General features: G+C 37.9%; 1 protein-coding gene and 1 long non-coding RNA gene across 2 annotated transcripts; both read right to left on the bottom strand.

Annotated features, from left to right (window-relative positions):
* Positions 1-16,775: 16,775 nt before the first annotated feature.
* On the bottom strand, positions 16,776-54,031 carry LOC309881350 (uncharacterized protein; the record flags this gene model as incomplete). Its single annotated transcript, XM_082767213.1, has 5 exons — positions 53,945-54,031; positions 33,173-33,253; positions 22,930-23,023; positions 17,694-17,767; positions 16,776-16,829 (listed from the first exon to the last, which is right to left on the bottom strand). Exons 1-5 carry the CDS (start codon positions 54,008-54,010, stop codon positions 16,776-16,778), a joined length of 369 nt encoding a protein of 122 aa, XP_082623339.1. The 5' UTR covers positions 54,011-54,031.
* A 14-nt stretch (positions 54,032-54,045) lies between these two features.
* On the bottom strand, positions 54,046-67,707 carry LOC309881201. Its single transcript, XR_014318102.1, has 4 exons — positions 67,519-67,707; positions 58,343-58,440; positions 56,279-56,387; positions 54,046-54,062 (listed from the first exon to the last, which is right to left on the bottom strand). It is a non-coding gene; the product is annotated as an uncharacterized lncRNA (long non-coding RNA).
* Between the last annotated feature and the right edge of the window lie 4,382 nt (positions 67,708-72,089).

Below are 72,089 nucleotides of genomic sequence, written 5' to 3'. Positions count from 1 at the left end.
CGTGGTCCTTGGAACAAAAAATGAAATGGGTGTCTAGTCTGGTCACTCATATTTTCTTGTTACTCTTCACCTTACATAGCATAAAAGCCTCTGCAGCAGGGTGGTCTTGGGCAGCTTTGGTGTCCTTATGATGAACAGTTATGTCCTGTCTGGAGGGCAAATGCAGCATTAGCATTACCAATACAGATCTAAACTACATGTATTTAAAGGATCTTTGTTAATTTCAGAAATACCTAGAGCAACAGAAGTAGAAATATGCTTTAGCACCCTACCTTTGTGGACAACCACTTCTACTCACTTTTGAGATTGAAGCCATAGAGCTGCACTTTTAAGATTTGCAGTGACTTTTTAAAATATAGAAGCAATAGAGAGCAATATGCTAAATAAAATGTGGGAAAATGTTGTGTACTAAAGCCTTCTTGCTGTAAGCCAGCAAGCCAGACCCTCCTGCTTTTTCTGAGCCCTGTTAATCTTTTTCCCACTGTCTTTGGTACTATGGTATGATGGTATTTTTTACCACTGTGGTATGGTCTTGACCTGGGGTCTTGCACATACCTGTGCCTTGCAGCAGCACTTGTTTGCTAGCTACAGTCTATCTACCAAGCATAGGTAAGAAAAAGGACGGATAATTTGCAGCTAAACCTTCTGATGTTTCTCTTTTTGTCTTCCATCAAATTTTCACTTGAAGTCAGTTCTAAGACAATGTGCAATAGGAGGAATATTGCTGTCATGATATGAGTCCTGTATTTGTGGAGTTTTTGGGGTATCATTTGTATCATTTCAAGTCATGTCTCTCCTCATGCTTTCAATGCAGCAGTTGTTTTGCTTACCTTCTTTTTCAGTAGGCTGAGCCACAGGGGCCTGACTGGTGGGAACTAGCAGATTCCTGTCACAGAAGGCAGCAAATTAATGGTGGCTTTCCCCAGTCTGCTTTCTTAGTGCATTAAGACTGGCCTTTGCCATTTGAGCTGTTGATGTGTATGAGTGCTGAGAGTTTTTTTTACTGGGTATGTAACCAGTTTGAGAGGGATTAGGATAGCAGCTAACATCACAACCAGCAATCTCAGGGGTTTGTTCTCTCATTTTAGCATAATGGTGGCCACTGCAGTTTCCCCACTTGTTGCTTAAAGATTTGGCCAAAAATCTCTATGAGCATTCTTTGTTTGTCCATGATTTAACCTTTTTCCTCCTATTTTGCTGCAGCAGCAGCCATTTTCTGCACTTTGGCTCTCTAATTCCTATCTGAATCCCTTGTAGGTACTCTTGTGGTGCTCTCCAATACCTGACCAGTCTAGTGAAAAAGCCCAGGTCCTTGATAAACAAGATTATGCCGAAGTGCACATTAACAGAAGAGCTTTGGCTTATAGACTGCCACAAACACTTATTTATATTAATGGTGATTTTTTTTCTTTTCCATGCACATCTTCCTCAGCAACCAGTTATGATAGGTTTGTAGCAGGGATCCATTTTGTGCCCAGAGTGTATTAAGAACCAGTCAGAGTATGTACAACTCTGTCTGTGTAAATATTCATGCAAATCCCACTGGTTTGAATGGGATTAATGGGCTGTGCAGTGGATTTTCCATTTCCTAATGAAAGCACTGTAAAAAATCTTCCATTCACTTTAATAGTTACTGAGACTTCCCAGAGGACGTACCTGGTTCTGCAAATAGTCCTATGAAATGATTAGCCTTTGCAAATGCTAAGATACTTCCTGATATCTATATTTTTGTCAGATATATCTCTGCCTCCCTCTGTGCAAATCTCTATATATATTTATGTGTAAGCTAATTTGGCATGATCTTGATGGAGGACAGGACAATGGCTTGGTTTGGCTCATTTCAGATACTAATGATGACTGCCTTAGAAGTGAATATAATAATAATCATGGCATTTTTAATGTCTAAATTATTGCAGAACTTGAAAATACTCCTCTTGCTTCCAAGGCAGATGTAGGATTGCACAGAAGATGAATGGCACATCTCCATCAGCCAGCACGTTTAGATAATTGATCAAATTTCCATTTTAATTAGAAAACATGCACCCAAAGTGGGTGGGATCACAAGATTCTATCAGTTCAGTTTTTCATAATCCTCTGGGGTGAATGAAAAAATGAAGTGGCTGGCCTTTTACTAACTCTGAATTCAAGAGATTGCCTTGACCACTGCTTGTTCAATTTATCTAGTAATGTCTTTTGTGCTGTGTGATCTCTGACTGTCTGAAAATACCTTTTAATTTCCTGAATACATATATGTATACAATGAATATTAATTAAGAACTGATTAGTATCTCTTCTGCCAGCACACAACAATATTTTATCAAAGACAGATTGTATCTGTAACTGCATATTTAAAATCTATATTGGAATGGCACATGAGTTGACTGAGAATGGACATTTAAGTCTTGCACTTAAATTTTAGATTTTCTTGTCTTTAACAAACAAGAGGAGCTGGAAGCCATCATGCAGCAGGCAGGCTATGACTTGGTTGCCATCATGGAAAACGTGGTGTGACCACTCTTATGACTGGAGTGCTGCAGTGTCTGGCTATAGGCTCTTCAGAAGGGACAGGCAGCATAGAAGGGGTGGTGGTGTGGCTCTGTGGCCTTCTGGAGGGCTGACTTTGAGCTGTTCAGGGCACTGGTTGGTAGAGTCCCTTGGGAGGTGGTTCTGAAGGGCAGAGGAGTCCAGGAAGGCTGGGCACTCTTCAAGAAGGAAATCTTAATGATGGCAGGAGCCGTCTGTCCCCATGTGCCCAAAGACGAGCCAGCATGGAAGACTGGCCTGGCTGAACAGAGAGTTACAGCTTGAGCTTAGGAGAAAAAAGAGGGTTTATAATCTTTGGAAAAGAGGATGGGCCACTTGGGAGGACTATAAGGATGTTGCAAGGCTGTGCAGGGACAAAATTAGAAAGGCCAAAGCTCATCTGGAGCTCAGTCTGGATACTGCTGTTAAAGATAACAAAAAATGTTTTTATAAATACATTAACACGAGAAGGACGACTAAGGAGAATCTCCATCCTTTACTAGATGTGGGGAAAACTCAGTTACAAGAGATGAGGAAAAGGCTGAGGTGCTTAATGCCTTCTTTGCCTCAGTCTTTAGCGGCAATACCGGTTGTTCTCTGGATACCCAGCAACCTAAGATGGTGGAAGAGGATGGGGAGCAGAATGTGGCTCTCATAATCCACCAGGAAATGGTTGGCGACCTGATACAGCACTTGGATGTACGCAAGTCAATGCAGATGGATGGGATCCACCCGAGGGTACTGAGAGAACTTGCAGAAGAGCTGGCCATCAATTATCGGCAGTCCTGCCTATCAGGGGAGGTCCCAGTCGATTGGCAGCTAGCAAAAGTGATGCCCATCTACAAGAAGGGCCGGAGGGTAGACCCAGGGAACTATAAGCCTGTTAGTTTGACCTCAATACTAGGGAAGCTCATGGAGCAGATCAAGGATGTCATCACACAGCACTTGCAGGGCAACCAGACAATCAGGCCCTGTCAGCATGGGTTTATGAAAGACAGGTCCTGCTTGATGAAGCTGATCTCCTTCTATGATGAAGTGACATGCTGGGTGGATGAAGGAAAGGCTGTGGATGTGGTCTACCTTGACTTCAGTAAGGCCTTTGACACCATTCCCCACAACATTCTCCTCAAGAAACTGTCTGCTCGTGGATTGGACTGGCATACCAGTTGGGTTAAAGACTGTCTGGGCCCAAAGAGTTGTGGTGAATGGAGTCAAATCCAGCTGGAGGCCAGTCACTAGTGGCATCTCCCAGGCCTCGGTACTGGGGCCAGTCCTCTTTAGTATCTTTATCAATGATCTGGATAAGGGGATCAAGTACACCAGTACTAAGTTTGCAGACAACACCAAGTTAGGTGCATGTGTCGATCTGCTCGAGGGTAAGAAGGCTCTTCAGGAGGATCTGGATAGGCTGGACTGATGGGCTGAGGTCAACTGTATGAATTTCATCAAGGCCAAGTGCCGGGTCCTGCACCTGGGGCGCAACAACCCCAAGCAGTGCTACAGGCTGGGAGATGAGTGGTTGGAAAGCTGCCTGGCATAGAAGGACCTGGGATATTGGTTGATAGTCGGCTGAATATGAGCCAGCAGTGTGCTCAGGTGGCCAAGAAGGCCAACAGCCTCCTGGCTTGTATAAGAAGCAGTGTGGCCAGCAGGGCTAGGGAAGTGATTGTCCCCCTGTACTTGGCTCTGGTGAGGCCGCACCTCGAGTACTGTGTTCAGTTTTGGGCCCCTTGCTACAAGAAGGACATCGAGGTGCTTGAGCAAGTCCAGAGAAGGGCAACGAAGCTGGTGAGGGGTCTGGAGAACAAGTCCTACGAGGAGCGGCTGAGGGATCTGGAATTGTTCAGCCTGGAGAAAACAAGTCTCAGGGGTGACCTTATCGCTCTCTATAGGTACATTAAAGGAGGCTGTAGCGAGGTGGGGATTGGTCTATTCTCCCACATGCATGGTGACAGGACGAGGGTGAATGGGCTAAAGTTGCACCAGAGGAGGTTTAGGTTGGATATTAGGAAGAACTTCTTTACCAAAAGGGTTGTTAGGCATTGGAATGGGCTGCCCAGGGAAGTGGTTGAGTCACCATCCCTGGAGGTCTTTAAAAGACATTTAGATGTAGAGCTTAGTGATATGGTTTAGTGGAGGACTGGTTAGTGTTAGGTCAGAGGTTGGACTAGGTGATCTTGGAGGTCTCTTCCAACCTATACAGTCCTGTGATTCTGTGATTGTCTGTAAGTAAATTCTGCTAGTCTGGAAAATAAAATTTTAAAAAGCCAAAACTTTTTTTCCTTCTTCTTCAGTAAAACTATCATTTTCTTATATTCGGATACTCTAGCCATCAGTATTGCTGGTGCTGTACTGGGCTAAAATCTTACATCCAATATGAGTCACTGTTATGATATGGAAGGAATCCTCCCAAAAAGAAGCTGCTGACCTTAAGGTTCAAACCAAACCTTGCAACCTTTTCATGGGGTGAAGGCAATTGAGCAAGTTAGTAGTCTGCCCACCTGCTAAAACTGATGCTGCAGCCTGCTCACAGGACAGCTGCCAAGGAATCCAGACCCATATCACCTGGGGGATGACCCAAACTCTGCATCCCTCCATGCCCTTCTGTCCACGGAAACGCCCCTTGCTGTAAACACTTGGAAACTACAACATATTTTGAGGAAGGAAGAGTAAGGTTTGTCTTTTAGTTTCTTTAAATTTAACTCAAACTTTTAGTCTGCTTACCTAAAAATACCTTATGTATCCTCTGGTGGCTGAGAGTCTGCCTTGCATGCAGGATGACAGATTGAGTGCTAATTCTACCACCTGTAGACCTTGCTTATTTCAAAATGTCACTTGTTTTTTGTATCTTAAGTGCCAAGAGAGATGTTCTCCCAGGATACCAAAAATCAGTCATTATTATAACATAGATATTAAGCCACCCATTGATGTTTCAAACACGTCAGTCAAAGTCATCTGTCCTGCAACTGTTCAGCAGAAAGGGCAGCATGTTATTAGAGAGAAAGAGAGAGAGAGATACCAGGGGAGACAAAATCATTATCTGAACATATCTTAGAGGCTGTCTGAATGCTGTAGGACCCATGGCAAAGCCCATGTACTTTAATGGAAATTTCAGTCCTCTGTGATCATGTAATTGCTCCACAGTAATTCCTTCTAGCAGCTTCTTATAATGTTTCATCATGGAAGAACCTGGACTCTGAAATCTCCCACCTTTGAGTTTGAGCCACTGTAAAAATTCTTTTTTTCTGGAAGTTGCAGAGGGAAAAGCATGCTCAGAAGCCCAATTCCTTACCTCCAGGCTTTATGCAAGGTCTTAAAAAGCACAACTACCTCACATTAGGTCTATCCTAACACTTATTCCAGGGCCAAACTACATAGGAGCAAGAAGGGAAGAAGAGGAAACTTTCTGAGGACATCTGCTAGGCCCACATTGGCTGTCTGGATGAGGTTTGTCAGTACACATTGGAAGTGCGCAGTGAGGCTGAAGATTCCCTACTGGCTGGAACCGAGTCATTTGCCAGGTTTTCCTTGTCAGGGAGAGTTAAACCAGTCACTGATCCTAATTCTAACACTGTTGTTGCAGCATTCCAATTTTTAATCGCTACATGACTTGTCAGGTTGAATACGAGCCGCATGAATAAAATTTAAAAACCTCTTAATAATGAGGGTTGTCAAAAATTACTAGCACTCACTGTTTCTACAGTTACCTTTTTATTTCCTAAAAGTGTAGCTAAGGTGCAAAGATCCTTCTTTCCAGCTGCCCTTATTTTTCCATTTCTACCCACAACAGTTTTTTTCCTGAAGCCCACCAGGACAATCAGAATAAACAGCACATTCCCATACCTCAAGTACAGTGCTGGGCTCCCAGTGCCTCCTTCAGGCTTAAGGGACTTATTCAAAAAAAAGGGGATCCTTAATCTTCCACAACTAGGGGGAAATATAGTTGAAGATTAGTTAAGAACATAAAGCTGCCATTTTTCTTCATCCTAGGCAGCCTCTTTTCTCTATTTCCTTTTCTATGAGTTTTAAAGTATGTGAGATGCAAGTCTCTGGCTGTCAGTGAGCATTGTCTTTGGAATGTCACAGTTTTGCATATCACCAATTTGTCTCTAAATGTTTGAAATTTGAAGTAATTGTAGAAGACTGAGGCAAGCAAAGTGGGAGCCAATCAGAAGGAAAGGACATTTTTCAGGCTAGCAAACTGACACGTAGGCATCCCAGTGCTCCTTTTCCAGTGACAGAGTGCAGCTAGGACAGATGTGCTTCATGCTGTAAGTTCCTGGATGCTGACAAACAAATCAATTTCCAGTAGACTCTTAGTTCTCATCTGCAGTTGAACTAATTTACCATCCTCATGTGCTGCGTGAACAAAATACAATAATTGATTTCAAAAGACACCAGCTTGCTAGCAAATACGGGTTGCTGAACGCTAGACTTTTTCAATGAAAAATTATCTTACCCTTAGCAGTGTTTCAGTTCACTGATTTCTTTTTGTTTGGGTGTTTTTGTTACAGAATGCTTAAATTCACAGTGCTTTCCATAAAGGAAAATCTGCACTGTAATCTCAAATCACAACAGAAAAGGCAAGGTTGTTTGACTTCATCTTGGCTTGGCATTAGAAGCAGGCTTACAGCACAACAAAGCTAAAGCTACACAGAGGAGGAGTTAAATGCAGTGGTCTAGTTATGGGTTTAACAGGAACATCAACATATAACTGGAGCAATTCAGTGTTTAAAAAGCTTAATAACATGTGAAAAGTAAGTTCAGCATCAGAGCTGGGTCAAGAAAAATGGGATCATTCAATTAAAAATGGAAGGACATGAAAGTGAATCTGTCTGTGTTTGCAATGCTGTGCTATGCTGTTGTAAATTATGTATTTTAAACTGAGCTAAATGACTATTGCAAAATGTTTCATTTTCATGGGAAAAAAAAAAGTTTAGCTATGAATACAATGCCAAGATGTAGCAGGAGGAATTGTGGACCCAGGGAGGCTTGTACATAGCCTCCAGACGAAGCAGCTGCTGTGGAAAGGCCACCTATCCATCAGTGCAATTTCTGCAGCTGACACAGCTTCTGGAAGCCATCCCCATTTTCAGGAAGAAATTCTCCACTGTGGCAAGACAGGAACATGGACTCTAGCTCCTAGATGCACGCTGTCTTTGAGGAAATCTCTTTGGAACTTCTCCAGCCTTATCTAGAAGCCCATTGCAGCCTTAAGCAACTCTACAAGGTTTCAAAAATTTATGCACTTTTATTAGTAGAACTGAAAATGTTGCAGAGTAGTGTTCATGAGTGCTGTTTTTGTCCTTCCACTTTATCAGCTGTTCTTAAAACTTCTATTCACTTCAGAAGTTAATCATAAACCCTCTTTTTGAAAGCTGAAAAGTATATCATTGAAATGACAACAACATTAAGGTCTGACTTTATACAGGTGTAAAATTCATGAGCACTTACATGTATTGCTACTTACCTGATGATTTATCTAGTGCAATGGCTGCTCTGCTCGGTGACACCCTTGTTGCTAGCTCTCTTTCCTGTAAATATGAAGTGATCTGGAAGAACTCATAAGGCCTTCTAAGTGTAAATAAAATCTTTCACCTAGGAGCATTCCTGGTTCAATGCCCCAGTTTCAGAAATGCACACAACTAAGATTCAGCAGAACTTTTCTAACCACAAAAAGTACTAGGAGAGGGGCAGAAAAGCCACATCTTTCTTTTTTAAAACTCAGACTATGGGTAGTTTGAGTCTTTGTTCCCTTTTATTCTGATCATCAGAGAGTGAGCAAAACCACACTTTTTTCTGAGTTCAGAAAAAGGTTTTATTTTTATCATTTCTATTATGAGCAAACTGGGATGAATATGATTTTGACTTGGGCTTGGAAATAGCTCAGAAGTTAAGTTTTGGGTTTGCAGAAAAAAAAAAAAAAAAAAAGTTGTGTTGGATAAAATATTCTTCTTATTATCACCTTATTATCAAAATCAGGAACTTTTTATAGATGTGCATAAAAATGAAGATTCAGTCCTTTTAATCCCTCCTGGCATCACAGGGTACCTGAACTTTTTACCTTCTCTTTGAACCATAAATTGGTTGAGATTTCCAAAAGAGGAAAAGCAGGATTAAATTTGATTAAGGGTTGCAGCAGTTCAATGTAAAGTAAAGTAAATTATTTTTATCTACCCTAATTTGATCCAGCATTGGGAAACTAAGCTGACCTTGCACCTTACCAATGTTTTACAACAACAAATTTTTCTTTACATGATTTTGTGAAGACAATGTTATAAAGATTCCATACAGCACTCCTTTACCAACTGTTCAGCAAATTATTATAAAACTTTGAAACATGCTAATTTCAGTGTCTTTGACCACTATTTACACTGAATGTACAAGAGAAAAATTTAAATCAAAATTTATCCTACTCTTTTATGTCATTATAAAGCCCAAATCTAGCCAAAAAACTCTGTACATCTCCTAGTTGCCTTCGGTTTAGATTGATTATGTCTTTATACTGAGGAGAGGGCCTGCCTGATAAAAGAATGGCTTAATCTTTATTTGCCTAGAGCAGTTAGAAAAATAAGTGAAGCAAGCAGCCTCCTGTGACTGATTTCTGCTCACTTAAGGCAGTTCACCCTTGAAACAGAGAGTAATTGTTCTCTGTCCTTTTTCAGATAATGTCATCCCTTTCATGTATTATATCCAAATAATCTTTAAGATTTTGAACATTAAAGGAAGACAGAGTGAATCAAAACCATACACCAGGTTAAATTCTGCCTTGAGAGGCATATCCACAGTTTTCATGAAAGCCAGTGGAAACCATACACACATGTAAGAAGGAAAATTGGGTCCATAGTCTCTTAAAAAAATAAAAAATAAATAAAAATAAAATAAAATGAATTTCTGTACTTCCATTTCAAGAAGCAGGATATGAATATATGGGCTTTGATCAAATTACTGTGTGTCAACAATAATAGGATAATCTTCAGAATTGCACATTATAATTTAATTCCTATTTGGTACCCATCTGGACATGAACCATGGAAATTTGCCTGTTTGAGATATGTTTTGCTTCTGGACATCAACTTTATGGGGAAAAAAAAATACAAATATTTCCCTTCAGCATCCATGGAGAAGGTGAATTTTACCACCTTCTCTTTCATGTAGCTCTATATTTAATGAGTTCTTTCCTTCCTGCAGCTGGTCAAGTGGTTGGTGATGAACAACCAGTTGTCTGCCTTCTCTATTCAGCAGGAACCTAGGAAACTCTTTAATCTAGTTTAGGTGTAGTTGTAACATCCTTACCATGTTAGGCTGATCTTGATGCTGAGACAACTCCTACCAATCCCAGGTTTATGAATCCTTCTTGTAAATATTTCTCTTTGTTTTTTTTTGTACTCTTAATTGTTGGTACTCCGGTAGCAAAGTTGAAACAGAGGTGACCATAGGAAAAGAAACATTTTTGTAGTTTACTCCAAAGTTGTTTTTTTTTTGTTTGTTTGTTTGTTTGTGACTTCACCAGAGTTGTCTCTTACAAATACCTTTCTGTCAGTATAACTGAGCACCTTAATACAAAGTGATATTGCAAACTATTAAGGAATGATTTATTTCATGTAGTTATGTTTGTAAGTGAAGCCTTTGTACCTAGCAAATATTTGTTGAAAATATAAAATTAAAATTAGAAATAGCAAACTTTTCGGAATTATTCAACCGCATTTCTTCAAAAGTTGCAATTATACATCCTGCAACTGTCTCTTCTCTACTGCTTGGTAGTTCAGTTGGATGCACTATATCCAAAATAGGACACCTAAGCTTTTCACAAGAAGGGCTTTCTAGTGTCTCCTCTGGCAGGGAGACGTATTTAGGAAGGGATCTGCTTATGTAGGTCATATACTTTGGGACCGACCCAAAGCTGTAAATTGTAAACACCAAAAAGGAGCAAAGATAAACTGCTGACCTTATAAATATTATGATTGTTTCAATAGGTTAAGGACATCATTTGTGTCTTCCCTCTGTTCAATAATATCCACTGTATGATTCTGTGTTAGACAAATTTGTGTCAGCACAGCAGATGATTTACAGCATGTATTTTTATAAATTTAACACTGGAAAATACTGACACCTGATTTTTGCTATGTCATGCATGGTTCTTTCAAATGCGGAGATTGGCAGAGAGCTACCAGAAACCAATTCTTTACCGGTTGACAATGAACAGACTTTTGTAAGACAAATCACTATTTCACATATGTGGCTATGTTATCAAGAAGTCACTAAATTATTGTACAGTAATGTTAAAAGATAACAATTTTATAAAACCTTAAATCAGAGAAAATCTGAGGTTAAACTTTTGCCTCTAAATGAGTCCAAACCAGCAAAATAAGTGCATGTGTACAAAAGAATCTGAGCAGATTAGAAATAGATGCCATTAATCTTAATTTATAATATGAATTCAATTTCTAATTCTTTAGGAGTCCTGAATCATCAACTTTCAACTTTTCAAATAATAAAACTTCCCAGTAAACCAGGTAACATTTCTGTAAGGGACACTAGGGGATGGCATCAATTGCTAAGCTTCCAGGTTGCACCAGCCCTTACAACTGTGCTATTTGTAGTTCTTCCTTTTGCCAGTATTTCCCTGACATTGGATTTCTGATGTGTTATGTCCACTTTTAAAAGTAATGGTTTAATAACTAGAAATGAATGCATACGTTGTTTTTCAAAATTCCAAGTTGCTAGCAATCCAGCCTTTCTTAGCCTCTACAGTTAGAAATAAGATCTAGTTTTACTGTGAAACACTGTGAGAATCTTTATCTCGTTGTTGGTTAGATCATAGATGGGCAACAATGCTTTTTTTCTCAAGGTTTCACAGACTAGCAAACTTAAAGTAGCTCCTTTTAATTGAAACCCAGACATACTTTTAGGTAAAAACAAAATGAGCTGGCTTGAGTTTTTCCCAAGCCAAACAAAAGAGATTGGAACTTTCCATTGTTTTTGTCTGCCAACCATGCATTGTTAAAGGAATCGAAATAAAGAGGGAAAGGGGTCAAGGGTTATAGAGCTCATATTTCCACTCTACATGACCCCATCTCAGCAATAGTGGGACCCTCATGATCAGTTCCTGTTGGTCTAACAGAACAGCCATTTCCTAAGAAAAGGAATTACTGCGTACAGTACCTTTGTGACTAACAGAAGAATACACTAGCTCTTCAAAGGTCCTTTCATTACAGCCCCTGAAGAGGACTCTGACATTACTTTCTTGAGATTATAATGAAAACAGCTGTACTTGTACCAATTCCCCTTTTTATTATTTTTTTTAACAAAACAAGATTGATGTTTTGCCACTTTCTATTCTGTCATGAGAATAAGGTATCACAAATGCTAATAACTACCACAGTAGCAATATGCAGTACTACTTTGATCTTTTCACTGTTCTTTAATTTGGGCAGCTGGCAACTGAATTCCTCCCTAAAAATCTCTGCTGCCTATAAAAAAAAGGGAAAAATGGCCAACAAAATCAAATGTGCACATTTAAAACTATTCATCTGACGAGTCCAATTGAAAGTCCACATGAGTAATGCAAATACGATACTTTGATTTTGTGATTCTAGGCACAAAAATCTTAATACACATTCTTTTGATGATGGATTGTGGCAGAATGAGAAATACCACAAACAACCAATTTTCATTAAAATCTAAAGCTTGTAATCCGTCTGTTCTTATTGGTTGCTTTGCCAAAGACTTCTTAAGAGATTATTAAGCTTATTAATGAAAATCCAGAAGTAATTTTAAGTGATTTTCTTCCTTATGTTTATAAGACAGTAAAATTAAACATGCTGTGGTTGTTATTTTTTCCAGCATCAATGGCAATGCAAGAAGGCAGAATCTGGCAATAGCGGCTGTCAAGATTACAAAACCAAGAAATGCAAACACCTAGTGTCCAAATTGTTGCTGTACTGGTAGAAACAGGATAGTAGTCATTAGTGTTTGTGCTAGTAAGACAGAAGAGATCTGTCTATTGCCAGTTAAATTTCTTTTTCAGTGAGTCAACTTTCACAGTGAATCAGATGCACAACTTTTCTATTCCCTGTGTTTCAGTTCAATCCCCTATCCATGTTCAAAACGAGCATAATTGGTCTCTTGTTGGCACCAATACCACATTTGAAATGATAAGGGGCATTCATTTGAAATGAATGGTGCTCAGAATTTGCAAGTAAAGTTCTCTAAACTAAGATTTTGGATTCTCTGTTCCACTCATCAACAATGATTTAGTTACTTAAGAGCTTTGCTAGAAGCCAGACACAAAGTATCCAAAAGTTAAAATAAATGCTTCTTGGAAATTTCAGAATCAGCCAAAGATATAATTTTGTTGCGTAAGTGCTTTTGAAAATATGATTGTTCTGTTTGTAAATGGAACATAATTTTAGAGGTATTTATATTCATAGAAATTGATATGAGATGTGGAGTATGAGGAGAAACATTCTGCAAATACAGTCCAAAAAGCATCATGAAAATAAATCTACATGTCAATGTATGAAATGGGAAGAAGATCCTAGAACCTCTGATGTTCATAGAGAAATAAAATAGGTACCAAGCAGGACAGAAGATCCAGTTTTGCTATATTTCAAATGAGATGGTTGTATATATGTTTACGTTCTTCCTCAGAAAGACATAAACAAGTGTATCTTGCACATTCGTAGACATATATATATTAGCCAAAACCCTAATGCAGAGAATGCAACAGGGTTACCAAAGCCTTGTAAACAAGCTGTTACAGGAATTGATTTGTGTTGTAATACAGGGACATTCATCAATCCTTTCTTTTTTACTGTGCAGATATAGTTCTGGCTTAACATAACCTTGAATTTGCATATTTTTTACTTTTGTCTGAGCAGTATTTTGTGCTGTAGACTTGGACCTGCTGCATAAACTCTTCTTGATCCAAGTGGTTTGGTCATGCAGTAGAACAGATGCTTGGCTAGGTGTGTTTGACATTGTCCTGGTTTCAGTTAGAAATACAGTTAATTTTCCTCCTAGTAGCTGGTAGGGCGCTATGTCTTGGATTAGGGTGAGAAGGGTGCTGATAACATGCTGATGTTTTAATTGTTGCAGCACAGTGCTTACACTAAGCCAAGGACTTTTCAGCTTCTTGCTCTCTCCTGCCAGCGGGCAGGCTGGGGGTGCAGCAAGAGCTGGGAGGACAGCTGACCCAAACTGGCCAAAGGGGTATTCCATACCACCTGACATCATGCTAAACAATATATAGGGGTGGCTAGCCAGGGTGGGGGGCTGGCTGCTCGGGGATAGTCTGGGCATTGGTCAGTGGGTGGTGAGCAATTACATTGTGCATCACTTGTTTTGTACACATTATTAGTAGTAGTACTATTATCATTATTATTATTATTGTTGTTGTTGATGCTATTTTCCTGTCTTAATAAACTGTCTTTATCTCAACTCAGAGGCTTCACTTTCCCATTTCTCTCCCCCATCCCAGAGAGGAGGGGGGAGGGTGAGCGAACAGCTGTCTGGTGTTTAGCTGCCGGCCGGGTTAAACCACAACAGACATCCAAGACAGATGATTATGACTGTGAAAGTCGTCCAGAGGCCACACACCACTGGGCATCTGTACTGAATGAAGTAGATATTTTCCAGAGTTTGTGGTGCAAGAGAACTAGCAAAACAAGGAGAGAATTCAATTATGCAGATTTGAAATGGCCACAATTGTTCTACAAAGTCAAGTAAATGAATTAGATGTGGAGCACCTTGTGGTTCCAACACCTGCAAATTCAGTTCAAGGAGCTATACACACTTACAAATATCTCATAATTGTCATCTGGAGACTTCCTATAGTCATTTTATATCAATGACTCAAGCTCAGTAACTCATTTATAAAGTTCAAAGACCAATATGTGGCTATACATTAAATACCACTAGCCCTTGGGAGTCAATAACATCTTTCTAAATAGCAGGGACAAAAAGTGTATGAAGTACGTCCTCAAATCCTCACTGTTAAATCTGCAACAGTCAATTCAATATACTTGTAGATATGTCTACATCAACACTGAAACTGGAGCAATGGCAGCCAACAGAAAATAGATATAGGAACAGATAAAACAGTGGGTCCAAGAGAAGGCAAACTCATGACTACAGAGTATTGCATAGAAGGGGAAATAACTCAGAAGGTAAGTAGGGTAACAGAGGAGCTGTACAGAGAGTAAAATGTGCATAATATGCTTGAGAGTAGTAGAAGAAAGCCAGTTGGGGAAGAAAGGTTCAGATATAAACAGAGAGGATTTTGCAACAGAGAAAAAGATAGTAGCTTGAAGGGAAATGGATGTCATATAGACAAAGAGCAGTAGTGCAACCATTCTCAAAGCCATTGATTGACAGAAAGGGAAGGATGTAGTAAGAGTTGAGAGTTAAAGACAAGCATGGTAGAATATCAGAAAACTCTTAGTTACCTTAGACTGGAAAGCAAAATGACACATGTAGGGCATGCCTGATCATTGCAGCATTTGAGGACAGATGTGAAACTAACCATTTTAAAAATACACAAAATATTGACATAGAAATGAAACTGCCTTTTCTTACAATGTATTCACTCCTACTGAGATGTGCACACATACACATACACACTGCCTTATGCTCCTCTAAGCTAAGCATGACCCAGAAATACAGTATCATCTGCATTTGCTCAGTCCTGGAAAAATGCTTAAGGGAGGCAATGCAGATCCAATATATGGATGCCAGTTTGTCCCTGTGTCTTAACAATGCAGCCAAGGTCTGACCTCCCCCAGCTTCCAGGGGTTTCTGAGTATAGGAAGGAAAAGAAATCACCAGACCATTATAGATGAAAAGAACTCTGAACATTGAAAGATGTTAATTAATATGCCATACATCTGTAAGACATTTGGATTTTAAGTTACTTTTGTCAGCGTAAGAAACTTGAATGAGGGACTGAATTTATACAAGCTTATAAAGGAAGGTGTATACGTACCTGTAAAGAAAGGTGCAGTGTATATTTTTTTCTAATCAGACAAGATTTAAATATTTTTTAATATCTTTTGTGTATCACTACTAAAGAAAATGGCAACTTTTCAAGCTTTAGGAAAAAAAGGCAAGAAAAGAAAAGCCTTTAGATGCCCACAGTAGGTGGCATCAGCTACTGACCTACCTACTAATAAGGCAAATGAAAGGAAAACAGCCTGAGAGGAACTAAATAGCAGTAAGACCATGTCTTGAGGGAAGAACAGGCAAAGGAGACACACAGTGTTTAATTCACCCTGACTAAAAAGCTTTCTCAAACCACAAGTTGAAGATGCTACCATATATAACAGTGTTACGATAGGAATATTTAATTGTATTTTGGTCCTTTGACTGGAATACTGCTGATATTGAATTGCTGAACATGGCTGTAGTCAGGAATTCTGATAAGTCTTTTAAAAAATACCATATAGCCTGGAAGCAATCACTAAGGCTAGTCAAGCTTCTGCTTACAGTTACAGGACCACAGTCCTACTAGATGGTATAGAGGAAATAACTCTGAAATCAAATCAAGCTAGCTGGTCTGGTTTCAAAACCAGCACCTTACACCATAAATAGAAATACAGGACAGAATAAATTGAACAGAAGACTCAGAATCGTGATTATAAATGCCTTCACCAGCTGGTCTGGATATGTGCAATATTTATTAAATTTTCTAAACCTGTTTCTGTCCCTTAAAAACTTCTTTATAATATTTAGAAAACAGATTTCCTTAGAACATGACTATCCTTGCACTCAGTTCTAACCAAATAAATACTTTGAACTTGTTTTTAAAAATCATAAACTTCACTCTTGAGCAGTTTATCATTCGTTCCTTACAATAAAATGAGATCAACATTAGGAGGTCTGTTAATGTATTTATTCATATATTTAATATCTGGGCTAATATACACTGGATAATAATATATTGCTAATTGCACATAGATATATTTAATATTTAGTTAATGTCTGTCTGAAATAGTGTTCTGATCATCCTTTTTAAGAACATCCTCAACCATAGAACATTTCTGCTGTCACTGACACAACCAATGCATTATTTCCAGTTACGTATTTTTCACTGCAATGCAGAAACTAATCTTGGTACAAACTGTGTTTCTGGTTACATTGGCATTAGAATTATTTTAGATTTATAACAAGCACAATTTGATTTGTTTATGACTGAATTAATATAGAAAATAAAATTAAAATATTTTAAATACATGCATGTAGTTTGGGATTTTTTATTGACTAAGGCAGTGAGAGGATTGAAGCATCAATGTTTTCTTGCAAGTTCCCTAGGAAAAAAATACATAAATAAAAATAAAAATAAAAATAAAAAAGCATCTATAAAAAAAGTCTCACCTTTTTGTTTTAACAAATTCCTGCAACTTCTTCCCATGGCTTTAGCGAGTCCTGGAAATTTCTCATATAGGCTATACCATCGGCAAGAATCTTTCCCAGATTTCTCACCCTTTTTAATTTGTGTCTCTTAGTTACCTGCTCCATCTTTTCCTTCCCCCTCCTTTCTACTCTAACACTAATAGGCTTGCTGGAATCTACTTTCTAAATGAAATCAGTCAAGTCACCTCAGCTTTGATTGTTTTATTCCCATGCTGTAGAATGAAAGCACTCTGCTGAATCAAAAATGTCCTACATTCAATTGTCATAAATAACAATGCACAGCAAAGAACTTAAGCTATCAACATAAATAATACAATATGAAAGCATGCTTCAAACCAGATGCTGCTTTATTTCTGTCCAAACAGTTTGAAGAGCCTGTTAAAATGCTTCAAGTTGCTGTTTATAGAGGGTCAAATGAACATTTTTCAATTAAATGTGTCCCTTCTGGTTCCTTAATGATTAAATACAGTGGAACAATAGCCATTTAAAATAGCCAAAGAATATCTGATGATTTTTTATTGTTAGAATTGTTAAAATAGGAGGAGTTGAAATGGTTTGTGTGAGGTGAGAGAAAAATGCTCTGACAGCATCAGAGCCACCTCAAAGATTTCGACAATTTGTCAAAAATCACTGCACTTTCCAAGTAGCCTTTTGCAGGTCTCATGGGAAAATAACAGCATCTCTCCTTCAGTCAGACTGGCAAACAGTTTTTCCCACAATCTCCCCCAAATGCCTCCCCCAACAGTTCTCCCTTATACCTGGTGATACTGAAACTTCATCTGTATCAGCTGTAAACACAGGATGAGGACAAGTATGTGTATATATCCACTGCCTGTAAACAGACAACGTCAGATGCTCAACCAGCCTAAGTCAGTGTGGCTCTTCAGATCGGAGATGACCCAGGCCATATCTGGTTTATTTGGAGATCAAACACAAATATAAAAGTCTGTCTAACAATATGACCCTAAAAGGTAGGCTGAGCCTACCTTCCCCTGGAAACAGCCTTCCCAATGACTTCTGTGTACTTGTGATTTTCGGAAGGGCTCTCTCTTTCTAACCATCAAGACTCCAAGTTTGCCTCCTGGATCTTCCTCCTGCTCACCTGTGTCAGGATTTAGCCCACTGTAAATACTCCACTTGCCTATATGTCATTAAAATTGCAATGGGTTTGAGTTTTGTTGGTTAAACAAAGCCTTTAGGATCCACTTTCATCTGTAAAGCAGAGTTAAATTTTATTGAAAAAAAATAGTCTGTCTTTGCACAAAAACATTCATGCATGCATAACATCAAATGTTGACCTAACTACGAAAGAAGATGATCTTATTTGATGAGAAATCCACCATTTTAAAATGAAATATAATAATAATAATAATAATAATAATAATAATAACAACAACAACAACAACAACAACATAAAAAAGTAAACAATGCTTTTGTTCTAAATGGTCTGGAACAAAACTGTATTTCTTTTCATGTTTGATCACAGCTTTAGTGACTTGTCAGGATTCCGAAACTCAGAGCTATTAGGCTACTACACCACAGTAGCAACCCTAAGGATTAATACGACTTGGTATTTGCTACTTTTACTCCGTCCAGCTAGACTTACTTAAACCTTGCAGAGCAATAATTTGCTGTATAATGAAAACAAAGACAGCAACAATTCTATTAAATTTCTTTAATACCATGCTGGAGAATCTGCCTTTTTGTGTAAACATACCCAGCATGTGACGACCAAAATGGTCAAGGAACAGCAATAACAGGTAATAAATTTTTGCTATGTGAACTTCTGTATTTAGTTACTTATAATTATCCATAGCTTCCTAATATGCCAGGAGATTTATGAGACATATAACTAATAAACAAGAATCTTATTAAACTGGATCCATCTAGATCCATCTAGTTTATGATGAATTATGCTAGGTTTCACAGTGCTTTTTTGTAAGTAGAATGTGTTTTTTGTTTTTGTTTTTATTTGTCTTTCTCAAGAGGGAAGACTTTAAAACTCTCCCTGGCTCCACAGAGGTGACCTGACACTCTGTTTGGCCTTTACATGCATGGGCAGTGCAGGCAACAAAACACAGGGAGACTTCTTCCACACATGTAAGCCTTACCAGAGCTCCAGAAGTCTCTGCTTCTGGTGAGAGCAAGATGTGCTGTCCTATGCTTGATGTCTTAAAAGGGCAATGAAGGTAGTGGAGTATATTAACTTCACTTAATACTCTACTGCTAAGTACTATCTGCAAAACTGACGTGAGCTGAAGTGGTCAGTGGTACAGTGGTAGGGCTACCCTCAAGTGGATTTCTGGGGATGGGCTCCCCCAGACCTGTTTCACCTTTGCAGACCCTTCCTCTTCACCGTTCTGCTTCTCACAACACCCTCGTCAATGGGCTCTGGATACACAATTCAGGGCTGGGTGGACTGGGCAGACTATGGCTGAAAATTCAGCAAAATGAGTAAGAAAAGGTCACTAGTGTGTTAAAAATCCCAGTAGCCATCTCAGATGGGTACAGTAGCCAGGCTCCCTCTAACAGACTCCATTTCCACAGATAACTGATGCCCATTAGGCCCAGCTCAGCTGCACACATTAAGCTCTTTGCACTGCATGAACTCCCATGCTAAGTGAAGTGCATCACTGTAACTTATTTTCTGCACCTCTACGTTAGCTTTCTCAAAAACTATAGCAAAAATAATGGTATTTGTTCTGTCTCTCCTTTAGCTCTCTTTAATTACATATTTATCCATCCCTATCTTTCTACCTTCAGAACAAATTTTAAAAGTACAGTGGAGGTGAAATCATTTGCTTTTACACTATAGCAAAAGATTTTTCTGTTCTCAGGTACTGTATTTCAGCTCCTGTGGAAATACAAAATAAAACCTTTGCCATCCAAGGAGTTCTGCCAAATTTACACCATTGAAATAAACTGAAATTATGGCCCAAATCCTTTGATATGTAAGGTAGAAGCCATTTAATTTTAGTCAGACTTCCCTCCAAACTCCAGAAAGGATCTAGTGAAAGAAGTGAGTATAGTAAGTGATGGACCTCCAGTATTTGGCTCATGTTAGTTCTAGGCTAACATTGTCATCCTAGGGTGCAGAAATAATAGTTAAACACAGGAATGGATTGCTTAGAGGATAATAACAGGTGTTACAACTATTAAAAATAATTTAATAGTTCAAAAAATAGTGACAGATGGTTATCAAAATTTACTTAGCTGAAGTCAGTCCTGCCTTCAGGCGGAATGATGGGCCAGATGATCTCCCTTTCTGATCATTTTATTATGATTCATTCTACGATTTGCTGATTCACTTTCCTCAGCCTCTTTTGGGAATTCTTCATGTGACCATCTGTGAGCATGGGCACTAAATATCTTTCCTCAATACTATCCAAGCACTGCAAGGAGAGGACAGAAGAGCCAGACCATCCTTCTTCTGCACAGAAGGATGCACAGTCAGGGAACAGACAAGATCCAGTGTTTCTTTCATCAGTCCTCCTTTTTATCCTTTGAGATAAATTTTTTTTGAGATAGATTTTTTTACCTTATGTAGATCTGCTAGCCAGCTCTAGCTCAAAGGATTAAGTGGAAGAGAATGGGATGCTATGGTTTTCTTCCCTTTAGGGTGGTTAGAGCTCAGCTCTCATCCTTACACGTATGCTCACCTTTCTCCACATAAACTGAAAGTGAGTCCTTTATGAATTCATATCCAGAAACATTTCACCTACACAATCCACACAATCATTCTTCACCTTGATGTTACTGGGGTTCACTGACATTTAAAAAAAAAAATAAAAATTAAAGCTATCTTTCAGACAGAATTGATAATTACTTCTCCCTGGTAAATTTATCAAAGAATGAAACCAACACTTTCTATGGGTGCCTGGAGGGTTTGTATACTTCCTAGCTGTGATATTTCTGTCAATTACTTTATTTTTGACTATGTTTCCTGGAATTTCTAGTAAAATCATAAGCAGTGGCTTGTTGCCTGAGAGGTTTGAAAATACTATCAGCTGATTTTCGGACAGCATCAGTTGAGCTTGTGAGTCGTGAGTTTCTGCTGCCAGCAGTCAGTTATTGTTTTCAGGATGCTCTTAAGTGAGCGTCCTAAAGATGTTCACATTAAAACTGCATTCCCAAACTGCCAATATTGAGCCATAATTTCCTACAAGACTTTTTAACATTTGAGATATTTGTGTAAGAATGGTCAGCCCACCCACACACTGCACAGAAAAAAACAGTGCATACGTCATTCCATTTGCCTGGATGGGCTGAGCTTTTGAATGAGCCACATATACATTTATGAAAAGATCTTCTACACATGGAAACTCAATTTTTATCTTTGGCAGCTCCACTGAAGAACAGAATATGAAACTGACCTGAAAAACTAGCATTTACAGGGGGGAATCCAGTTCTCCTTTCACTAACACAGATGTAAATCAGGAGTATGCCTTTGACAGCCCGTGATGCTGCACTGCACAGGCAGTGTTACTGTGCAGGGAACCAGGGCCAGGGCAGAGAGCTGGAACACTGCCAAGCTGAGGCAATATTGGGTTGATACCTGCTCTGAAATCCAATAGAAACCCTTGTCTCCAAGTTTATCAACTCATGACTACAGATGCTTAAATAGAAAAGAAAAAGCCCCTGTGTGTTTGTGAAATCTGGCCTTTATTTTATATCACTTTCATGACAAAAAAGTGTTCAAAAAATGTCTTAAACCACTACTTGGGGATTTCCTCCAAGCACTATGCCAGCTGCTCTCAGCCTCCATTGTGAAATGATGGGCTTCTGGCATAGCCAAAGTACTTTACACTCCAGCAACCACTGGATGCATAGCAGCCCTTTGGGAGTCATTACCAACTGGTGTAATTTAGGGCAGCCCTGAGGCAGCTCTAAGTCACAGCCTCCAGGAACTTGAGGCTATAAAGGTGGCATAACACCTCTCCTTTAGGTCTATAATTTGCAATAACATTTACAATACAGACTGCATCGTATTATTTCCATGTTTAATTAGAGTAAAGAATATCAAACATTTTACTTTAACGCTACCCTGTGTGCTGTTACCAGCTCTGTATGTGATTTAATGGGTGATCAATCATTCACATATCGGTGGTGATGTAAACCTGATGTTCATCTGCTCTTTTCACATTGTGCATGGATCTCATGTAACAAGAAAAGAAATATCTACCAGGAATGTGGTAGTTCTGTGTTGCTGTTAAATCTCAGCAAGTTCTTCTAGAATCCAAGAAGTAAGGTAGCATTAGTTTACAGACCAACTTTTCAGTGGCATTGTTCCAAGTCTGTGCTATTGGCCAGCCTGGCTTATGCTTTGCTTCCATGGCCAAATATGTGATGCTTGACATGTCAAGTCAGCTGCTTTTTTTTTTTTTTTTTTTTTTTTTAAGAGAGAAGATATTGTTGATACAGCTGTGAAAGGATCCTTTCTCCTTTCCAAAGAATTGTCACTAAATTACATTAAGCAGAGGGAGACTCTCTTCATTGCTTAATAAACACTCTGAAATGAAAACATTGAAGGTAGGAATGGATACTTTTGCGCTGCCATCATTTTTCTTTCAGCCTTTTCTCACCAACCATATGATCTGATGCTGCTGACCACTTATATTTCAAATGGGTATTATCCTGCCATTGATCCTCAGATACATCTTCTGTTGAAATCACCAGGAAAATTGCCTTTGTGAAATCTGAAGGATTAGACCTCTTAAGGGGAAAATTCCCTTTATTTCACTGTTTCAGGCCAATGAACTGAGTCCAGCTAAGCTCAGGAAGAGATGGGGCCAAGTACAGCCAGGGTTGGCAGTGTCCCATGGCAGGGGATGGAGGAGTCACAGGGGGCAGTGGGAGGTTGGTGCCTTGCAGAGAAATCCTGGGGAGCTTGCAAGCTGGCACACGGCACGAGTGCCTGCCTGCTGGGTGTCTGAGGAAAGGGTTGGGATGCCTCAGACGTGCCAGGCAGGGAGGCTACTTGTGTACCATCCTTACCTTTGTGCTGGTCTGCAAGTGCTTCTGTGTCATTCCGAAGGACAGCTTCCCATTGCTCCACTCCAGGAGCAGGGGTAGAAAAGCAATGTGAAATCTGCCAGGGAAACAGAAGTCATTATTTTGCCAGTGATAACAACACAACTTTGTTTTAAGCATAGTAATAAAACAAAAGATGACAAGTGATGACTCCTCTGAGGTACTTATAACCTTAATAAGAGCTCCATTAATTTTTCATGTTATTGATAAAGCAAATTAATACATATCTAAAACCAAGCAAAACATAAAAAGGCATCAAAACCAAACTGAAATCATTGAATCTTATTTGTAAAGATTGCCATTAAAATAATGTAAATCTGTTTCTGTAAATTAACTTCATGCATAACTAGAAATGATTAGCATGCATATCTACCAACCTCTGTGTTTGTAATTTTGGCACACATACTAATGTGTTTAGTATTTAGAGCCTTAGAACTTCATAGATGAATATCTGAATGCCATGATAGGTAGCTGAGGAAAAAGTTTGGACACTAATTTGGATACCTGCAGGAGTCACAGGAGGAACTCAAGGAACCCAAGATCCTATTCACCAATATCCTCTACCTGCTTTGCTGACTTCAGGTAGTCTGAGCAGATGTGAACCCAGCCTAAAGGCCTACCATGTGCTGGTGAATTTAGCAAGCTCTCTGTAGGACAGTTCTTCCAAAACTGGGAGCAAAAGGCATTGGTAACAACTTCTGCCAAGCTCTTAGTGTTTTGAGAGTTTGAAAGAATTCAATCCTCTCTCAACTGTGTTTGTGATAGACTTTGTTTCGGTGTTTGTTTTTGTACTCTCTGAAAATAATACTGTTTATGAACTAGAAATGGGCATTTGGGAATAAAAGGCTAAACAGGAATATTCAATGCTGGTTGTTATTATTGCTGTTGTTATTATTATTTCTCAAATACAGAGATAAAGCCTTATTTTAAGTTAAGCATTTCCTACTTCTGCCTGCATCAGTACTAAAGCTGAAAATTTATACAAGACAGTTTAGTGTTTGAGGATAGAGACAATAATCCACATTCCCTGAAACTAGCCAAGAGGGTAGGCTCCTGCCTGGAATTATTTACATTCTCTGACCCTTTAGGCTCAACTCCTTAACTAAATGAATTTCTCTAGCAGAATTTGTAGCCCTAACCTGTTTGTATTTTACACATGTGGCGTTAAGATTGTAGCAGAATTTTACAAGTATCTGGCATATTCTTGATACCACATCTGGTGAGTATGGACACTGTTCATTAGAATAGTTCTGCAAACTGATAACATGCCAAAGCTTTGACAGAAGTACTTATGGTAGATGTCAATCATTTTTCTTTGCCAGTTTAAACACATACCCTTCTGGGAGTAATTCTGATCTATTCTGGCACACAAAACATAATGAACAATATTTTCAGGCTTTGCAGATGAAAGTGAGTCCACATATTATATGTACTACATGTAGATCACTAGACAATTATGAGAAGGAAGAATGATATTTATATACGTTATCGGAAAAAAAAAAATATCTGTGAGAAAAAGCAGTTAAAGTTAAAGGCTATCTCTGGAAAATAGGGACTGTAAGAAGAAGAAGGAGGACAGTGGTGACACTCTACAGCAGTCACCAGTGTTACCCACATCTGGTAGTTTCTTCTTCTGCCAGAACTCCCTCCTGCCTAATGGACTTTCCTTCTCTTACAAAACTATAAGAAAAAAGTTATCAAATGTGAGAGAGACTGAATTTGACAGCAAAGGGATAACAGCAAAGAAAAAAAATCATAACCTGATTTCTGACATTTATAAAGTCTTGCATTATTTGTCAATTTGTTCTTGTTTTCTCCAAGGAGAAGGGACTCCTAGTGTAAATGACAGAGCCAGAAATGGCCCCTCCAAGAAGTATGAGACATCTTTCAGAGCCAAACGTATGTCACACCAGAGAATTTCTTGTATGATGGATATATTGATTCCACACCCTTCTTCTCAGTGTTGCTTGGATGTAGATTTTCATTTATAAATTTCCTAAGCTACATTTCAATGGTGATTACATGTTAATAATAAAGTGGGAATAAACAAATATTCAAATGAGCTCTAAATCTTACTTTTGTTCAATAAATTGCATAAATAAAGCACACAACTTTTTGGTCTTTCACACAAACACACTGGATATATCTTAAGTATGTACTGGTAAAACACTTCAGGTCTGCTGAATACAGTAAGTATTCATACTTTTAATTTAAATGGGGATTAAAAATTATTCGCCTTTTGCCATGCACAATATGCATATTATAGTGTGGATATTGTGTTACCAATTCACTGTAACTAAGTACTTCTTCACAAAAAAAAAAATAAAAAATAAAAAAGCCGGGGGTAACGGGAGGGGGAGAGCAATTTCTGACCCGATAGACCATAATAGACCCTTTCAAGCTTGTTTGATGCAGCTGCCATGAACTGAAAAAAAAAAAATCATACAAAATGTCCTGTGTGTAGAGCAATTTAATATGCAGAAATATGCATTTTCAGTAAGATATGATATCTAGTTCAGGCTATTTTAAATAAATGAAGGTACTGGTCCTTGTTATTATCTGATGGTGAGGAAGGCTTCAGATTAGACCTGTCAATAGCTACTAACTAGCAAGCAAATTTCCCAAACTACCTTCCTTCCTCACTGACCAGGGTGATACCATTTTTGCATAACATGAGCTTTTATGGGCATGCAAAAGCAATGCTGTGGTACTGAGAAAATCTGAGAGAACCATACAATTCAACCAAAACTGTATTTTAAAATTATTTTTAGTGGCTTAAATAAAAACATATTCTTGATTTATTTTTTTTAACGTGTTTTTCAGTATGTTCCATATTTTTAAATTTAGCCTATCGCATCAATATTTTATATGCCATCATGAATACCATCCTCTTGTTAATGAAATAGTGATTCGAGCCACAAAATTAAAACCAGTTGGTTTGTCAAATCCCAAGCTTAAAAACAATCCTGTAAGATGACTGGAGAAAATATACAGAGTCTTGATTATCTCTCCTGGTTATTAAGTACTGACGATAAGAGTTCCCTTGATTTGTCCCAATGATGTAGGACCCTGATGCCATCTGACAAGACCTGGGGATGCCATGAGGCCTCCTACTGCCATCCCAGAAGAAAATATGGCTCTTACAGCCCCTCTGTCATGTTTGACATCCCCACTTGCATGCCTCAGATACCACATTGCACCTCAGAGGGCACTGGACACTCCTGTTTGGGCCAATGAAACAAACCCTAGAGGTTCATATCTTAAATTCTTAATATGATTTGTATGTGTATGGGTGGCGTGTGTGAGAAAGTACGTGTTTTTATTATATATGAATCTCCTTACATGTTCATACATGTGTGTCCATGTATGTTATTAGATATTAGAGTAATTTAAATTTCCTATAAATTGATACAAATTATATTTTTCCCTTAAAAACATCTCCTTACGTAATTAATTTTATTTTTACCAAGAGGATTGCAGCAACCAAAGCTCAGACTATTTGCCTCTTCCACTGAATAATCGTTGCAAGTTTTAAATAAAGAATCAAGCGCTGGAGCCAAAGCACACTGAAGTCAATAGGAGTCTTTTCATTTACTTCAATGGGCTTTGAATCAGAGTCTAAATTCTAACTGTTGCTGAACATATAGTACCACAACATTTTGTGTGGTACTCTGTGTGGGTACTGTGGTAGAGTTTACTTGGGAAAACAAAGAGGGACACACTCTTAGATGGTATGACCAGTATTATTGCACATAAAAACTAGGTCCTGTGAATATCAGCTATATCACAAAAAAATAATCAAACAATTCAGCTGTGCATGCAAGGATGTATATAGCTAGCTAATATCTATCAAGGCCAGAAAACAACTCATGCTGATGCTTCTGAAACCACTGCCAAAGAGGAAGAGATATTGTTAGTGCCGCTGTATTCACATATCAAAATTAGAAGCAGTATTACTTTAAGCAAGTTCTAAATTGTTGTTCTTCTAAATTATAGCTGCTACAAGATGTCTAAACAAAATGTCTAAAAGTGAATTGGTGTTCATTGTTTCCAACACTGATTAATCAGCAGTAGTCACACTGTGCTTACTGCATGCTAGTAGTATTCATACATGTATGTCCAATTTCAGTTTCAGAAACTACAGTGAACTTATTAAGTAATTTTCCCATCTGTAATATAGTGTCTAAGTAATACAGAGTACAGAGTGTTTCCAGCTAAAAGCTATCTGACGCCTGTGTTTTGAAGGTAAGCTGAGGAGGTCTTTCCTCATTCCCTACCTCAGATATGTAATACAATAACAGATACTATACATTACAGTGACATTCCATTATGTTGCACAGCATCATATATTCTTAGCTCCTGGGGGAAAAAATGACCAGTGGAAATTGAAGCTAGCTTGTGGACTTAGCCAGTAATCCACTGGATCTCAGCCAGGTTTCCCAGCCAGATTCTGTTCAAACAGATATGTACATATGAACACCGACATAACCTTGAGTTTAACTGATTTTTAGTAGTTTAATATTCAATTAAAAATGTATTTTCATCCTGCCATGATACTGCAACCAAAAATGGGCTATGCAGTATGGGTATAAAAGAGAGACTGATTTCAATGGGCCCCTTCTGAAACCTTTGAAGACATTACCTGCTCTCAGAGAATGTTGAATATCTTGAGAATGACTTATTATATCCTTATCAAATTTTAAATATCATGCTGTTAAAAATATTAGTCACAGGAGTTTGACAACAGTGTTGCAGTGAAGTTCTCTTGTCTATATGAACATGGATAACCCGATACATAAAACCATGTCTCATTTGGTGGATGGCATCCAGTGGTAAAAGCTGAGCAATAAAAGTATCCTCAGAACATTGGCAATACCCTGCCAATAGATATACTGTACATGCCATTTAAGCCAGCTGAGTACTGCCTTTCCTCTCCCTCCCTCCAGTTTTTCCATTCCCTAAGGGGCAATCCTTTGGCGAACAACCCATTTAAGTCAAACAGCTATCATGTAAAAGTGAAGATGAACAACAAAGCACATCCAAGGGAAGCAAGTTAAGATCTAGGTCCTGAGGTTTCAAGGGCGGGGGGGGGGAGGGAGGAGGGTCCTAAAGAAACTGAGACAAAGAAATTCTAAAAAGGCACTTTTTTAGCTTAAAAAAAAAAATAAGATTAGAAACCAGCTTGTATGAGCCCAACTGTGATTAAAAAAAATAAACCTTTTATAGTTAAGACAGGATTATTTTTTTCTTTTTGTTCTTTGACTTTTCCTTGCAGAGAAAGAGGCTATCTTCACTTAATCAGAGCAAAGAAAGAGTGGCTGAGGCAGAAGCAGCATCATGTGGGTGAAGGTCAGGCCAATTTTCACCCATGTGATGCTGCTTTATCACTCATGGAACAAAGATTAAGGCCTTTCTTTTCTTTATCCTTTTGTGCTTTCCCCCATTACTTTAACAGATCTGAACAAATCCCAGGCAGTTCATCCAAAAGTTCCTTTTAGCTACATTTAGTTCAGATCCTCTGAATTCCACATAAGACTTCATGCTATACCAACATGAAGAGGATATAAAACGCACATGTGTAGGGAGAAAAATGTTACAGAAAAACACAAAAATCATTGCACAGAACGTGATGACAGTGAAGGCCTTTTCAGCTGCAAGAAACTAGGCACATCCAGGAATCAGAAATATCTGCTTTCCTGTGCCCTTATTTTTAAGGAAATATGCTTTGCTGTTACACCAAAATGATGCACAAATATTGACATCAGTTAAGATGATGTTAACACGGTAAATCTCTAGCTAAGCTCTGGGCTTCTGAAAATAAATCACAAACAATAACAAACCAACCAACACCATTAATGCACAGTCCATTGCTGCCCATATGCAGACGTAAATATGCTATAACACAAAAAAAATGAGCTTACAATGTATACGTCTACATACGTTATTGGCAGCCAGGTTGCTAAACCACATTGTTCCAGAATTGTATCAATTGCAGAAATAAGAGAGGATATCGTTTTTATGCAAAGTACAGAGAGGCTTGATCGAAAGGGCAGTTGTTTGATTTGATTCTGCATTTCAAATCTGTGGTTTTATTCAGGTAGGGTTAAGCAGCCCTTCATAGCTTGCTATTTATCTCCATTTCAAACCATAAGGCTTAAGGAATGGCTGTTGATTATCATATTTATTTCATTTATCCAACTCTTGATATTTTCAAATGGTTAGTACAATATGTTGAAATAAATAGCAATCAATTGCATAAACTTAATGACAAGAAGGTGTACTTATGTGACACGTCCTGGCTATCCATAATATTTGCAGTTTTGCATAGACTAATTCTGTAATATTTTACATATTAAAATATATGAATAATAAAGCAGCTAAGCATTTTGTGTTATTCATGTTTATTGGAGTAAAATCTTGGCCTCACTGAAGTGAACAGAAATACTGTCTGACTCCACTGGGGCTTGGTTTCACCCACTGTTTGTAAAGGAAATGTAAAGGAAATGGTTCTCTTTTTTACTTAGAGTATTTTGTGATGTGTAAACTGCTAATGTAACTGAGAAGTCAGCACAGAATAATTTAGGGTGGAAAAGACCCTTAAGACCATCGAGTCCAACCATCAACCTAACACTATCGTCTATCACTAAACCATGTCCCTAAGCACCACATCCACATGTCTTTTAAATACCTCCAGGGATGGTGACTCCATCACTTCTGTGGGCAGCCTGTTCCAATGCCTGACTCCACCCTTTCTGTGAAGTTCTTTGTGATATATGTCCAGCCTTAACCTGCCCTGGTGAAACCTGATGAGGCTACTGCCTTGCATCCCATTACTTGTCACCTGAGGAAAAAGACCAATACCCTCTTTGCTGCAACCTCATTTCAGGTAGTTGTAGAGAGCAATGAGATCTCCCCTCACTCCTTTTCTCAAAACTAAACAGCCCCAGTTCCCTCAGCCACTCTTCATATGTCTTGTTTTGTAGCATGCAAAAACTGTTTCAGTAGGATAATATACAAATGCACTCTGGCTCATGGTAATAAGAAATTAATAAATCTTGTTATATATACATTTATTAAAAGCATAGTATTCATTTTGCTCGTTACTTAAAAATCTTCATATTCATGTTCCAGATTTCTGATGAAGCCCAAATCATTGTCATCATTTTATAAAACCAGAAGATACCAATAGTTTTTCGGATCATTTTCAGCCTTAGCCAGAAAATGCAACAAATCCAGAAAGTCTATTTCATGCACTCTAATAAACAGTTTGGTAACAAAAGCTGGAAGAACCTCTCATATTCCTATGTAAATCCCACCTCCTTTCTTCATGGAAGAATTTTGAAATGTGTTTCCCCCTGGCTATTTCCACAGACTATAATTCTTTTTATTATCCTTTCAGTAGCAGGTGGCAATTTATCATTCTTTCTATGATTCTTTGGTTGTAACCAAGATTAACCATCTTTCAAAACAGATAAATACAGATGGAAAACTAGACCTTTCAAAGTTCCTAAAAACTCTGATTTTCAAGCAATGTTTTTGTCTCAACACAAGCAAAGGGCTAAGAGCTGAGGCTGCAGCCAATGAGACATGACACTCTGGGAGCAAGGGTTAGTCACTGTAAAGATGTTTCTGCCCTCAGTACTCTCAGTCCCTGTGTGCTTTTCATTCTCTATTGGAGGAATATAAATTTGAGTAAATGCCATGTGACAGTGTTGCTGCTGTGGAATTTATTCATTTTTCTTGAGTAGGAAATCAATTAGTAATTACTTAAGGGCAGTCCTTATAGGCCATCTAGGTTGGCCCTTAATTAAGCAACAAGACATGACAGGCAATGCATTTCTGGGCAATTTAGCACATCTCTTAGGGAGTTTTCAAGGCATGAGGCCGAAGGTCAAGTGACTTTAACCACCTGAGAAGTGCAAAAATCCCTTAGAAATGCACTGTCTAGAATGACTTATTGCTGTTATTAAATGGAATTTGTGAATAAAAATAAGAAAGTGTCAGCCCCAGGCATGAATTGGACATTATTAATATGGATATGACATTGTTGACAGCTAATCTAAAGCTCCATTTGTGTCCTGAGCTCTAGAGCTATTTCATTATACTGTATATTAAAACAGGGAAGATACATGGCATTCTTCATTCACACTTTTATTGGAGCTGTCCAATAAGAATGAGGGACATAGTTTTCTGAAATTTGCATTGCATATCACATTTTTGGGCTGTAATACAACAACTAAACCTTGTATGCCTAGCATCCCATTTCTGGATCATAATGTAGAAGTCTCCTGACAGAACAAAACTTCCTTCCTAGGAGGCAAAATCCCTGTTCCTCACACAATCTCCCCTGCAACCAGAAATCTGCTCTGAATTTGTCTCCTCATAGCTCAGCTGCTTCCCCTGTCCCCTGTTGCTCAGTGTCCCTGCCTGTGCATGTCAATGCACCCAGGCTGAAGAAGTTTACTAGTGGCAGTGCCATGTAGAGATGGATAAACAGAGCCAATTTCAAGGCCTTCCTCTTACATATGGTTTTGTGCTTTTTTTCTTCCCCATCGCAACATGAATGGCAACTTTCCAAAGAGCATGCATACTTTCTAAACACCTTGCACTGAACATGCACAGTGACACTGCCAAAGCAGTGTTTGTTTCCTGAAATTTGAAATCACAGAAAAGAAACTGAATGTCTGTTGTAAATATTATCTTTCCCCAGACTGACTGTGTATAGATCTACATATTTTTGCTTTGCTTGTTTCTATTGGCTTAATTTGTTCTTGGGTTTCTTGGTGTGTTTGTTATTATCCTTACCCCAACGTATGCTCAACCCTTTGTCGGTTCTGTTTGTTGATCTATGGTAACACCCATTTCCAAAGACCAAATTCTTGCCTGGGTCAGCTCTGAGCAGCCCAGCTCTAGCCTTACTCTGACCAGCAGAGTTTTCTTTTCTCCTTATTTTCTTTCAGAATTGCTGGAAGGCTGCATGCATGTGATCTCGAGTTGCCAGGGGATTTCCAGCTGCCCAGGAATTTTCCTGCTGCAGATTTTCAGTCCAGGAATGGCATGCATCTTGTTGTTGACAAGGCTCACTCTTTCCTTGGAATGTAACAGCCTATGCAAGCGTGCTGTATGTGAGCACTGTACTGGCAAGAGCAGGTTTTCTGTCCTGCAGGACTGCGGTGCAGTCACACATGAGTCCAAGGAGCATTGCTGCATTTTCCAAGAAGCATCGTATCTGTGTAGCATGTGGTGTTCAGTTCTTCTGCACATTCACAAGTACATCTAATATGCTATGAAAGTAATGGATTTATTGTGCATACCTCAAATACTTTAAGGGTATGTGAACACACATTTGTGCCTGGGAAATCCTGCCCAGAAATACAGAAGTACTGATGTGGAGTCTTTGCTTAGGCATACTGGAACCAAAGTAGGTTAATCTAGAGCTGTCTATGCACACAGATAATTCAGGGGAATTGTTATAGGATTACAATGCAGAAATATTTTGTATATTTCCTGAACCTATCTTAACCACAAGGGAGCGTCTCAGTTGTGGTAATCCTGGTGCAAATAATGGTAAAACTGGTATATATAGTATAACCATTAAAAAATTGTATAAAATGTAAAAATGGTTTAAATGAAAAATTGGAGGGTTTCAAAGATACATTTTGAAAATTATTTTTAATTATATTTTATACAGTAGTGATCCATAAGGGTGTATTAGATTTTTTTTAATGTTTTTTTTTTTTAATGACCTGTTGCGCTTTTGTTTGTGCAAAGTTCCATACACTGCAGTTTGAACCAAGTAACTAGAAATGGAAAAGTAATCGGTACTAGTCTAGGACCACTGTACTAAGGGAAAATTTCTTAAAATTGCTAGTAACAAAGATTCGGATATCATCTAGGCACAAGGCCATTCTATTAAGTCTGAACTCAAGAATCCTTTTTAGTGCAACATTAAAAGCAAGTTTTCTGGACATTCTGACTGTCCTGAACCTGGTAATTTACTGTAAAACAGATGGAGACATTATGACATCATCTTATTTAAACTGAAATAGAGACCAAAAAAAGTATGTCATGTTCACATATCAATTAAGAACCATTTTTTTTCATTGTTCACCTAATATAACAAGTAATAAAAACCTTAAAAATCATAATGACTATAAAAATATGCCATTGTAATGAAACAAAAAAAAATAATTAATTAGTGTCTCACATTTGTGGTTTGGATCATGCTGAAGGTGATACTGAGCCACAAGAAATGACTAACGAGTTGTAGTCTGCAATCCAAGATTTCCTGAAAGAGCAAACAAGTAAATAATTAACCCATTAACCATCTTAGTAGCAAACCCACTGTATCTACAGCAACCACTATCACCCCACATGAGCTAAGGCAAGTGTTCTAAGACATGCAGTAACTGCTTGGCATTTGCCTGAATTCAGCAATACCTGACAGTTCTGAACTATTTTAATCATGATCAAAAGGATAAAAAAAAAAAAAAAAAATTATATCTAACTATTTTCTTTAGAGGGGCTCACAGCAATTGCTGAGCTCTTACACTACAATCTCAGCAGCTGAGCTCCCTCCCGTCTCCCTTGTCTCTTCTGGCACTGGGTGCAGGCAGCCCCAAAGTTCAGGTCTGGCATCTAGAGACCATAAGCATTGGCAAATCTGGATGATTTTCTGCTATTTTTCACGACAGAAAGAAGTGTTAACATAATACAGCCATTGTCATGAAAGTACATTTATCACTGTCAGTACATTTATCACAGGTTCTTTTTCAAAACAGGAAAGTTCTTAGTGAGTGACTGAAGGATTTCAGACCATGATATTTACAGTTAATGTAAGCTGTTGCTTTTAGTATGAAATCCAATGTAAATTCTGCCCCTTCATTTTTATGATCCCCTGTTCTTTTCAAAAGTAAATTATTGAATTACAGTAGACAGAACTATTGAAAAAGATACGCAAAACAAGCAAAAAGCAAAACAAACAAACAAAAAGTAGAGAAAATCACTACAATGTGGAAAGATATTGTGGTCCTGGGTTGAAAGAGAGAAATAAATGTAGAAATGCTGTGGAAAGCAGAATCAAGAAAAAAATAACATAACAGAAGAGGTGAGAGGAAGGGAATTAGAAAGCAATGAAGACCAAGTGAAAAACACTTTGTAATTCTGACAAGGATGTAGAAATGAGAAGAGAAGGATTATTTTTATGACCCAATTAAATTAAGTATTCTCTCAATTATTTTGCCCTCTAAAATTACACTTTATGTTATCAATTAAGATATTTATCATGAATATCTGCAATATGTTTCAGTATCAACACATCTCCAACACCTTGAAACTCCCAGTTGCAATGCATCCAGACTAGAATCAATATAATAATAATAAAAAAAGGTTGAACACTTATTCAATCTCCTGCTTGTATTCACTCTTTAGAAAAGGCCTATTCTAGTTCATTTCTTAAAAGAACAGAACTATGTGAAGAACAGAATTCGCTGTTTCAGAAGGAAGACTAGATGAAATGAGCTAAATATCAGTACTCCGTATAGCTGCATGTACAAAGCCTTGTTTATTGCCAGTTTAATGTAAGGGCTTACTGAAGCATACACACACACACTTCTATATATTTGGTACGCATTCTACTAGGTGACAGTGGTTGGCACATATATCGTAGCATATAAATTTTATTAAAAGTGTTTCTGCTATAGTAACATTGGATGTGCTGGGGACTATAAAAGATACTTCCATATTTTTGTTCACCTGCTATGGTCAATTCACTGGATACTAGATATACTTGCAGGAAAGTATATATATGTGACACAAATAGACATGTGAACACTGACATGAAAGTCTTGAGAATGAACAATGGAAACTAAAGACCGCTCATTATTCATTACTTATTTTAATTCATATTGAAGCCATATTGGTAGCTTTTTTCCCTTGCATAGTATTCAGGTGTTAGAAAAAAATCTGTGTGTTACTGTGGGGACAAAAAAAAAAAAAAAAAAAAAAAAAGCAACCACCCAATAATCAAAGATTGCTGTTGCCGTGATTTTTTACTAAGTGATGTGAAAGATATGTCTCTGAACTTCTATTTAACTACAGAGAGTTTACACAGCTTTTAAAGACTTCTTTCTTTTTTAATAGCACAACTCATGCTCCTTTGACTTCAACACGCACCAATTATTTGTACTAACTCTATTTCTCCTTTGAAACACAAGCTGTGTTCAGAAAAGATTTCCTGTCTCTAAAGATGGCTTGTTATAAACAATAGAAATGCACTGAAATTAATCATTTGACACTTCTTTTCCTGGTATCTTGCAAAGAGTAATAATATCCATATGTGCTATAACACATTTCTAAAACATTTTTTCACTGAGTGATGCAGTTTTGTATGTTAACAACTGCATTTTAATGAAGCAAACATTATCAATAAAGAATGAGTCTACATTTTTCAAGGAGCATTTGGACATCACTGACTTTATTTCATTTGGAATTTCTGAAGACTTTCCATTGAGGTAACATTTACTTTTGAGGTGTGTAATTGGGACTCAGCATGCTCTGTGCTGTAACTCTTTGATGTTCAACAGTGCTGTTTAAAGAAATGAGTTAGAACTGGGAATCCAATATCTGCTAGGAAAATTCTTAAACCCACAGAATGGCTGCCTATTTTTTCCTTCTCTCTTTGTGTGTGTTTATAGTCTTTTTCTTTAGGATTCCTGAACTGACATAATACAAGCAAGGTCCCAATTATCTGCATAAGTAAGTCAGGTTTTCTGCTGGGATTAAAAACACTTAATAAAGCTGGCAAGCAGTCAGTTAAATTCATACTCAGAAGAACTGCAGTGTTTTTGGTCTGGGGATTTTTCTTTCATGTTTTTTATTTATTTATTTATTCCTTTCCTTTTTTTTTGTTTTGTTTTGTTTGTTTTGTTTCGGAGTTAAACAAAAAAAATAGTCTGATGACCTATTGGTACCTCAGGGAATGATACCACATTATTTTTCTGCTTCTGGTTGTAATCATTTGTCTCTTTAAATTGACATCAGCTGAGGCCACTAAGACCCTCACACCAAAAGAAAACTTGAAACTCCTTGCACTGCCTTCAAGGCTTATTTTATACTTCCTAGTTTGCTTGTTTTTCATAAGGTACAGTATGTATTCTGGAGTCAATTTCCTATATTATGGCAGCCTAATCATCTCTGTCCCTTCTTTTGCCCCCTCCCTAAGGCAAGCTCCTTCTGGACAATAATTTTTCCTCTGAGTAGGTCTTTCATTACCACAGGAGAAGAAAGTGATGCATCCCAGAAGGAGTAGATGACAACCTTTTTCAGGCTCCTGAGCTACTGTTTTCATTCTGGGAGCTGTTTCTTAGTTTGTCTTTCTGTATTCAGTCATGTCATTACAGGACTGTCTACCATATAGCTTGGACCATTCCTCTAATAGCAGGCTCAAGGGAATTGTGTTCAGGTTTTATCTCACTTACTCCGCTTCTAGTCATGACTACTGTGCATCCTAAGCTATCCCATAGGATCTACATTTTTCCTCTGCAAAACGTGCTTTTGCTCCTGCATCAAAATCAATCACAGATCTGGGGCCCCTGAGGGGTACATCTTATCCCTTTTCAGAATACTCAGAAAATGATGGGGGGGAGACTGCAGAGAAAGATCACCTTATCCATCTGTTTTACACAGATGTTCTCACAGGGGATGGAGGCCCAATACAACAGAAACACACTGGTGAACTTGGCAAAAAGTCTCCCTATGTGATTCTTCAGGAAGCAACGTTTAGAGAGAGCTGCTTCCCAGAGTAAAGCTACAGTGACAAATTAAACAGGAGATGGACATCTCTGAGGTAAGGTTTTCACACTTACCCTCAACCACAGAAGAAAACATAGATCATCTCATCTGAAATTTTCTGTGGCAACTCACCTGATCTGATTGAGATGGTCCCTCCTTTACCATAAAGTGCCATTTCAGATTAAGAAGCAAAGAGACCATACACACTTCTCCCTTGAAAGGGTGATATCCTTAAACCAGCACATGTTGGTCTTAACATTTAGGTCTGGCAGAGCATTTACTGAAGAAACAATATTGAAATGGTGAAATAAGTACTTAGGCAGAGGGGAAAAAAATTACATGGCATAAACGGGTCCAAATTCTGTCTCATGCACTTTATTCCAGAAGGCTGTACAGTGTCCAGTGCCCCATGGTGTCCCTGTAGGAGTGTGGTTGTCAGTAAGACTGACATTTCTTGCAACTAGAGGAAGGGCTACTTCTGCAGCATTCAACAAGGACACAATGTCTCCCACACAGCGTCTGCAGCCTGTAGTCAATGCAGTCTGCAGTCAATGATGTCCCATCGCAAAACCTTATGAGAGATCCACTTACATGGAGGAATAAATTCACATCAGTGTGCTCTGCTTGGCCTCTTCTGCACATCTATATGGTGTCTCTGAACATGTTTTTACACTGTTATTTCCAGGCAGTGAACCACACTCCTGGTTTTCAATAAGGCGGGCAATTAGTGGCATGCTTCATTCTCCTCTTGGTCAGCACAAGGATTCAGGAAGGTGTTTTTTTCCTGTCATTTGCTTTCTACAAGCAAAATCATCCAAGAGTCTCTCCATCACTTTCAGGGAACTGTTACAGAAAAAATGGTGCCTGGCAGGTGGATCTAATCTCTATACTATGTCATTTATTTTGTATTTTGGAAGCATTTCTGAATCAATTTATAAAGTATTTGGTGTAGTGTGCTGTATGACACAATGTTATATTGGTTCTGTTACTCAAGTTATAACATTTGCTATAATGTAATAAATTATATAAGAATAAATAATCTACTGGAGTCTACTGATGGCAGCATGCAGGGAAGGCCCTTCACCACATAAAATGTGGCAATTGTTATCGTTAAGTCTGCAAGGAGTTTCTCTTTTAAGAAAAGTTTTCTAAATGGTAATAACTTTCTAAAATGTTCCCCATTTTTGGTTGTAGATTTGGCTGTTCAGCTGGTGATTTTTTGAAAGTTTGAACAAAAACAGCTTAGCTGCTAATAGCTGAAATATACACAAAAATATTACTCTTTTAAAAATGCAGCCTTTGGTAAAAATAGAATCACAGCTGACATGACTCTGGTACAAACACTGAGTTTGGAAAGGAAATAGTCCTCACCAAGGGGTGTGAACAGTCTCATTCCAAACAAAATGGTTTTGATTTGTCTGAGGTTTAAAAAAAATAATGCTCAGGACCTGATCTGAAGCCCATTGACGTCAAAAGAAAGATTCATAGTGCCTTCAATGGGCTTGGGATCAAGTGTGAATGGAGCACAGCACGGGCAGCTGTTTGAGGCCATTGCATCAATGTGATCCACTTAGCATCTGATTCCTAGAATGAGTTTTAACTTTGCTTCTGGTTTTGGGATAGTGTGTACAATTGGCATATCCAAAAGTAACAGCAGGTGGAAAATCACCGATTAATAATTTTTTGTCCCTGCATTAAGAGTTCCATCTCAAAATGAAGACTTGGTGACAAATTCTGTTACACTAACAGCAGAGTGGAATTTCAAGGTCATTTCAGACTCTTACTGATGCCTTGGCCAATTCCAGATTATTAATTTTCATAGAATCTGCCACCTGAGATTTCAGTTGGGCAAAACTTTTGAGCAGAAAAAGCCTGTTGAACTGGACTCTGTGGTACATTCTGTAGTTCTATGTTTTGGTGAGGTGAGCTGAAAAGAGGAGTTTCCCACAGGAGGGCCAAAGACACATTAAGGTTATTACACTTTGAGTGACTACGAATGTATGAGGTGGTAGATCAGATATATAGGCATTCGATTAAGAAAAAAGATTTATACACTCAGACTTGAACAACTTCCTTTACTGCCTATTAATGAGCGTAACTGATGCTTTGTTGTGAATATTCAATCCTCAGCATACAGTGTTGATGCAAATTAATAAAATTACAGATATTCTCTGCTAGCCAAATGTGAGTAAAATAGGCTGCAGAAATATCTGTTTGGCTATATATTTTAGTATCTAAATGTTTTTCAGGTGGAGAAGTGTCAAAGCACTGGAATCTCCACCTGGGATAAAGCTGTGTCTTAAGTACAAGAATTTCCTTAGAAAAAAGACCATGTTAGCCTGATGAGAATGGACATACAGGCAGAGAACAGACGGTTGCTTGAGATCCAACAAGATTTTTTCCACACTATAATGTGGTCTGAGGTTGGTACATATCTGTGTTGAGGTTCATCAGCCAGTTAGCTGCTTTAGTTGACTTGTGAGGCTGGAAGCTGGGCTGGAGGGACAGTAAGCCAAGAGCAGGAAACTATGATTCTCCATGATGGAGAAAATGTTTCTTACACTGAGTATATCTTGTCAGAGAAGGGATAACATTAGAAAGAGAAAAAACCTTCACCACATCCCATTGCAATTACTATTTTTTCAAATTAACTGTCTAAACTGTTTAGCTTCCTTTAAAATCTGTATAGTGCATTGGCACCAACAATGATCACACCTAACCAGCTGTTGGAATGAATGTGCTATGTTTCTCTTAAATAAAATAAACATTATCTAACTGACCAGAAAGACAAATAGAATATTTTCATTTATTACTAATCAATCCTTGATGTCTTAAAAGCAGCAGTTAAAATTCTGGATTAATTACTGGTGATGTTGAAGCATAAAAGTAATAAAATTTAGTACTACTGGACAATTGTTCATTTTGAATCCAATAATGATTTCCAATAATGATTTGTTTAATTATTTTGAATTCTAATGCTGAAATATTTGACTGTACTGAGGATAAAAAATAAATAAATAAAAAATGTATCTGCAGAGGAATATAGATCTAAGCTATCAAAAGTCACTAAGTGTATATTTCTTATATTACTAGACTTGCCAATCTCATTGTTTGAATAAATACTTCTTGCAAAGCATACTTTTATAATATTTTCTTAATCCTGACTGCTTATTTTATTTTCTTTTTCTACAAATGTAGAATCTCTAGAAAGGACCTTGGCTCTACACTTTTTCCAGATCAAATATACATAATTAAATGTGTTTTCTTGCATAGTACTAGTGATCAGATTCTTATGAAACAAACACCTGCTGGTGGGGAAAGAACACTCAACAGCAGAATTTTCAGAATTGTTTCCTTCTATTCTTCTATTTTCTTTACTTTATTCACATCTTAATAACTGACCTGCTTTCGCTTGGACTAATGGTAACAATAATATATTACAATGTTTAGTATGATTTAAAAGTTTTTGCTTCTAGACATTCCTTGCTAACAGTTTCCTCTAAGTGGATGCAATCTACTGACCTGTGTTGGATTGTGAGCTGAGAGTGATATATTCAGGACTATAGTCACATCTTGTTACGTAGATATGCAAAGTTTACGTCACAAGTTCTACTTGAACTGCATCATAAAATGTACAATTGTTCCAGACACAATAACCAATTTAAAATTGAAAGTTAATTCATTACATTAGTAATATCATTTTGCCTATGGGATCATTTGTCAATGTTGCCATAAAAGACTAATGATTTGATAACTGAAGAGAATTTATTATAGTAGCAATTTGTATTATTATACTATAAATAAGAGTGTGTTGTCATTTCTATAATAAATCTGATTTTCAGTGGACTATTATTAAGTCATAAAAAATCACCTTGGGCTGAATTAGATCTATTGGATGTACAATAATAATAATACATTAACAAAATGTACATTTAATCCAGTGAGTAATATGGCCTTGAAAAAACCTTAAATGTGAATTAAATTAATCACAGGCATTATTTAAATAAAGATTGGAATATGCCCTTCAGATACTGTCTATACTTTAAAACAGAGGTCTAAGAGTCTGATGCTGATCTTATTTGCACTGTGTAAATCATATGTAACTTCACTAGTGTCAGCAGACCTACTCTAGGGAAAAATGATCCCTGATGAAAAATATCAAGAACAAAATCAGCCGCTGGATATAGAATTATTCAAAATCAGTTGTGTAGGACGGGCTCAGGTAAGACGTAAGAAGTTGTCAAGCATTGTACACACTGTCAGACTTTAAAAGACCTGTTAGAGAATAAAAACGAAAACTATACCTAGGGAATGACACTTGGCAATTTCTGTTTAACCTTGGCCAGGTTGTATCCATACTCTGAATAGTTACCATTGACGATAAGGATGTCAGTGTCTCTTCTCCCTGGGCATGCAGGAATTGGCCAGGAGCGCATCCTCCTGGTGCCCCCTAGGTGTGAGCCCCCGCAAAACGTATAAGGTGGTGTTGGAAGAAGATGGGCCTACAGAGATGCTGAGCAACATCAATGCAGGTGGTGCACAGCATTTGCATTTTACTTACATGCTGTGGTGCACTGGGGGCATTGTGTCTCTCTAAGGTATAATCCCTTCCATAGTTCCCCTCAGAGTGGTATGAATCCACAGCACCCTTTAATTAAAACTGTGCCTAGAAGGCACAACTGAGCCTTTAGTATTGCCACAGGCTTTACATATACCTTTACTTGCAAATTGCAGATAAAAGTAGTTAATTTAAGTACAAACCACCTCTTTTTAAAAAGAAAGACCTTGATTTACACATGGAAGAGAAAGTAATTATGTTTCACAAATGTCACAGCTTGTAAAGAATATTTGATAATAATTAATCATTAAGATAGAAAAAAAATTAAAAAGGCAATTGAAGTCAGTTTGGAGCTGAGGTCAAAACCTTAACCTCTTCAAGGAAATTTTACTTCTCTTCTCTTCTCTTCTCTTCTCTTCTCTTCTCTTCTCTTCTCTTCTCTTCTCTTCTCTTCTCTTCTCTTCTCTTCTCTTCTCTTCTCTTCTCTTCTCTTCTCTTCTCTTCTCTTCTCTTCTCTTCTCTTCTCTTCTCTTCTCTTCTCTTCTCTTCTCTTCTCTTTTCTCTTCTATCCTATCCTATCCTATCCTATCCTATCCTATCCTATCCTATCCTATCCTATCCTAGTTTTTATACTACATGTATCACTGTAGTATAAAAATTATACTTTCCAGCATACTAAATTAAAAAATATGATTACATTCCATCAACCATTTAATCAACTATAGTCCTTTAAGTCAATCACAGCTGTGACTGCTCAGTACCTTGCAGGACTGTGAAGCATCCTTCACAATTCTCTAGCCACTGGATTTATTTTTTAATCCAGACTTCCTATCACTTAATTCTCATCATATCACTGAATGAGTGAACCCTAAGTGAATCTAATCCTGACATACCTCTACCCCTCCCTCCATCATCACCATGCCAGTGCTTTGGGTGTCTGTATTTATAAATGGCATTTACCCTCCTAACCACTTTTCTTAGCTACTCCTCTGCAGAATGCAGAAAAGCAGAAGCAGGACGCTCACAACAAGACTGCTGCTTGAATATCCTGCTCATAATCATAGACAGACACCAGGGTGTAAGTGACATTTTTATGCTATGCCAGTGCATATCATGTGTGCCTACACCAATGATCCAAACAGTATGGTATTTCCACTAGTCTGAAGAGTGTCTGCTTAGTTGTTATTCATTTTGTTTGCCCTTTTTTTTTTTTATTCTACATTTTCTTCTCTTTCATCTTGTAGTTACTAGCAAGTTTCAGTCTAAATAGGATTGAGGTCTGAAACACAAAATGTTCTTACTCTGCTATTCGATGTTTTTCATCTTTTAAAACACATATATTCAAAGATGAAAATGTCTTTTTTGGAGTCCACATCAAAAGAATGTTAGAAGTCATCAAAGAAAGTGGAGAGCAGAGCATGTGCTATTCTAAAGATGGCTTCAATCCTCTAAAAATTAGGGGTCTGATCCTGCTGTCACTGATATCAGTGGGAAAATTTCCACTGACTCCAGCAGGTAAACAATCAGACCCTGTAATATTAAAACACTGACAGACATAGATAAGAGAAATGTGAAGGACATTTTTTAAATATATATTAAAATACCAGTGCACACAACAGAAGCCTAAAATACTCGTGATGATGTTTTCTTAGTTTTCTGAGAGGAGAAAGTGAATTAATCAGACTTTGCACACAGCTCTTTGCCCTTTCTGAGCATCAGGATGCATTTTGTTTCTTTGCTTTTATCACAGAAAAGTTTCAGCTACAATGTTACAACTACACATGCTGAAGATATGTGACATTTCTGAACTTCATTAACTTTCATGGACTTTTAATAAATTCTAGTTGTTGTTTATAGCTTATTACAAACTGTCGTATAGCTTAGAATACACAGCAAAGCCAGGTAGGCATGGTTTCCTACAGAGAGGTCTCCTGCCTTCAGCAGATCCTTACCCTAACACCTTCCTCTCTCTCTCAGACCTCCTTTCTCCAATCCCTCTCTTGCTCTAGCTGGGCAAGCACTATGTACTGTGGGCTGGCTTAGCCGTGTCCAACATCCCCAGGCTGGTAGTCCGGAGAGTTTAAACGGGGTTCTGTTATAGCCTTTTCATTCTGTGGGTAGGCCAGCCTTTCTCTCTTCAGACCAAGTGATAATGCACAGTTAGAAACTCCATGCAACTTCATATCTTCAGGATTTCTAATTCTCAGACTGCTGAATTACAAAGTTTAGTACACACAACTTCTTAATTTTTTTTCCCATGGCAACAAGACAGCATGGTTCCAGTCTACCCTCCACATTTGCTCTTCTATTGCAAAAAGTAATTTTGCTTTAAACAAGTTCCTTGGACCAAATTGCTAAAGGTGGGCATTGGATGGTGAAGCCTGGTTTTCCTCCCTGTAACAGCCTACACAAAAGGCCAGTTATGATACCAGTCCAGACACTCAGCAGTATACAGGAATAACTCTCACTCTGCATCTCAGAGGGCAAGGGAGTGTCAAAACTAGGAATCACGCTCTTTCTGTGAATACACATGATCTATGAACACAAGTTGTCCCACCTTAATGGATAGGAAGTTCAAAGTGAACCTGTATCTAGTGGGATTGCAAGCCAGTGCATAGCTGACCATCAGCTGTAGTTGAGACAGTAGTTAATAACTGAGAAACCGCAACTTAGCAAACAAATTAAAAATGAGCATAAGAACAAGGAACAGGAAAATGAGTTTTTGAAAGGTGGGATTTGCCGAATTCCAGGGCTACTGATTTGACACATTTTTTATCTTAAGCCCCAGATGACTGGGTAAGGTTCAAAAGAATGAGGATAACACATTCATGCAAAATTGTGTAGAAGAAAAATGAAATCAAATGATTTGAGTGCTGCTTCTGACTAGGGAGACTCCATATATTTATAAGGGGAATGATTGAATCTTCCATCAAAAAAAGAAATGATCTCTCATGGCATGCCTGATAATTTAGAGTCTTCTCAGGTTTTTGAATTATGCTACTGTCTGTAGCTGAAAATTTTTTGATAAGCATCACTAAGTGGTCTGGCTTTAAACCAAGCCTGTCATCTAGTGGAGTGCTATGCTACTCTAACTTTAACTAGATGACTGGCACACATAAAATAAGGAAACACAAATGTGACACAGCTGCAGCTAGTCTGGCGGAGCTAAAATGCTTAACAGTGTTTTATGCCTGTAATATAAGACTGCTTACTAATGGGAGAATCCTAAGTGCAAAAGAGTGACAATCAGATTGCCTTTGATATAACTGGTTATAAAAATGTTGGAGATTTAGTATTTATGGTGCCTGCAGGTTACAATAAAATGCTTCTTGTGTAATGACTTTAGCAGACATTCAAAATGCTGTATAACTATGGGCAAACTTCACAAATAACTGCCCAAAACATGTGTAGCAGGCTAGGTTTGCAGCAGAGAATAGGTTAATGATCAACAGTTTACAGAAGGGCTTGTGACATTAACTTAGACATTATAGTGGCGTGTTGTGCAATCCATGTGCCCTTTCTGAATAATATATCTGAGTGTGCCAGGAAAAAAACGGTATATGTATTAAATTTGGTAAATATGAGTCAGTGCAGTAAAATAAATAAATAGTGTATGATCCAAGTGCTTTTGTCAATAATGCATTGTGTCAATAATGCATTATAATGCCACATACTGTACTAAAAATCTAATAAATACAGAATGTCAGCTGGATAACTAAAGCATAAGAATATGTTAAGTTCTTGCACTTGAAGCAAATATAAACAGCCTTATTTGTGCTCTAGGAGTAAAAGATATTCCCCTCAGGAAAAATACATACACTATCACTTATGCTACATTTTAAAAGCAGGTGTTCAGAAAAGAAATTGAGGGATCTGCTCCATTAATTATGATCAGAGGGACTAATATAGGAGAAAAATCAGTTGAGAGAAGAAAAGACAGATGGATAGAAATGTAAACTAGAAATTATTTGTTCAGCCAAGATATATATACACCGGAACCTGTTATGCACTAGGACATTGTACTTGGTGTCTCAGGAAGTATGTCTGCGGAGGTATAACTTGTAGTTGTGATTACAGCACTGCACAGAAAGTGCTAAAATAGCTACCTGATTTAACATGGCATGTCACTGGGATGTTAACAGGCTGTGTTTGGACCTCTTTCTTTGTATCAAACTTAAGAATACTGTGCACAGTTGAGTAAACGCCTATGCACAGGTGTGATCTCCAGGGACAGCATCAATCTGTTGTCCATGAAATGACTGTAGAGGTTTACTGAAACTAATGGTCCAACCTGGATGCTGATGTAACCTCTACAGCTCACACCAGACTGCACAGAAAAACTGAAGATCAGAAGGACCTTTCCCTGCCTGTACAAACCAAAACTGCATCATTTATTCAAAATACTAATAGCTGGCACAGAACTGTGAGCTGGCAAGGATAAAACAAGGCAAAAATAGCAAGGGTGGCTGCTGGCAACAACAGCAGGTTCCAGCCTGTGGTTCAGCTAGCTGACTTGTTCTTGAAAAGATCATAACTTCACACAGAAATTCTCCCTGATATTTTCTGTAGTGTTATGCAGTGTCACCAGATATATTCAGAACTAGCATAATTTTATTTATTTTTTATTGGGCCTCCACGATAACCTTTGCAAAAACTCATGTTTCCAAACTACGTCAAGATCTTAGGGCTGTGATTGATAATCATTTGTGACTAATCTGATTTAGGAAAGGATGTCACACAATTAGGCTGTTGATCAGCTTGCAGTTTGTGACTGCTAAGCCTCTACAAAGACAGCATTCTCATTTTTATGACCCGATCTTGCAAAGAAGTCCAAGAAGCTGAGGGTCCAATTACTCACAAAAGCATGATCCAGAAACATAAGCATTTGAAAAAGTGCAAAATTTTAAGCATTTGAGTAGTTCTATTGACTTCAGCCTACTCTTGTGTTGTATTGGATCAGTCTCAGACTAGAATAAGGTTATCTGTAAGAATGCAACTGTCAAATAGTCTGCATACGCCTCTCCATTTTGTTCTTTTGCACCCATGTGTAATGAGTTGTGCATCTGTTTGGATGCTGGAGTACTAATGTAAAAAAGTGGTGTTTTGCCTTAACTAGAAATAAGTAGCAAAAGTATGTTGGGTGTTTCTAAAGGCAAAGCATTCTTTCTCTATGGTTTCTATGTTTACCCAACAATGATGCATTCCCTACATCTAGAATGAAGAAAAAAAAAAAGTAAAAAATGTGATGATTGTGCCTATTTGAACACATAGACATGAATGTATTTTATGTTTAAGCTAAGAATATATTGTAAAACACAGACCAAAACCTGATTACGTGCAAGGATGGGTAACAGTATGTGGCTAAAGTTTAGGCAAGCACATAATTGTGTAATGAAATCACTTAAATGTGTTGGGAAATGCATTTTCCTTTCACCCTTGGCAAAACTGATCTGCACAGGAAGAACTGGAATTCTATACTGAGGTTTTTACTCCTGTTCCCCCAGCCCTCTTCCTGCCCTTTCTGCTGGGTCTACAGCTTTTACATGTCTCTCCATGACTCTCTTCCTTTTGTCTGCCTCCTCAATGGCTTGAGTCCTAAAGAAATCTTCAGCTTTGAAGACTGGCCTAAAAAAATGGTAATTTTCCAGACAAAGGCCAGGTGTTACTTCCGATTCATACAATATGCATCTCTATTATCCTGCAGGTCAGCTCCTGCCGTGCTTGCTCCATGGGTGTTCTGACTGTGTAAGGCCTATGAGATTTGCCCCACATGAGTGAACTGCAGATGGCACTTTCATTTCTCCTGTTTTAGTAGCAGTCAATTTTCCAAACTTTCCTAATATCAAGCTACAAGGTGATTTCTGTGTCAGTGCCTCACAGCTTTCTCACGCCAACTGGAGGAGGAAACATAGTGTCCATCATGAGAAAACCGGGTCAGGAATGAAATCTCCAGCCCCATCAGCAGAGTGACCATCAGCACAGCTCTGACCTGCCCAGGCACTCTGCCGAGGCCAGCTCCTCAGACTATCACTGCTTCCAGGGCTCTGCCACTACAGGGGGCAGAGATTTTGTCTCACTGTGCATTTCCCTTTTGCCTTTAGAGAGACAAAATATCAGTTCCCCACAAAAGAACTTCAGCAGGAGAAGAGGTAGGCCAGGCTTTGCAGAGCAAACTTCCCTGAGCACACCACACCTACCACGTGCCGTGCAGCTCCTGGATCAGTGCATGAACAAAGAGCCTTGCATCAATTCACACAGGCATCCAGACACTTGCCAGGATTTCCTAGCTACTTGTGGAGGCATGGTCATCTGTGTGGATACACCTTCCTAGCAAGGTCAGCCTTTTCAAGCAATGAGTTTTGGATCATTGTTTGCTCTCAGGACAGATTATTTTTATCTATTTCCACAATCAGGCTAAGATAAAAAGGAAAAACAACCCACCCTTTGTAAATATGCTGCATCCAAACCAAACTAACCCATTTGGTTTCTGCCAGAAAACAGTCAAGTTTCAGTTTCTAAATAAACCACTTCTGAAATCATCACTCTGGAATTGCTCCCTCTCCTGCACCATAATTGTGTGTCTTGGATGGAGACAGGAATCATGTTAGAAAGGAACACTATCTGCAGCCATTTCTCTGTAGTTAAAATCCTTTTTTTTTTTTTTTAAAGGATTTGAATGTTGCTAAAATTCCCAAAAGTTAGACACTGAGATGCAATCCAGAACTTTTGAATTATTGTTAAACCTAATTCAGCGATTCACTTTTATGTCTGTGGTGATAATTAGGAATGGATACCCCTTGTGCTAATGATAATGATAGTGTTATCTCTGAATTTGGTAACATAAAAGAATATTTTTAAAAGGCAAGTAAACAGCGCTGCGTGTGTGGGGAGTCTACGCTTCACCAACATGCACACACAAACATCAAACATTCTAAATATACAGAACATTGCTTTATATACTATACCCAAGTATGCCTATACATACGTACAATCAGGAAAGGTAACAAACAATACTTTAAGTTCCATGACTTAACAGTCTCCATTTTCCATTCCTTTTCTTGATTACAAACAACAGTCTCCACTTCCCATTCCTTTTCTTCAGGCCTTATGTATCCCGTTCTTCCCGGATCGAAGAAAAGCATATCCATCTCCTTTTCAAGGCCAATAGGGCCTGGGTCAAAAGGCACGTTCAGGTCAACAGGGGGCGTAACAGCAAAAGCCTTCGATGGCTGTAGCAGCAGAGGGGCCCATGGCATGGCAGTCGGATCAGTAAAGGAGCCCGCAGCTCCCTCACTATCTGGCAAACCACACGTTTGTGATTGTGGCTCCACATGGCTCTTTAAGGCCTCAGAGATTGCTCGCCAGGTGCCGAGCAATCCCACTGCAACCTTGTCGTTTTTAGTTGCAGGGTCCCACACCTTGACCTCAGTTTGGTCCCATATTTCAGGTTCATAAACTGTCCAATTGTTAATAAGGAGAATAAGCTGTAAGATTACCAGGACAGTCTTTGCTCCTAAGGACAGATTCCCCATAATGCACAACTGCTTACCAGCGAGAGGCAGTTGTGTGCACAGGTCTGCTTCTCTCAGCTGGAGCTTCTCTCCAGCTCCAGTGTGCCAATTTCCAGGAACTTTCTGTACGAGCTTCTCTGAGCAGTTTGCTGAGTCTGGCCGAACGTATCTTCATGAGGCAATCAATGTGCCTGCTCCTGTCCTGGTCTCCATTCTGCCAGCCTGTTCCTCTTCACTTCTTTTTCCCGCTTCTTTATTGATGTAACTTCATCGTGTTGCCTTTTTCTTTTTTTCTTCTTTCTTCTCCTTTCTTGAGGGCAGGCTCCCCTCTTATACCCTTCTTTCCACAGCAGTTCTTTTCAAAACAACTTTTCATTGGTAACAACAACAGCAAACACCCAGAAAAATCCATGCCTTAACAGCTGGAGAACAAGAGAACCAGCTGGGGAACAAGAAACCCCAGACTGCATGGAGTCTCCTGAATCACCCTTCTTTGTTCCTTCTAAACTCTTTTACATTCCTGATGGCCTCGTCATTAAGAGTCTAATGTTATCTCAACCACGGGGCTTTCCAACCTCCATGGCCACATTCCCAAATCTCCCCCTTTTTTATTAATATCAACCATTTTCTCGACACAAATTAACACTCCATATATAACAATAGAAAGCCTTAAGCGATGGGTAGATCAGGCCCAGGCTAGTTTACAGTAATATGTTATTTAAATTAAATGTCTTATTACACAACAGATGAATCTACAACACTATGTGATTGTGTCCAATGGAAAGCTTGAATCATGATTTCTACCTGACATATCTAGAATAGGCTTAAAATTGTACATTACCATTCCTTAATTTTTAATTTGTTTTTATATTTTTTTATTATGTAGTTTAACCATGTAAGTACAGTGAAACGTATCATGTTATCTAAAGGCTGAATAATAAAAGAAAAATAAATGAAAGTGAAGAAAAGAAGTTTTAAAACAAGATTGAAACGTCAGAAATAAATAACTCATTCCATTAGAAAGAAAAAGCAAGAAACCTAATTATGCAGAAAGCCGCCCGACACCAGCCATGTGTAGTGGGTTTACGTGGCAAGGTTTTGGTAGCAGGGGGCCATAGGGGTGGTTTCTGTGAGAAGGATCTAGAAGCTGCCCCATGTTTGGTAAGGGCCCCACTGCTGACCAGAGGCGAGCCAATAAGCGATGTTGTTTTGCGCCTCTGTGAGAGCATATTTAAGACAGGGAAAAAAATGCTGCACCACACAGCAGCTGGGAGAGTGAGAGGAGTGAGGAACGGCCTTGCAGGCACCAAGGTCAGTGAAGAAGGAGGGGGAGAGGTGCTCCAGGCGCTGGAGCAGAAGTCCCCTGCGGCCTGTGGTGAGGACCATGGTGAAGCAGGATGTACCCCTGCAGCCCATGGAGTACCACGGTGGAGCAGGGTTCCACGCTGCAGCCTGTGGAGGAGACCACAGTGGAGCAGGTGGCCCTGCACCGATGGAGGCTGCCACCTGTGACCCCTGCTGGAGCAGATTCCAGGCCAGACCTGTAGCCCATGGAGAGGAGACCACGCAGGAGCAGGTGACCTGGCAGGAGCTGCTGCCCATGGGGGAGCCAGGTTGGAGCAGTTTTCTCCTGAGGGATTGATTAAGGAGGTATTGGGGAGGCATTGGGGAGGCAAGGACAATCCCCAGACATGGACTGTATATCTCGAAACAAGACACTGGAACTCATGATAAGGAAGCGGCAGACGGACAGAGAAACAAACGTAAGGACTATAAATCTCAAAACTGGACATTGGAATTCATTATAAAGATACAACAAACGGGAGAATTAGCAACAACCAGCTCTTGCAATTAAGAAACATGCCAATTCAGCAGATTCCTGACCAAAGGTGAAAAGTACACTCTGAGGAAGACTCGGGGTCTACCTTCCAAAGACCCCTGCCCACGTCCCAAAGACCCCTGCCCACAATTCTTGGAAGGCTCTGCGCAGGTGCAAGGTGTCAAAAGACTAATTAGCATGAGAAGCGAGGGAAGGCGGGGATAGGTAATGCATATGTATAGGTGCTTGTAGAATATTGATAGATTGATTGTATAAATTCAAGACTGCTTTGGGTATGCACGATAGGTGGAGAGATCCCCCGTGCATCCAGCGCTGCAATAAAGAATATACCACTTAAAGGAATTTCGGCTTCGATCTTTGAATCAGGATGGACCCCGTGGTATGGACCCATATCTGGAGCAGTTCTGGAAGAGCTGCTGCCTGTGGGAAGCCCATGCTGGATCAGTTCATCAATGACTGTATCCCGTGGGTGGACCCCACAGCACAGGGGACGAGAGTGACCAAGAAGGTGCGGCAGAGATGCGCTATAGACTGACCATAACCCCCATTCCCCCGTTCCCCTGCGCCGCTCGGGGGAAGGAGGTGGAAGAGGGTGGATGGGGGGGAAGGTGCTTTTGGTTTCTTTCCTTTGTTTCTCACTTGTCTAGCTTGTTAGTAATAAGCAATAAATCTTACTATCTCCCTATGCCGAGTCTGTTTTGCCCGTTACAATAATTACTGCGTGATTTTCTCGTCCTTATCTCAACCTTTGAGCCCTTTTCACATATTTTCTCCCCATTCCTCTTTGAGGAGGGGGAGTGAGAGAGCGGCTGTGGTGGAGCTCGGCTGCCCACTCAAGCGGAACCATGACACCATGTTATGGAGAGCATTAAGGCAAGACAAGAAAGGTGATGAAGTAAAATGAGTAATGAGGACTCTGTGGTTACAAAAACTCAGTAGACATGGTGGGTTTCACATTTGTGACAGTAACAGTGACTGGGTTCAGAAAATAAATGGAAGCTAAAGGTTGTAATTAAACTTAAAACCCTACAAGGTCATGCTTCATATGTGAGACAATTGCTTTGCACTGCTCTGAATGCAGCTACTCACAGTTTTTGCTGAAGGGATTGAAGTGAGATGAGCAGCAGAGCCCAGGAGAACAATCCACAAGTTTGTAGTTTGATGCAACACTTGGATTGTCACACCTTTAAGCCTGCATTTGGATTGCATTGCAGTTGAGGAAGCTAGCATGTTCCCTTACATGAAAGTGCTGATCAGAACAGGAATGGACTTAATGGTCTTGAATGCTCTCCTGTGTTTCAAGTTTATAGCACTGAAAATGAGGATGATATCAGGCCTGTAGTTACAAGGTTTTGAACATCTAAGCACTATTTCACAACTTTTTTTTTTTTTTTTTTCCTGTCCAAAGTGAGTTTTTATAGTTTAGCCATTCATCTCATGAAGTGGGAATTTAACATGTCATTGTTGACAGACTGTTAACTATAGCAGCAATGATGAAGCTTCTATAATATTGACCTTTCAAAAAATAAAACTGCAATAATGATGTTGTTTCCATTAGACCTTTCAGATCACTTACAAATTATCTGGATCTCCTACTGTTTATTTGTTTTTACTTTAGATTGTTGCCCCAAGCATTTAAATAATTATAATAAAATAATAATAGAATTAAGATTAGATAAATTAAGTGGAAACAAAACTGAATACATTTTTCATGACAGCTGGCAAGTCCCATTCTGTGACTGCTCAGAAACAAAACTGGAATTTTTATGACAGTAGACAATAAGGCGATCATGTACAGGATGTAACCCAATGCTCAAGAGGAGCAGTGTGCAAGTGACACCAACAAAAACAAATTTGATTCATTTATGTACTGTTAATTACCATAACTTACATAATCATGGACATCTGTTCTCCCTTTTTCATACATGTATGTATACGCAGATAATTACCACTATCTATTGGTAAGAAGAGCAAAAAGCACACTATAGTGATAGATGGGGTATAACATACAGGTGTATATATGTATGTATACATATTTCATATGTATATATACACTCATATATACACATCTGTCTGATTTATTCTTGAAACACTTTGCATGTCATTTTTTTTTTCCTAAGCTTCAAATCCAAACAATAAGTAGGTGTGCTTACGTGGGTGAAGGGGCATTTTACAGAAGAGTAAATCATTTATAATTAATCAAAATAAATTAATCTAGGAATGCAATATCTATTGTCATGATTCTTCTGAACCACTGTATTAAAGAATTATTTTCAGCCATAGCGACAAGAATTATTGTCTTTAGTCAGTTGCACTGTTTCAAGAGAAACATCCATTTTTTTATTGTTATTTAATTAAAAAAGAAAAGTAACTGATACACAAATTACTGTTCTTAACATATAGTCTTTTTTTTCTGTTGAGACTTGAGCACTTAAGGCTGATTTTTGTCCCTGTGAAACATTTTCTGATTTTCCCTTCTCATTTTCTATATTTTTGGAACTTTAAGAAAATGTCAAGAAAGTTAGGTTACATTTCATGAAATTCATTTGCTTGAAATGTCTGTCATTTCAGCATTTATTTTTGTGCCTACAGTCATATACCTTCTCTATACAGATTAAGGATTTTTTAAAAGCATAGCTCTATTTAAGTAATATTTTTTCAAAAATAAATGGAAATACCCACATAATTAAGGTTAATAAACATTCTTTTCTTAGAGCACAAGAGCTCTCCATCCCTATTGCAAGGCCAGCTCCAAATCCATCTTTACACCTGAGCAAGATACAGACTATAAAAATTCTGCATTTGTTTTCAATCTTTTGTTCTGACTCATATCACCTAGTACCAGACATTACAAAGAAAAAAAAAACAAACAAACACACAAAACAACAACAAAAAACCTACACTGTGCAGCTGTATCATAACCTACTGAACTTTTCTTCTCTATTAGCCAATTAACCGGAAGATTAGCTTGCATCCCGAGACTTGGCAATTCTTTTTTTCTTTTTCTAATGTGTATCTGCTTTTAATCTCTAGTGTACTAATTCAGTAATATACTCATTTGAAAGCTGTGAAACTATTTACATACTGTATTTTTGTCACAATTCTTTGGAGAGAAGAAAACTCAAAGGACCACCACTCAGCAAGTTGAATCATCAGTCCACAGTCTCACTGTGCTCATAGAATTAAGGGACAAATTCTCTGCTGTTATATACTTGGTCCATGAGGAGGCTGATGATAAAAGGGAGTAGGGAATGATTGGAAAATAATGGCATACTTTACCAGTTCCAAGGAAGAGGTCCTTTGTTTTAAAACAGTAAATTGTTGCTCTGGCTTGACATCTGGCATCAAGAGTATGGTATACAGACATATGGCATTATTTGAGATGATCCTGAGGTCTCTAATAGCCAAAGAAGATGCACAGACATAGACACATAGATATAGGCAAAGATATAGAAGAAATATATACAGATATATTTTTGCACATTTTATTTTCTCTACTGTTTCTGCTGACTAAAGCAAAGGAGGCTGAACTTGGTTCATTAATCCCTGTCCCACAGCTTCGGGGAAGTGGAGGGCTTTGATTTTATTTCTAAGTTGTCTTTCCCACTGTGGAACAAAACAAAACAAAACAAAACAAACAAACAAAAAGCCTTGAAATTAATTTACTGAGTCATGAAGACTCCCTCTTTCAACAACCCCCAACTGAAAGCATGCTAAGCTAAGAGCTGGTACAGCAACGAAATAAAATATGACTGGATATAAGTTAGTCTCTTTGACCTGATTGAAACTAATGCTCTGATATATCCTGTATACTGCAGACTTTACACCCACTGAAATCCAGATTAATTCCAGGGAAATCAGTGTCACTTTAGGGTGACTGAAACAGGTATTTTTTTTCTAATATAACTCATGCCAAGTAATATTGGTACTAAGTATGGTACAAGACCAAGTCTTTTAAATGCCGTGTCTCCTAAGAACATTTTTTCTGAATAACAATGTTTTATCTTTTCCTTCAAATTTGCTACATTTGAAATATTTTTTCCTAGCACCTGCTTAATCTTTTGTTCCATAGATAATTTCTCATTACCCAGGTGTCCTCTTAGGGACCCACAGAAAGATTGGGCCTAGTTTAAGCGTGAAATAATCCTGTTGCTTCTATCTGAGAATGAATGAGCCCAGGATTAGATCAGATAAAACACACTTGAGATAAAATGCACAAGGTGGATTATATGAGAAAAGAGGATTTAGTGAAGAACATATCCACAACTTTTTGTTAACATAGAGAATGGTAGCTTTTGTAAGCAACATTTATGGAAACTCAACTGGAGGTTTGAAAGCTATGCCTTTTGTTGTACATTTCTCTGCATACATTTGCTTTGTAGTTGGTAGCTTTAACTTTGGAAGCCATGCTGGGCCTTGACTCATGCTCATTTTGTTTAATGAAAAGCTAAGGATGTACTTTTACTCATACATTCTTGTTTTGTTTTCTTTGAAGTTTATTAAGCTATCCAGTAAGATGAGAGGTTCATTAGGTTGTTATTATCATGGCTACAAATTAAGCATCTGTTCCCTGGGGAGTTATAAGCTTCAAGTGGATGTCAGAGACATACTTATTACAATATTTACTTAATTACCAAGTTACTGCTTCTTGTCATATAAAATACAAACATGGACTCTGCTGTCCATACTCTTCACCTGCTGAATGGTTAAGATACACTCATTCCATTTAGCACTCTTTTAAAATATGCAACAAAATTTTTGTCATGTGATCATATAAACAGGTAAACCAAGAAAAATTAAGGACAAAATTGAATTTAATATATTATCGATAGCATTACCATTGACTGTGGGCTTACATGTCAGGATGTTGGTAGTTTCCAATAGCAACAAAAGCACACACAAATTAGGTAACCATAATTAGCCAAAGCACCTCAAAAGTCAACAGGTAAGGGTGTGTTGTCAAGTAGCTGGTTGAAGATCATTGGAGTTAAGAGCTCTCCTAAAAGCAGTTCAGATGTAATGCTAATGATCTGTAATAAAATCAGGCTTTTCAAGGCACATATCTTTTATGAAAACTCAAGGAATTTCACATAAGAGGTATATGTGTCATCACAAATGTCTGAAAGTCACTCTTCATCATCATTTTGTTGTTGTTTTTTTTTCCCTCCTCTTTAGTGCTTTAATTATCTAATGCTGTAAATTATAGAATTACCAGATCTTCCCCTGTCAAGTTTTCTGAAGATGTCAAGCCATGTAAAACTGAAAATGTTATTTCCTCTTCTCAGATATGACTTGTGAGAACAGATATGGCTGTTGGGAGGATGTCAACACAACAGAACAATGTCTGCATTTTTGAGAAATTTGTGTCAATTTTTAATTCAGAAGTTGCATTTGGACTTTATAGGTTATTGACTGTGAAACTCATCATTTGCATGCTATCTATCATATACCTCACTGAATACCTCACTGAAAACCTTCATTGTTTTTGTATCTTATAGGCATAAATCTCACTACCAGTAATGTAATTTGATATGGTCCATTCTAGCAGCCCTTTTCCCTGTAAAACAAACAAACAAACAAACAAACAAACCAAAAAAAACTATAATTATTTACCTTTCATGAATCCTGCCCTGGAGAGGCCCATCTCTTCCCCAGCTATGGAAGGAATACAAGCTTCTAACTCCAGATCCATTGAACCATAGCATATGATTAGCTTTCATGGCTTCCAGAAATTCCAGTTCATGTATAGACAGCAAACATAAAAAAAAATGACTTATGCAAGTTTAAAGAAATAAATAATACTTAAACCTCAATTTTGAGTCTTTTCTGGTTCTCCCACCTGAATGAAAGGCCTACTTGATGAGCTAATCACCCACCAATGAACAGGACTTCTAAAATAAAAAATGTGGTTTTTTTTAAACTGTCAACACAAAAATATTTAAGTTTAATAAAAAGCTTTTTCCCACCCTGGATGAGTCAAGAAAACTCTCATTTGTTTTGGTATACCCATATAAACCACTTTGAAGTAAAATATGAGCATTTGCTCTCCAGTATAAAAGAAAGGATAAAAGAAAAGTGAAAAATCTATCATGCCTCTCGTATAGAAAATACAAAAATAAATATTTTCCCAGGAAACTATGCATACTAAGCAAAAAACCCAATGCTAAAGTCCTCACTGTGCATTCCTGCTAGATTTGCATTACCTAGCAAAGGATATTGAGGACTTTTCCTAAAAAAATAAAAAGTAATATCAATATCTGAAGATATGATATCAATATTTCAAAGACCTCTGAATCCCAGTTAGGTCAGTTGAAGCCATCATCACAAAAACAAAAAAACAAAGCAGAAACCCAGTCTTAATCTTTCTAGTGCTTTAACTTGATCTTTTAAAAATCTCATATTCTTCAAGAAGATGCACTAAATCTTCGTTTATTATTCAGTTCTAAAAAACAAAGATAAAAAACATTTACAAAAGTTCCTTATAAAAACTCTAAAAATTATCAATAAATTAATTACTTTTCAAGAGAACTAATCTGAAAAAGTTTAAATTAACTGATTAATTTCCATCTTGGCATCTTACATTAATTAAAAACCCAAACAAACAAAAAAACACATGCCAAAACCCACAAAACAATGTTATTTGTCATTTCAGCCATCAGTAACTACATTCTAATTTTGCATAGGGACAGACACACATGAAGTTATTTACTGTTACATAGATGTCAATAAAATATGACTCTTACTCACTCATAAGTGTCCAGAGTTTCTAAAATGTACCAGAATACCGGGAAACAAAATGTTTTATGTAATCCAGTAATAATTATTGCAAAATAATAATTAAAATTTCTTCTAGAATGTCTTGAAATAGGTTTGTGATTAAAAGTAATCCTCTATAATTATACCCACAGAGCTGTTTAAGGTTTTTATCACTGCTAATGAAAATATGGTCATAGCTTCTATGAAAAGTATATTTCTCAATATGATGTGCTGTAAACAACATGTCTTTAGGCTAGTTTTGACCTTTAACCAATGGGAAAGGTCTGTCTAGTTGATCTCATCTAACTACACAGCAGGTATAAGGAATTAAACCAATTTAGGTTGAGCCTTGGTACAATATATAGTTTCAGACTATGTTTTCCAAAAGGAAATGCTTAATAAGCTTGTAATCCACTATTATATTTATCTAGTCAAAGAGGTAAATAAAATTAAATAAAATAATAATAATAATAGTAATAATAATCTGAGCTGTGTTCAACAGAGAGGAATCACAAGTGAAAATCTATGATACCATGTTGTTTGTAAAAGTTGGTGAGGAAGGCAGTTATGAGCAAATTAAAAGTAAACAATCCACTATGGACCTACGCTGTGTCAGACCACTTGTAAGATCACACAAGAAAAGTAAAACATTAAATAGCTGGCTCCAGCAGCCTTCACACATTTGCCTGAGTTTCAAGGGGAATAATGTTTTTCACTGGGGAGGCAGTGAAAGAGCTTGAGAATAAATAAAAGCTTTAAAAATAAGGCTTTTTTTGGTCTTTTTTCTTTTCCTTTTTCCTTTTTTTTTTTTTCCTTTTTTTTTTTTTTTTTTTTCCCTAACATTAATTAGGTCCTTAAAAACACGAGTATAATCTAAGTGGACAACTTTGTTTTTGGTAAAGATATAGGTCCCAAACTCACCATTCTGGCTCTGTTCCCTTGCTGAGATGGAGCCAGATGTTTCTTCTGGGCAGGGGCACTTCATGAAGTTCTGGACAATATGGTGGCACCAGATGTTCCTGAGATTTCATGAGAATAAACTGGTTACTTGCCTTAAATCCATGTAAATCTTACCATGCCAGAAATCATCAGGCACAAGGGGGCAAGTTCAGCATGAATTTGATCCAGAGGGGTCATTTACTTCAAGTGTCCAAACCTAATCTACATACATATTCAACTGTTATTTATTAAAAAGGTACAAGGTCAAATTCAAGCCACAAATCTCAAAAATTTGTGGTTCAGGGTGTAGTTTTATTCCTCCAAAACCAAAGTTTGCAGACACCCTAGATTCTCTGTCTGGTGCAATATGGGATGACCACAGGCCGCACCAAGCAAAGGCAAGATGATGACGGTTACCCTTGAAAGTACATCTGGAATAGGGTATGGAGGTCGTTAACACTGCTTCTGTTTCAATGATGTTCATATAATCAAAGTTGAAAGAAACCTTGAATTTTGCATAGTTTTGACCAATTTTGCTTATCAAAGACAACAACTGAAAAATTTCCCTGCTACCTCTGACTATTTCCTGCTTCTGAAATTTGAAATTTTAATTGGGTAAAAATAGCCTTAGGCAGCCTAAACATTTGTATGGAACTATTTATATTTTTACATTTTTAGGGGATTACCTATTAATGCCATTATTTATTGGTGTACACCTTTAAAGAATATTCAAATGCTTAAAACTGGAAATGAAGCATAATGCAATGCACTACAGAGCAGATGCCGAGCTTGAAGTGCTCTTAGGAATACATATACCACATTTTAATTTCAACTCCTATTATTATACTAACTAGTCACAAAATGGCTTCCTATTTATGCAATATGTTATCTGTAATGTCACTTAAATTGAATAGATGAGTGCCTTCTAATAATGTATGTTTACTTCATGAACTTGTGGGCAATTACATTGTAATTATGTCTTTTGTAGGTCCTTTTTTGCTGACACATAGTGCTGCAGTGCATTTTAAGTGTAATTGCAGTTCTTCCTACCATTTAGGAAAGCTGAACATTGTTAAAGGTTTGTAAATTACCTACACTTAGACCATAGGCAACTAGGCAAATTAAATGGCAATGTCAGTAATATTACAATGTAAATTGGTGCCAAGCATAAGCCAAGGTAAAAGATTTTTTATAGAACAATGTTTATGTAGCACCTCAAAAACTGCAACAGAAAGCACATACTCCCAAACTTGCAAAAGTGTATATTTCTGATACCTGAAAAACACACACAGCATACAGTCTAAATGGCTATCGACTACCTGAAGAACTGAATGTACACATGTGTGTGAATGTACACACATATATTTTGTCCAACAGGGCTACACAGTCATCCAATAGAAGTGAAAGGTATGATCAAATGCCAGTCTTCAGAATCAGAATCAGAATTCCATCCTTCTCACATCCTTCCCACCTCAGGAATGGCACTTCATCATAGAAAATACTTTCCCAGCAGCCTGTAATGTCTTAAAGGCAGGAATGGAGACATTCAGACCATCCCCATACTGAAAGTTGGATCTTTCCTATTCCCTTCTCGCAAGACCTTGTTCTCACCATGAGGAATGAAGGAAACAACCAGCCTCTTTTACCATACTTGTTCATCGCTGCTTCCTCAGGGTAAAACTGTAAGCACTGCGTTGACTTGCAGTTTCATGGGGCAGAATGATCCTGTCATAGTTGTGTCCCTGTCACAATTTTAGCTTCTCAACAAATCCACAGACTTATCCAAGTAAACTCAAGTTTGAGTCCCTGGTAATATTTGACCAAGATCATTGCAGCAGGAGTAATCTTCAAAAGTCTAGAGAAGGAATAGGAATCCCTTATCCCAATCCTTACTGCTGCAGAGCAGTGAGCTGAATCCCAAAGGTGGCTTAAGGAACACAGGTAAAAAGAAAACTCTCTTGGCATCAGCATGACACCATATTTTCTACAGCTGAGCACTGTTTGACTAGGGTACAGAATTTTAAAATGAGGTTCTTACATTTTCAGCCTGGTGTTTTAAACAGTCTATTCTGTGTGTGGTTTATCATTCACTTCAATGAATGATATTTGTGATGTGATAAAGGATCTTTATCACAAGGTAGCTTTTCACTTATGTTTATCCACTTTGTTGGCAAAACAGAAATTTCAAAGCAGAGAATATTTTTATTTGCACAACCTTTACAGTGATCATGAAGCACAGTTATATACAAATACAACTTTATATATATATATATTTTTCTTACAGACTGGATATATCAGTATTGTTTTCAAGAACAAAAACTTGAGGAGTTGACAGTGTTTCTACTATAGGAATTTGAACTATCGTATGCATGGACATGTCATTACAGAATTTTTTTAAAGTGGATTTGTGTCGCCCTATGGGGCTTAAGGGGATAGTGATTATTATACACTGAGAAATGTGCATTTAGCTTACAAAACCAATGTCCCACAGAGGTGACCACTCTAGAAAGACCAGCAACATCACTTAAGTAAATTAATTTTGAAGTACTGTCCTGTCACTTCATGCCTCTAGGCCAATCACTCACTGGTGGAGACATCCTAGTTTTGGATTAAACCAGTTCAACCATGCAAACTGTAGCCAATGCATGGGAATGAGCATCTGGGATTGACAGCTCACAGATCTTGGCAATAGAGGCCACAAGTCCAATGACATAATTTTAATTTAGAGTAAAATCCTAGTGTCATTTTGGTAGAATTCAATCTTCAGTAAACATTTATCAGAATAAACCCAGGAGGCCTGATGCTGATCTCACTTGCCTTTCTTGCAGCTTGGAAGTAGCAATTGAATATAGTGATGCAAATCAGAATCATATCTTACGTCTGGATGCAAAAATTGATATGGTAAATTGGAAACACTCATGCTCCCAAGCCCAGCAAACATGCAAACATCCAACTACAACATTATACTTTCAGAGATGCCAGAGATTTAAAATTCCTCTCTTTCTATTGGTGTTTCTAACTAAAAGTGAGAACTGCAAACATACAGTACAAGACAAAACCTTTGAGTGGCTGGTAGCCTTTTCCCCATAATTAGCTTGCTCAGAAAGAAAGAGGCAGAGCAGACACAAAGTTTTTAATTGTGCCTGGCCTTACAAGGGGCCGCACAGAAAGTGCACAACACCAACACCAGTCACATTATACATACACGTATAGCTTTGTGCACCTCTTCTCTTTTTGTTTTTCTAAATGCACATTGAGCAGCAGGACATATTACTTAAATTAAAGGTTCCTTACGAGGAACTTTCTGTGTGACCAGCTAATAGTGACTCAGCCAGCCCCAGCATCATCTCCAGATACTTTAATTTAGCTGGAATATACCTACTAGTGCTATAATTTAAAGTAAACCGTAGTTTAAAGCCTGACGATTTGCACAGGCACAGTAATAATCTCATACTCACAGCACTTCCTGCACCTCTTCTATACCATTTCTGTTGTCACCTTTTTACATTAAACACAAAAGGGTTTTCAGTAAACATCAGTGCTAAGTGCTATTCCATTTAAATGGACATAAATTATTCAACTACTGCAATTATTGCAAAAATGTAACTTTTAATTTGAGGAGGAAAAATACTCCCTTAATTGCTACATTCAGTAACTATTCTTTTATACTCACAATGGACTTAAAAGAGAACACCAGAGAAGTGAGGAATCCTGTTGCTAAACACAGCCCCTAAATTACTGGCATGTCTATGGAGCTTTCTACCTTAATGCACTTAGGGGGAATCGCTCATCACTAATGATTTGGAAATACAGGCCACATAGATCCTCAATTCAAAGTTGAACAGTAACCTGAGTTTTAAAAAACATGTTATGCTTCCTCCCCCCAATGCACATACAGATGTATAAAAAAAAATAAAAATAAATAAAAATAAAAGCACCACAGTATTAATAACAACAAAATACCATGCCAAGTGCAATGGTTTCCCTACAAACTCTATCACCTGTTTATTTCTCACCCCCAATACTAACACTAAATTGGGCCTCATGAATTATTCATGAGAGGGCCTTTAATGGGATCATTTTTCCTGGCTAGCCCTGACACTAATGCTAAGAAAAATCTCTTGACATTAATCTTGGGTTGAAGAAAGTCCCAAACACCTAGTTTTCTTCTGAATGTTCCCTTTCCTCCTCCTATTTAACATGTTAAGAAACCAGTCATTCTGCAGCTCTGTAATGCATGAGTGTGGGCATGGGAGGTAGAAGGAAAGATGGAAAAGAGAAATCTTTTGTCTTTTGAAGTTGGAAAGAGAATCTGTGGCATTAGGATTTTCACTCTGGGGAGCTCACATTAAATTTAAATGAAAGTTTCCCATTGTCCATTGCCAATCCCGGACAGCAGAAGCAAGTCCCAGAGCCCTGCTTTTTTAGCACATATGCATAACTTTTCTGAAGGAAATGGAAATACCTGCTTGAAAAAGACAAGCAAAATATGAATCTACAACTACACTATTTTAGATAAAATGTCTTGAGTTGATTAAAGCCCTTTTTTCCTCTGTTATTTTATAGCTATTCTAATGATGAAGTGATTCAGGGTATTTTCCAGGACTGATTACAAGAGTACAATGGGTCTGGTCCTGCAATTGCAAATACAACCATTAACAGAGGCATAAGAAGCCAAAACTAGGTATTGGCAGATCCTAAAGACAACGTTGTTTTTAATTTATGCAGAAAGACAATTCCTGCAAAATATTATCCAAATTACAGTCCCTTGCCAAAAGAAAAATCTCTTTAAGGTGCCCTGATATAAAAAAGAAGCTATGTTAGAGAACTGTGAATTGCAATTTAAAACACATTTTATTAGCTAGGGCCATATGATAAGGATATCCATCCACAGCCCCCTCCCCACACACTCCTTTGGTCATACTGATAAGACTACTAACTTTCCTAATTTTTTGAAAATAAAATAGCTAAAAAGCAATGCATGCATTTATTTATTTATTTATTTATTTATTTATTTATTTATTTTCAGTTGTGGCTTTTTGACATCTGTAATGGTTTTGTGTCTAAATCTGACAACATTTGTAACAAACTGAAGTGACTGTTACTGCTGGAATGTGTCCTGGAGGCTTTTTCTGTCAGAGGAAATGACAGTAACTTTTCCCATGCAGATTAAGCTAGTGTTTACAGATTTGCCCTGGGTGTGCATTTTTATCCAGCTGCGATCAAGTAACACTGCTTGATGAGTGCCAGACAGATCTCCTGATAGGAAGGGTTTACACGCCCATCACTTCTGCACAGAACATGATTCTAATCTGGACACCACAGCAAAGATCAGTTATTACTGGATTTTTGTTTTGCCTTCATTTGTATACCAAAGCAGAGTATTCACAAGGGAATATGAAAAGCTTAAATGTTTAAAAATCACGTTGCCATTTTACACAAAATAGTGCAATGTGGATTTAAAATTTTTTGCTCAACCTTTATGTTTCCTACACTGAGCCCTAACTGAGAATTTTTAAACAAGAAGCAATAGATTAGGTGTTTTCACAATTTAAAATCTAAGATTTCCTTTTTTTTTTCTCTTTTTTTTTTTTTTAATTCCCTGTTGAATATCTTTAGCACGCATGGTGTACATACTAATATGTGATATGGCAACCTACAGGCTCAACAGCATATAACCTTTTCCCAGTCAGTGAAAGTGTGAGGTCAAGAGGTTGTTTGCGTTTGTGGGACCTGAAGCTACACACATTACAAAGATACCTTGAAAAGTACCAGTGGTTGCATATTGCTTTCTCACAACTCCTAGCTGTTCAAGCTGAGAGGGAAGAAGCTCTATTTTCTATATCCGAATTCCTGTTTGCAACCTCTAATTCATGAAAGGATAAGAGGAAAACAAACAAACAAACAAACAAACAAAAAAAAACATCCTTTGAACTTGAATTTAAAACATATTTCTAAATATTAGTAACATTAACATTAGCATTGCTTAAAGTATTAGCAACTTATTTCACAATCACTTTTTCAAACTGTTACTAAAAACACACAAATATGCAAAAGTAACCCTTGTAAAAGGAGTGCTTGGCTTTGTGGATCAGATTCTGCTCTTTTATCAGCATTTTCACTGCTTTCACTGACCAGGTGATCCATATTTATATTGGTATAAGTGAAAACAACACTTTCCATTTAGTTTCCAGTTTGCTTCAAAATGCCACGCAATTCATAGATCTTTCCTGCTCTTGTTCTAACTCTTGCACATGCAAGTATTAAGAAACCAGTCCTCTATCCTGTGCAACAGCCAGCTCTGTATTATCTAATGATCCTTACAAATCACAAGGCAGCTTGCTCCGGAAGGCAGCAGCCAGAAGGTGCACACTGAAAAATATATATATATATTTCAATGGTTCCTACCAATAGCTGCTGTAGATCATTTTAATACTGACTATACATGAATTTTTGTGCTTATGGCACTGAAGCTGCAGAAAACAGTGAAAAAACTGATTCCAGAATCTGGTGCATAAAATCGGTAATGTCTAGAGAGTATTTTTATTTCTTTCTGACTACGTTATCAAAGTGTGAACTCGTAAGCTCCAGGGAACACTAAGTTGTACAAAACCTCTCACCTTTGGGTCAGAGGTTCAGATCTGGACAGATCCTTGGTGACTGAAGGTCATTACCAGCTGACGGCTTTCTGGTGACCTACATGCTGGTGGGCTCATCCAGATTCAGTGGGCATGTCACACAACACACCACTACAATTTGTTCTCTTCTTGGCAACTGTAGCTGAGAAACCAGGAAATAAATGGACATAACTCCTCCTCCCCCAAACCATTACTTTCATTCAACTGGCAGGGTATAACAAAGGAACTTAGACTTGGAAACAGCAAGGATAGAGAATACTCAGCGATCTTACTCACTATTTAATTCATAAATTACAATATATAAACAGCAGGCCATGCCAGTTGCAAGCTGCTCTTTTTTGGAGGCACAATTTGATGCCAAGCCATCCCAGGTGATAAGAACAAGCTTGCAGCCTCCCAGTACTTCCAATAGCCTCCCTGAAGAGAAGAAAAATGCTGTAAAGGCAAACAGTCAGCAATGAAGAACACTGGCTAAGAATAAAGCCCATGTCTTTTCTCCCACTACTAACCCAGCCCTGTGATTTTTCCTCTGCTCTGAACAGCTTGGAACAAGCAGAGCACAGGTATAAGGGAGGTTTCTCCAGGGTGTGTCTGCACCCATGTCATAGGATGGGGTAACAGGCACAGAAACCCCAAGAAACCTGTTGCAGACTTCTTCCATCATCAGCTACAGCTGAGCCTACACTCTAAATGTTGTATATATACTGTGGACTCATTATATTTGTTCATAATATATATATGTTTATTTATATAGAATCATAGAATCATAGAATATCCCGAGTTGGAAGGGACCCATAAGGATCATCAAGTCGAACTGGCACCGCACAGTCTACACAAAAGTTTAGACCATGTGACTAAGTGCACGGTCCAATCGCTTCTTAAATTCAGACAGGCTTGGTGCAGTGCCTACTTCACTGGGGAGCCTGTTCCAGTGTGCGACCACCCTCTCGGTGAAGAACCTCTTCCTGATGGCCAGCCTAAACTTCCCCTGCCTCAGCTTAACACCATTCCTGCGGGTCCTATCACTGGTGATTAAGGAGAATAGGTCACCTGCCTCTCCACTCCACCTCATGAGGAAGTTGTAGACTGCGACGAGGTCCCCCCTCAGCCTCCTCTTCTCCAGGCTGAACAGGTCCAGTGTCCTCATCCATCTTCCCCTCTAGGCCCTTCACCATCTTCGTCACCCTCCTCTGGACACTCTCCAACAGTTTAATGCCCTTTTTGTACTGTGGTGCCCAGAACTGCACACAGTACTTGAGGTGAGAGTAGAGCGGGACAATCACCTCCCTCGACCGACTAGCGATGCTGTGCTTGATGCACCCCAGGAGTTAGCCCTCCTGGTTGCCAGGGCACACTGCTGGCTCCTATTCAACTTGCTCTCAACCACAACCCCAGATCCTTCTCTGCGTGGCTGCTCTCTAGTGTCTCGTCGCCCAGTCTGTATGTATAGCCAGGGTTGCACCATCCCAGGTGCAGGACCCGGCACTTGCTCTTGTTAAACTTCATGTGGTTGGTGATCACCCAGCTCTCCAATCTGTCCAGGTCTCTCTGCAAGGCCTTTCCACCCTCATCCAAGTCCACAACTCCTCCAAGTTTGGTGTCGTTGGCAAATTTGTTCAAAACACCCTCTAGTCCTACATCGAAATCATTTATAAAAACATGGAAGAGGACTGGCCCTGAAATGGAGCCTTGAGGGACTCCACTAGTGACCATCCACCAGCCAGATGTGGCCCCATTTACCACAACCCTTTGAGCCCTGCCTGTCAGCCAATTGAATATATGAATATATATATATTCTGCATATATGAATAGGAATATATGCAGAATCTTATTGGCTGTCAATAATTTGGCTATTCTATAAAACCTGAAACTAAGTTCTTGCATTTTAAAAGGAGATATTAATTATAACATATCATGTCACAAATAACTAATGGAAAGCCTAACAATTTCTGATACTCAGTTTTAACTTGTCACGTTCATAATATTCATTGAACCTATAAGGAGGTTCTGAATTCTAACCAGATTTTTAAAAACACAAATTAAGTTTCTCTTTGGCTACAGTTATAAAATACAGAAACTTGGAAGACTGCTTTCCTTTGAAAATTTTCTGTGGTTGTACTGAAAATTCAGTATCATATGATCATATGATTGTGAGTAATACTTTAAATAGACAATAACACTTACAGACCACATTGTAAAAGAATTGTGGCTAGCTAACTAAATACATTAAAACGCGGGCTTTAAAGCACACTAGTATCCCTTTTTACTCTATCTGAGGGCAACAAAGTCAAGCAATCTGCCTAAACAGCCTTACATTCATTTCAGAACTTTTTTTTCCTCTGTAACAACTGTACCCATTTAGATCCCCATTAATGTTAAAAATTAGGTGAATCTTTTTTAATTTTTTTTGAGCCATTTTCTCTGTAAATTAATTAATTATTTAAGGAACTCAATTAATGACAGTTTCAGCTCTGAAAAAATAAAATTTTGCATTACTATCTGATTTACTACAAAACCCACCTATAGGAGGTAATCAGAGGTGTCGTCCGTCTAAGGATCTGGCCCAGAATCATCTTTTTCTTCTTTTTAAAAAAAAAATAAAAAATTGTCAGGAGCAGTGCATAAGTACATAACTTTAATTCATTTATTTCTTCATCCATCTCAATAAACATTGGATTTTATCTTTTAGTGCACAAAAAAAAAAACAACAACAAAAAACCTCCACAGAGATTTTTTATAGCACTTATTGATTCAGAAGGATTTGCTGTAATATTTAATGTTTGATTTGCTGGGGAAGATGTGTTTTTTAGCAGTCACCTGTCTGTTCTTCATTTAGCTAGGTGCTTGTATGAGCTTTGCACTTTTTAAAATCCTTTTCAGGAGACTTAACTTTCACCTGCGTATATACTAGCTGACAGCTTCGTGTTCTTCACTGTACTGACAAATAAACCAAGAATGCCTGTACTCATTTCATTATAAACATTTCGTAAGCATCCCATAAAGATTACTTCTGAACACTATGATAGATATGAGCTGCTTTTCCCTGTGATGAAAGGCCAGTGTCGGATCAAATGAGCCATCCAGGCCCTAAAATGGCTTTACAGAAATAGTTTTAATCTCTTCATTGTCTGACTTCACGGCATGGTAGTGCTGCCCTTAAATAAAACTTACATAAAATGGTTAGTACAGCTGGTTAGAAAATGTGCTTGAAGTTTAGAATCACGTATCGTTGTTTATACAGATGACTATTTGGAATAGACTTCAATAGAATCTGACTTTACTAGCAAAGGAGAAGGCTTTGGCAATAGCATACAGTGATCAGCAACAGCAACTCATATTTTCCAACTGAGATCAATGTGGCCTTTAATCCATTAATGCAGACCTAAATATCACCAGACAGATATGAATAGATGACAGTGAAAATATGAGAAAGAAAAGTCTGGAGACTTGTTTCATATTCCAATTCATTTTAGTACTCTACAGGAAAGCAGCCTGTTTCTACACTTTCAATTAGCATACCCTAGATATGAACGAAAATACTTCTTTTCTCCTAACACAGATGCTTTTTTGTTCACCCATTTTGAGCCTGTGTTCATAGAATTGGATTTCTACAAAAATCCTTGGGAGCATTTTAGCAATGCATTTTTTTTTGAAATGTCAAGGAATGGGTTTGTTTGGAATGGAAGGTTGCCGACAATCACTCCAAGTCATTCAGATGCCAATTTAGATATTTAAATACTAATGCCAGGCTGGGGGAAGGGAGGAGGAAAATCCCAAAACAACAAAAACACAACCCAAACTTAAAAAGCTCCTAGCTCTGTGCATATTAAATTAAACTAAAAATAAAGATGATGGCAGTATCTGCAAGCAATTTGGGTGGTCAGAAGAGAATGGTACCCTCTGGTTTGAAAACAGTGTTTAGTGTTTGCACTGTTCTTACTTGTCAAAATAAATTTGGACAGGGTTCCTATTTCCTGAATTGACTGAAGCTTTTCATTCTTTAAATTTCTAATGTGGTATGTCACATCTTACTGTATTTCATGGTGTCACATTGCATTATTTTGCATCACTGTCTCTGAAGTTGATGAAACACAATGCAACAGCACATGACAAAAAGGAATAAGCTACTGGTTATACAAAAATTTGTAATTCAGTATTTGTTAGATGCTGTAGTCATTGCAGATAATCTTGAACTTTTAATACTTGTACCTTCTTGGTGAGCTAGTGAGAAACCTGTTCAAATTACTGATTTATTGAAAAGCAAGCCCCCTCTCTTGGGAAACACAGGGTTGTCATTATTTACTTGGTATCAGAGTATGCTGCTGCTGCTTTTCAACCTCTGCATTGTTAATTTATAATGATTAGAATGAGATTTGAGACATACTAGGGTAGAGAATTTCTCAGAACGCAATAATGAGAGTATTCATTTGAGACAGCATTAAAGGCACAATATGAGTGTTTTGATTTTAGAGCACAAATACAGCACATATCCTTGGGACTATTTCCATTCATTATGATTAAGCCATGTCACTCAGTAGAGACAGAACTGAGTTCTCCTCCCTCCCCTCCCTCCTTATTGTTCTTGCTGATATCAATGCCATAAAACTGAAGATTTATAACCTAACAATTGTGGTCTGCTTAAGAAAAGAGAATATTTACACTTTGAGAAACACACCAACTTACTGTTACAAAATATTAGAATCTATAGTCCGCACCAAAATAAATAAATAAATAAATAAATAAATAAATAAAATTCTACCCTTACTGCAAGTGTAATTCTTGTCTGAGAAGAAACAGATGAACATAAGAATTTAATAGCAATCATGATGAGTCATCATGACAATTGTTTGGTCTATGTGCTGTGAAAACTTTAAAACTGGAAAGTACTGGAGGAACTTCCAAAAATTTGAATAAATATACAGAATGGAAACAAAATGCCACAAATCAGAATCTGTCTGTCTTTCAGTTAAATTGATTTACTTCTGAATGTGTTTTTTGAGTGGATGTGACTCAAGGTGTTTGTGTACTACCCAATTCTGATTTAAAATTTTTGCTGTGACACAACTAACTTGTTGTAAAGAAATACAGCAGTTTTATTTCTTTTTCATTCCATTGTTCTAGTCCATTGCAAGACATGGGCTATTGTTGCTGTTTTCCTCTCAGAAGAGAATAGATAAACTAAATATATCATGCAGTATTTGTATTATATTAAGGAGGCTACGTTAGAAAATACATCCAATAGTACAAGCAAAAATGTGCCAGAAATTGTAATAACCCAAGCAAAGGACTATGAAGCAAGACTGCCTGAAAAACAGAACACAGAGCTGAGCAGGAGTCATCAAGATCAAGCACGTGCCAGCACATGAATCCCATCACATAAACCCACCTAATAAATCGATCTGAGTTCTGTGTTTACTCCCACACTCCTGTACTTATGGCTCTGGTGTCTAGAAACCTCCTCTCCATTTCTTGTCCAAATTTATCTAGCCAATTTATGTCCATTTGTTCTCATGTCAAAATTACCATTTAATTTCACAAGCTTTTCTTTCTCCCCAGGATTTACCTCATCATATATTTACAGACACCAATTGTATCTGCTCTCAACCTTTGCTTTGCCAGGCCCAGCTTCTTTTCAGACAGTTATCCTTTTCTTTGATCACCACACTAGTCACCCTTTGTACCTGTTTCAAAAATAAATAAGTAAATAAATTAAAATTTGCACCACAGCCATAGGGATTCAGAATTTCAGATGATGTCTAACAAGCACCTTGGTTGACGGCATATATACTCTCCTTGCTTCATTAAAAATAGTTTCCTCAATGTATCTTTAAATTGCATTTTCCCTTTACATAGTCTAAGTGCACTGGTAGTTCACAGTAATTCTGTGATTGACTGTTGCAACTAGGTAGTTTCCCTCTCTGTCACTTCACACTGATGATCCTACAGTTCATAGCAGATACTTTTCATTAGTCCTGAAGTGCATGACCTTGCAGCACATGACTTTAAATTCCATCCCATTTCTATTACCCCAGACTTCAAGGTCATTTAATTCTTCCTGTATAACATTCCAATCCTCCACTGTATTCATGACATCTCCCAGTTTTGTATCATCAGCAAATTAATTAGTACACTCCTACTTTTTCTGCCTAGGTCATTAAGGAAAATATTAAATAAAATTAATCCCCAGACCAATCCTAAAGGAACTCCACTAGTAACTTTCCTCCAGAGAGAGAGACAAATCCTTTCAACATAACTTGCTCTTGTCTCCTTTTCAGTCACTTTACTTATATTTTAGTCCTGGTACTTGTCCTTATCTTTTCCAATTTAACTAATTATTCCCCATGTAGTAATGTATCTAACACTTTAATAAAGAACAGATAGGTTGAATCTACTACATTTTATTTGTCTCAAAAATCAAGTTGTCATTAAAATAAAGAAGGTAAGATAAGTTTATCTGCATGATTTTTTTTTTAAATGAATTCAGGTTTCATTTAGTCCATTTTTTTCCTATTTTAACCTTATTTTTATTCTCAAAGTCTTCATTTAATTTTTGGGTCACACCTAGACTATCTTTAATTTCTACTCTATCCTCTATGCACAGTGATTCTCTTGTGTTTTCCCCTCCTCACACAACTGAAAAAGCTTTTCCAAAAGCTGTTTAATTTGGTTTTCAGTGCCTAACTCTGCTTGACTTTTCTCTGATACAGTTCTCTGTATTACTATCCTTATGAAGTGCTAAGATGTACTTTTTATTTGCTAGCCTGTCCTTCCCCTGTGGCCATTCCTTGATGAGTTTTTATCATTTCTTGTAAAACGTATGAGGTAGTAATTTATCTGCTAAGGCATACAGTCCCACATGTTAGTTCACCTGGCTGGAGTAACATCACCTTGTTGGTTTAGTAATTGCCTAGTAAAGAAATAACTTGAGTGAGAAATAACTGAACCTTCCTGTTAGTGGCATTCATTTTCTTGTGTAGGCTGGGCAAAATAGTCCTCCACAAAATAAAATAAACTATAGATTTTATCATATATTTCAGGGACTGAAATGACAGAGCTGCATCTCTAAAGGCTGTTGGTTGATGTCACTCATC

Source organism: Aythya marila (genome assembly GCF_965140915.1).
Source record: "Aythya marila genome assembly, chromosome: 9".
NCBI classification, from domain to species: Eukaryota; Metazoa; Chordata; class Aves; order Anseriformes; family Anatidae; genus Aythya; species Aythya marila.
The sequence above is the reverse complement of the archived record's forward strand: the minus strand, read 5'-3'. Positions and strand labels throughout refer to the sequence as shown.